This window comes from Bactrocera dorsalis, chromosome 6, assembly GCF_023373825.1.
Source record: "Bactrocera dorsalis isolate Fly_Bdor chromosome 6, ASM2337382v1, whole genome shotgun sequence".
Lineage (NCBI taxonomy): Eukaryota > Metazoa > Arthropoda > Insecta > Diptera > Tephritidae > Bactrocera > Bactrocera dorsalis.
In genome coordinates this window covers 27173590-27245678 of record NC_064308.1, presented here as the reverse complement: position 1 = coordinate 27245678, position 72089 = coordinate 27173590, and the positions used below count along the sequence as shown (strand labels likewise).

The 72089-nt window shown below is 37.5% G+C and overlaps 1 protein-coding gene across 1 annotated transcript; it reads right to left on the bottom strand.

Moving 5' to 3' along the window:
* Positions 1 to 41566: 41566 nt before the first annotated feature.
* On the bottom strand, positions 41567 to 49225 carry LOC125779714 (uncharacterized). The gene is made up of 3 exons (XM_049460987.1): positions 49169 to 49225; positions 48567 to 49062; positions 41567 to 43194 (listed from the first exon to the last, which is right to left on the bottom strand). Exons 1-3 carry the CDS (start codon positions 49223 to 49225, stop codon positions 41567 to 41569), a joined length of 2181 nt encoding a protein of 726 aa, XP_049316944.1.
* Between the last annotated feature and the right edge of the window lie 22864 nt (positions 49226 to 72089).

Sequence of the window (72089 nt, the reverse complement as noted above, 5' to 3'; positions counted from 1 at the left end):
TCAACAGCCAATGGTAAATATGAATTTACTAGGTTGCCATTCGGTCTTAAAAATGCCCCTTCCATTTTTCAGAGAATGATCAATGATGTTCTCAAAACGCTTATAGGAAAAGCCTGCTACGTTTATATCGATGACATTATAATAATAGGAAAAACTAAAGAGGAACACTTACGAAATATTGAAGATGTGTTCATGCTTCTGTACAAATCAAATTTAAAAGTCAATCTGGAAAAATCCAAATTTTTTAGAACAGAAGTAAATTTTCTAGGTCATATCGTTACCGGCGAAGGTATTTTGCCAGATCCTGACAAAATATCCGCTATTAAAAAAATTCCCGCACCTGCTAACCTTAAGGAATTAAAAGGTTTCCTGGGTTTAGCATCGTATTATAGGCGATTTATAAAAGATTTTGCAAAAATTGTTAAGCCACTTACCAATTTAACTAGAGGTGAAAATGCTCAAATAAAAGCAAGTCAATCCAAACGGATACAAATTTCACTAACAGAGGAAGGCTTGAAATCATTTAATGACATAAAATATTTGCTTACATCTTCTGAAATTCTGGTATTCCCAGACTTCAACAAACCCTTTATTCTAACGACAGATGCTTCCAATACTGCAATCGGAGCAGTCCTTTCACAAGGGATAATCGGTCAAGACAGACCCATAACTTACATCTCCAGATCACTCAATAAAACCGAAGAGAATTACTCGACAATAGAGAAAGAAATGCTCGCCATAGTATGGTCCCTCGACAAATTAAGGACTTACCTGTATGGAGCTAAAGAAATAAAAATTCTTACTGATCACCAGCCACTGACGTTTGCACTAAGCAACAGTAATAACAATGCCAAGCTAAAAAGGTGGAAAGCAAGGATAGAAGAATATAATTATAAACTAATTTACAAACCAGGAAAAACTAACGTAGTCGCCGATGCGCTATCACGGCTGCCAATAGAAGTTAATACGCTAACATCCACAGATGAAAATACACAACATAGCGCAGAAGAGGATAGCTCAAAGCTCATTCCTCACTGTGAAGCTCCAATTAACGTATTTAAAAATCAAGTTATATTTACAGAAGGAAAGGAGGAAATTACACACGAAGAACCTCATCCAAGCTTCCACAGACATCTCATTAAATGTGAAGTTTACGATAAAGAAAACCTAAGTAAAATCTTAAAAAGCGTTCTAAACCCAAACATAATCAATGGAATTAAAATTCAAGAGAAATACATTTCATTACTTCAACAAATATATCAAGAAAATTTCTCACTATTTCGTATCAGGATAACACAGAAAGTAGTTACCGATATCGCAGACGAAGATGTCAAATTTAAAATAATAGAACAAGAACACAAAAGAGCCCATCGCAATGGTAAAGAAAATAAAGACCAGATATTGGAAAAATACTATTTTCCACAAATGACTAAACTTATTAAAAAATATACTAAATCATGTGAAATTTGCGGATGTAATAAGTACGACCGGCATCCACAAAAACCCAAGTTACAGGCAACACCCATACCTTCGTATCCAACAGAAATACTGCATATCGACATTATAGAAATGTCCGGTGAAAAATATATTTCGTGCATTGACAAATTCACTAAATTTGTAAAATTTTTCAGGATAAAAAATAAATCAGTACTGCATATCAGGGATAAATTGATAAAGCTTCTACACTATTTCACTGTACCAAAGACTTTGGTCATGGACAATGAAGGCAGCTTTATAAGCCCAATAACTCTGAACTATTTAGAAGGGTTAGGAATAGAAATCTATTTAGCACCACCTCAGAAAAGCGAAGTCAATGGTGCGATAGAACGTGTGCATTCCACTATTATTGAAATAATCAGATGTCTCCAAGTGGAATATCCTGATTACTCTTTTAAAGAAATTGTCAACATTGCCGTTGACAGATATAATAACACGATACATTCAGTTACGAAAAGGAAACCAGCTGATATTTTCTTTGGAAGAACACAGAGAATCAACTACCAAGATTTAACAAACTTTAAGGAAATAGTTAATTCTGACCTTCGAAATGAAATAGCCAGAAACCAAAAAAATACACTAAATTATCACAACAAAAATAGGTCAAAAATAAGAAATTACGAACCTGGTGATACTATATTTAAAAAGAACAAACAAATTAAAGGGAAAACGAAACCCATCTTTAAAAAAGAAACTGTCGCTAAAGACAATACCGTCACAATAACTACTAAAGATAACAGAAAGATTCATAAATCACATTTAAAAAACTAACTGACATTTACTCTTTAAACTCTTACCTTACTGGACAACTGCAACAGTGGACACCTACGAATATGACAGCCCACTCGTGACGATCAAACAAATACTAGGAAAGATTACAAAAGGGACATATAAAATTATCCACACTATCGACTTGGACGACTACGAAAAAATTACCAACGACGTTAGACTTACTAACTATATACCAAGAAATTAGTAAAACAAATATTTTATTTCCACAACTAAAACATCAACTTTCCGAGATAGACAGCTTTCAGTAGCCAATAATTCTTAATCAGCGAGACGCTGATGCTTAAGAAGGGGGGAGTTATCACAGCTAGCATAGCAGTTATCACAGGTAGCATAGCTAACGAAATATACAACAACAAAGTTGTCGTAGCTAGCAAAATACGAGTATACTGACGAGAATGTTGCTCAATAAAGTTAAATTCCAAAAATTACAACAACAGCACATTTCGTCGGCACTAAACCAGAGCGGAAGTCGTGCCACCGCAATGTAAGCCGTTTCTTGAACAAACTGAGGTTTACTGTTTCGCTATATTATTGCTTACGTTAGCATTATAAAGTATATAGAATTAAGTACTAGTAAGTAAGAATTCGTACATATGTAAGTTTATAGTAATAAGCAAAAATTTTGTATAAAAAGAAATGTATTGAATAAAATAATTTGGAGTTCAACTTGACAATTCAAATGAGCGTGTCTTTATTATTTGGTGGCAACTATTAACTTGCATACATATATTTCTGTCTCTTCATATTCTCTGCTTCGGCATATGTATATGTATGTCATGTCAACATATGCCGTAAAGACATATATTTATTTCAAGGATAGTCGCATAGTGCGTGGCACAAATTTGGAAATGCCATGCTTTCACATGGCCAGATATAAGTTAATGACTTATTAATTACAAAGTCAAAAAAATTAATATTTTATGGTCAAGAGTGACCTTTATTGGTTGAAATCAACTTAACAACTAACTCTAATTTACAATTAAACATATTCTTAATATTGCCTAAATCTACCTGCGTCAGTACTTTTGGTTAACGTTATGGCGGATGTTGGTTTCTGGTTACTTTCGCTTATGCGGCGCATGGCGGATGTTGTTCCCAATTGTTTGTTTCTGCTGACTAAACGTCTCGAATATTTCCTATTGGGTGATAGTTGACGTCGGCAGTTATTGGTTTACTTGCAATATTTCTGGTGTTAACTCCTCCACCCCCAAAAACAAACGTCCCCGTTTGTTCTACTGGGTTACTGCATTTGGCTTACTAGCGTTATTGACTCTGTTAACTGTGGTGTTTCGGATGTTGTGAACTCTTTAGGATCACTCACGTTTACGTTTACGTTATAACTTGAACGTTCTACCAGTTTGCTTTTGAAAAGTTCCCTTAGAACTAATGCGATGACTATTACCGCTACGAATATCAGACTGATGATTGAAAGCGATAAATTCGTGATTAAAGCTGCTCTGTGGGTTATATGTAGTGCTTTTAGGTGTTTGGTGTTTAACGTTTCGCTAAAGGTATATTTTTGTTCGTCAATGCTAACTGTAGAATTGTGATATTGTACTGCGTACGATCCAGTAAGATTTATCTTTTGGTTGTCGATCTCTATTGTGCCATTGTACTGATTTAGTAGTATGATACCAGGTGAGATGTTCTCTACTGATGGGATGTGTTGATTGTTTATAATAGTGCATTCCGCTGGTTCGCTTCGAAGTAGTCGAGGGACGCAAGTGGTGTTACTAATATCTATTAAGTTCTTACGGTTACAAATTCTTATATTATTATATTCCTTACATTTATTCTTAACGCCAAAAATTTTGTTATTATTACAAGTAACTATATCCTCATAGGGGATTTTATTAATATTTTTCTTCATTTTTATTGGTTTTATTAAAATTGAGTCGCAAATATCCTCATTTGTTAAGGGTATTCCGACTATATAAAGTAACATTGTATTGTTTGACGCGACTTTTACATTTGCTAGTTCTAATGAGTCTTCCATATTATTTAATGTAAAATTATTATTTTCAAATACAGATTTTATTAATCTAAGTTCGTCATTTGACAAAATATATGAATTTACGATGCCGGCCTTTGCCCAATGCATTGCGTAATCTATATTAATTATTTCCTCTTTAATAATTTTTAATTTATATTTTATTTCAACAGCCAAATGGTGTTGTATTTCTTCGTTCGTTTGTAAGGTTTTTATTATTTTATTTGATATTGTGGTGATATTGTTAATTTTGTCAAAAATTACTTTGTTGATTATTACTTGTTTATTGTTATTTTCTATTATGTTATTAAGTTGATTTTCTAGAATTACTAGGTCGTCATGGTCGGGATTTCCAGCGATCCATTTCCAGACTGTCCCTAGTGCATCTATTGATTTTTTAAATCTCCTTGGTTTAAGTCTGTATAAATAAGTCTGTGTCAAGTTTATTTCGTTAATGAGAATAGGAAGGAGGGGATTTTGTTCAGTGATCTTTATCTTAATGATGCTGCTTATTTCATTCAATGTTTTCTGGCATGCATCCAGGTCGACTTCATGAATTATTCTGTACGTTCCTGTTTGAATTTTAGTTAGTCCTGTATTAAATGTTGCTAACTGCGAGTTGGTGTAGTCTATTATTTGAAAGTCTGCGTACACCAGATTTACGAAAAATCTGTAAGAGGAAGAAAAAGGAAAAAGAAGGGGTAATAAAACTAGGTTTTAATGTTGCTTTTGTGCACCGTTCGTCCTTTCTCTGTGATTACTACACTGGATTTATCTTCTTTCACAACTTCTTTTTTATATCTAGCTGTAAGCTTAGATCCTAATCGTTTGTTTATTCTAACATATATTATTTCTCCAGGAGAGTAGGTTTTCGTTGGCTTTCGTGTTTTATTGTGAAATTCTAAATCTTTTGCTTGTCTTTTCTGAAGAGTTATGATATTTTCTTGTCTTGCTTTCTCGTATTGCTCTGGGTCTATGGAAATGCGTCTACCAAAAAATGTTTCTATTGGTCGTTTCCCTGTAGCAGAGTGTATGGAATAGTTATACTCGTATGTGCAACGGTCTAGGAGTTCCTGAAAGGAGCGATGGGTATATTCAGTTTGAAGACAACGCATAATTTCAGATAGGGTAGAATGAAATCTTTCTACCTGTCCGTTAACTATGCTCGCGTAAGGGGGTGTTTTAAAAATACTAATACCAAGTTGATCTTCGACCATAAATTGTATTGAAGATGAATTTAGAGATTTTTCGTTGTCTATGACTATTGTTTTGGGTACACCGAAAGCGAAAAGTATTTGTCGCAATGGTTCCCTGATATCTTCTATTGCTTTTGATTCTATTATCCTAACTTGAGCATATTTCGAGAATTTATCCACTGCAGTGAGTATCAGTTTTTTTTCTGTATTGTATATATCTATATGGACTATTTCACCAGGATATTCGGGAATTGGGGTTTCGTGTAGTTGTGGTTTATTAGGATGACGGTCGTATTTGTTCTCTTTACAAATTTTGCATTGCTTTATTATATTTTCTATTTTTGCTCTCATCTTAGGAAAGTAAAACTTTTGTATGAGTTGTTTTGAATTTTCGTCTCGGTTTCTGTGTGCGCGTTTATGTTCTTTTAATATTGTTTCGTTTTGAATGTCCTCGTTCGTAATGTCCTCAACTTTCATCTGAGTATATCGAATTTTATAATTGGAAAAATGGATTGGGTATATTTGCTGAATTATTCCCATTATTTCTTCGGAAGTAAATATGCCATTTATCACCGAAGGGTTTAAGTAACGTTTTAAAAGTGAAATTAGGTTTTCTGAGGAAAATGTCTGTTTAATTATTACATGTCTATGGTATGTAGGGAATGGTATTTTAAATTGGTAACTATCTTCGTCTCCTAAAGAGATCCAAAGTTGGTTTTTGAAAACATTTATGGGTACTTCTACGGCTGGAATTAGATTGTGAGATGAGCTATCATCTGAATGTGTGGCTACTGATAAAGAATTTATTTCGAATGGTCTTGAAAGTGTATCTGCTACTATGTTGGCTTTACCAGGTTTATATCTTAATTCGTAATTATATTCTTCGAGTATGGTTTTCCACCGTTTTAATTTAGAATTATTGTTTTTATTGCTTAAGGCGTATGTGAGAGGTTGATGGTCTGTATGGATTACTACTTTTACCGTGCCATACAGATAATTTCTAAAGGAATTTAGTGCCCAAATTATGGCAAGCATTTCCTTTTCGTTTACTGCATAATTTTCTTCGGTTTTACTTAATGTCCTAGATATAAAGGTTATGGGTTTTCCATTCTGTTCTAAGACAGCGCCTATGGCATATTTGGAAGCATCTGTTGTTAAATCGAACTCTTTTTTATAATCAGGATAATGTAAAATGACGTCTTTCGATGTCAATGTGGATTTTATTTTATTAAATGCTGCTTTAGCGTCATTGTTTAATTGGATTTGGATTTTTTTGGAAACATTTTTTGACATTCTACCTTCTTCACCACGAAGTAGAGTTGTGAGGGGTTTAGCCAATTTTGCATAACCTTTTATGAAACGTCTATAGTATCCTGAAAGTCCTAGAAATGATCTGAGGTCTTTAAGTGTTTTGGGGTATGGAAAATCTACAATACTTTTTAATTTAGATGGGTTTGTGGAAATACCAGCAGAAGAAATTATGAATCTTAAAAATTCTACTTGGTTTTTATAGAATTCGCATTTGTCTGCTTGTACTTTCATATTAGCTTTGCGGAGTGTATCAAAAATTTTGTCAATATGCTCTGAATGAGATTTTTCATCTTTACTAAATATTATTATGTCGTCTATATAGACATAACATATTTTTCCTATATATTGTCTCAAAATATCGTCTAATGTACGTTGGAATATGGATGGGGCGTTCTTCAGTCCAAAAGGTAATCTTGTGAACTCATACTTTCCGTCTCCACGTCAGATTCCTTAAGAGGAATTTGATGGAAACCGCTTTTTAAGTCGATTACTGAAAATATTCGATTTTCTCCTAATTGTGATAGTACTTCATTTATCTCTGGTATTGGGTATCTGTCAGCAGTTGTAACTGTGTTTAGTTTTCTGTAATCAATAACTAATCTGAATTTTTTTTCGCCTGATGCATCGTCCTTTTTGGGTACAACCCATATTGGTGAATTGTATGGCGATCTTGATTTTCTGATAATACCGTCCTCTAATAGTTTATTTATTTGTTTTTCTACTTCTTGTTTTAAACTGGCAGGATATGGGTATGATTTTGAGTAGACAGGTGTATCTGAATTTGTTCTAATTTCCGCTACTACTTTAGTTGTGTACGGTAGTTTTTCATTAGGTTCTGAAAATAAGTTTCTGTGTTTTTGTACAAGTTGTTTAATTTCATTTTTTTCTGAAGTATTCATATGTTCGTCACGGATTTGGATGGTATGAACATCTTGGGCTCTATATTGATGGAGTTGAATTTTACGTTTGTTTGCTACGATCATAAAATTTTCTTTAGTATGGATAATTGCTGATAGTTCCTTTAAACTATCATTTCCAAGAATTGCGTGAAAAGTTGTAAGAGTGGGTAACAAAAAAAATTTTAATTTGCATTCTTCAATATTAAAAAGATTTAGAAAAGTGTGATGGGTAATGTGTATTTTTCCACCGATTGAATTTGCGTAAAAAGGGTTATTGTTTTCTTTGGGATTTGGTACTAAATTTGACTGAATATAGTTTTTATTGGAACCTGTATCGACTAGGATTTTTAAAATTTCTCCACTCTTCGTTTTGCAGTTGAAATAAGGTAACGAAGAGCTGTTTAATCTAAAAAATGTACATCTGTCAGGTCTAGTGATTGTTCGTTTTCGTCGGTTTGTGTTGTATCGGAAAAGTCATAGTTGTATTCGTTGTTTTGGTAGTCATTGTTGTATTGATAATTTTGTTCGCTGTAAGGTTCAAAGTTTGAGTTTACATGAAAATTCCTTTGAACTTTTGGTTGCAGATCATTTTTGTTTGAAAAATTTGATGGTCGTTTGACAGTGAATTTGAGATTTGGTCTATTGGCGTAATTGATAGCATTTGTTCTTAGGCTAACGTCTACGTCCATTGGTTGAGGTGGTTTTGGTGGTATTGGAGGGGGATTATTTGGTGGTTGATTAAATGGGTTTTGATTATGAAAACCATGTTGTTGGTTTATTGGATTTTGGGGATACCGTTGTTGACCATAAGGATTAAATATTTGATTTGGTTTTGGTATAAAAGCTAACTCGGGATGGAATTTGGTTTGAGGAAGTTGTCGATTAAGATTTGGAAAAAAATTCTGTTGTTGGAATTGTTGTCTAGGAAATTGATTGTTAGCGTGATTTGCTCTAAAGTTTTGATTTTCTAACTTCAGGCAAAGGTGAAGAGCTTCTGGTAGGTTTTTTGGTTCTCTGATGCCGAGAAGCCTAGGAAGTTCACCCGAAAGTCCTCTGACAAACGTGTCAAGGGCTTTAGCACGGTAGTTTTCCGTAAGAAGATGTATTGCTTCCTCTCCTACTTCCATACAACCAATTTTGTTGAGGATTAATGATAGGTGTGAATACACTTTTTGGTAAAATTCGTTAATCGTTAGTCTTCCCTGTATGAGACAAGTCATTTGATACTCTAAAGTACCAATGTCTCTTTTGTCTGCATAATGGGTAGTTAGACAACGAGATATTGCCGTCCAATCTAAAGGCGTGTTATACGACTCTAGTGCTATATCTGCTTTCCCTATAATTTTGTTTCTAATTACATTTAAAATACCGAAATAGCGTGGAGTGCCTTTTGAGGGTTCGTATATCCTCAAAATCCGCTCGACACTCTTTTTCCAGGAGGTAAACTCCGAAGTGTTTCCTGAAAATTCTCGTAATGAGCGTACTACATCTGGTATTTTATCCATCTCGCTCATGTTATTCTGAAATTGTACGTCTATTGTCTGATCGGTTACTATGGGATTTGTTGTGCTATTAAGGACACTTTGAACTAAGTTGGGTCCATTCGTTTCTAGGGCTTGGGCTACCATAGTTTTAATTATGTTTACCAATTCTGGCGAAATTTGGTTAGCCGGAGCCGAAGGTCTTGCTGTAGCAGTGGGAGCAGCATTTCCTAGCAATGATGGCCTAATCAGGTTGTTTGGGTTAGACATTTTTGGAGAGGTCCTTATATGATTGTGTTATTTATTTTGTTTAAAAAAAAAAAATTATGTTATCCTTTCTAGGAACGAGTTATTTATACTCTAGAGGGTCCGGTCAACTCCTGAGTTGGCTACGGAATCGCAGAGATAATTAATGTTATTATGTTACTAAAAATATTTTTTTATAGGCTGTACAAGCCTTATTTTATTTGATTTGTTTATATTATGAACGATTTTGTATTGTTAAATTTGCTTAATATAAATTTTACTTTTACTAATTTCCTTTTGTATAACAATTCACTTGATTCTTTTAAAAGCTTTCACAATTTTAAAACAATTTTTGTTTTGAAGGATATTAAATGGAAATACATAAGTATATGTAGATATATTCACTCTTTTAAACTTTTGAATTCTTTTAATTTATTTTGGTTTCTACAAATTTTCACAATCTTAATCTATTTCTTACATTATGATCAGCTTCATGGCGGCTGGCAATGATGATTTGGTCCTTTTTTCCTTCTGGATACTACTGGATCACCGTCTTGCTCCAAGTTGCTCACCTTCCTTCCTCAAGCGTGGGTAAGGAATTTAAATTCAGCTGATTTCTCTTTGGCACTACTTATGGTACCTTTTTGAGGTTTTAATTATTCGTTGGGATTGCTCCTTATTTAGCATTACTTATGATGCCTTTTTACCGAAACTTCCCGTACCGGATAACTATTTCGAGTTGCTTCCCGTTTAGCACTGCATATGGTGCTTTTTTACCGAAACTTCTCGTGCCGTATATTTTAGGCTCGGGCGCCAGTTAATGACTTATTAATTACAAAGTCAAAAATATTAATATTTTATGGTCAAGAGTGACCTTTATTGGTTGAAATCAACTTAACAACTAACTCTAATTTACAATTAAACATATTCTTAATATTGCCTAAATCTACCTGCGTCAGTACTTTTGGTTAACGTTATGGCGGATGTTGGTTTCTGGTTACTTTCGCTTATGCGGCGCATGGCGGATGTTGTTCCCAATTGTTTGTTTCTGCTGACTAAACGTCTCGAATATTTCCTATTGGGTGATAGTTGACGTCGGCAGTTATTGGTTTACTTGCAATATTTCTGGTGTTAACTTATATGTACGTGACGTGCTCAATGCTATACGTGCACAAATAAAGGAGCTAGACAACATTGATAAAACATCAGTAAAAAGATTCAGAGCGGCATATGCGGGCACGCAAGCAGCCGTGCTAAGCCTCTCTGCTCACCAGGCAAGATTCCTACTTGACGGAAAATAAAAATAGGATGGGTTGTTTGCCGAATCAGGGAGAGACCGACCCTTAAGAAGTGCTATAGGTGCTTGGAATACGGACACCAAGCGAAAAGTTGTAGCAACCCAGCTGACAGAAGTCAGTGCTGCTTTAAATGTGGAGAAAAGGGGCACTTTGCGAAGGCATGCGATAAAAACCATCCTGCGACGCGTGTAAAAAAAAAATGGTCGAGAGAGCACAGACCACCAAATTGGTAGCAAAAAATGTCATATGTCATTGAAGCGTGCAAAAAAGCGAAAACATGAGAGTCTTGCAACTTAACCTCAACCACTGCGAAGCAGCGCAAGAGTTACTTACGCTTGATTGAGCAAAAAGTGGACATAGCAATACTAAGCGAGCAGTACAGAAATCTGGGTACTGAAAATTGGAGCTCCGACCAAACAAAAAAAAAACAGCCGTGTGGGCCTGCGGGTGCAAGCCATTTCAAAGCAAGCCATTATCAGGACAAGCCTACTACACATGTGCAAAAATCTGTGGCATAAACTTTTACAGCTGCTACATCCCACCGAGCGTCCAACAAAATAAATACGAAAGAATTCTTGATAATCTGGTACGAGACATCGCAAATACAACAAGGAACATTGTGGCAGGAGACTTCAATGCGTGGGCAATAGAATGGGGCAGCACCCACACAAATAGGAGAGGAGATGCGCTCCTAAAGGCGTTCTCAACGCTTGATATTGTGTTGTTAAATACTGGCAACAAGAACACCTTCAAAAAGAACGGACGCGGCTCCGTAGTTGACATAACTTTTGCCAGTAGCTCCCTGGTGCGGAAGATGAACTAGCAGGTAAGCGACATATACGAGCACAGTGACCACCTGGCCCTCTTGATAGAAATAGACAACCCCACGCCGGTAAAAGAATTCTGTCCATCAAGGAAAGCCCAAACCAGAGGCTGGAAAGTCGACACCCTTCATGAAGAGGTATTCAAGCTGATATTGGATAGCAACCCGAACAACGCTGCTGCGGAAACGGGACAACAGGCGGAACAGTTAATACGACACACCAGCAAGGCATGTGACGCCGCTATGTACAGGAAAAGGCAAGGCACGCACAGAAAATCTGTATACTGGTGGAATGCCGAAATTGAAGTCCTACGAAGCGAATGTCACAAAGCAAGACGTCTATGCCAAAGAAAGCGACAATCGACGAATTACGTAGTGCTACAGGAATGCTTTAAGAGGAAGCGAAATGACCTCAAAAAAAATATCAAAAGAAGAAAGGCCTCCTGCTTCAAAGAGCTGTGCAATAAACTTGACGAAAATCCATGGGGTGATGCCTACAGGATGGTGATGACAAAAGTCCGGGGCCACAAAGGCCAAGCCCCAAGCTACTAAAGACTGTAGTAGAAACCCTCTTTCCCGCGCAACCGTCAGAGAAATATCGTATAGAAGAAAACGGAACAATACCTACACCAGTCACTGACGAAGAGGTTTTAGAGGCAGCAGTAAGGTTTGCCAATAACAAGGCGTCAGGGCTGGACGGCATACCTAACAAGGCCCTAAAGATAGCCATTAAACACAAGACTGACCCGTTCACAAGACTGTTCGCAAAGTGCTTACGAGAGGGCGTATTTGCAAAAATTTGGAAAATGCAACATTTGGTACTAATACAAAAACCAAACAAACCGCCTGGAGAACCAAACTCGTACCGACCACTGTGGATGTTAGACACAGTGGGGAAAATACTAGAACGAATAATAAGCGTACGACTGGAGCAACATCTCGAAAAAGAGCAACCGGGACTGGCCGATAATCAATATGGATTTCGCAGACATAGGTCAACAATTGACGCGATTAAAAAATTTACGGACGTCGCAGCTAAAGCTATAGAAGGAACCAGATGGATGTATGGCTCCAAAGAGTATTGTGCGGTAGTAACATTCGATGCTAAGAACGCCTTTAATTCAGCCTACTGGCCGAATATATTAAGAGCTCTTCAGCTAAAGAAAGCACCTCCCTATTTGCTGAAGATCATCTCCAACTACCTGTCGGACAGGGTCCTGATATACGACACAGACGAAGGACCACAACGCTATAGGGTGACGGGCGGAGTTCCACAAGGCTCAGTTCTAGGCCCACTTCTGTGGAATATCTTATATGATGGAGTGCTGCGCCTCCCATTACCCAAGCAGGTGCAAATAATCGGATACGCGGATGACATCGCGGTGACTGTGGTAGCGAAGGAAATTCACGAAATAGAGCGCCTGTGCAATCATGCAGCGGAAAAAATCAAAGAATGGCTCATGATAACAAAGCTTCAACTAGCTGGCCAAAAGACGGAAGCAGTGCTAATCACAAGCAGGAAGAAACTAGAGGTAGCCACTCTCAATATTGACGGATATAACATTACCACACAGCAATCCTTGAGATATCTAGGAGTGATGATAGACTCGAGGTTAAGTTACAAGACTCATATAGACAAAGCCTGTGAAAAAGCATCTAGGGTGACGGCGGCGCTAACGAGAATAATGGCTAACATTGGTGGACCAAGCCAAAACAGACGAGTCCTCCTGGCCAAAGTGAGTCAGTCTATACTTATGTATGCCGCACCCATATGGGGGATAGCACTGCAGCAGAAAACATACGCAGAAAAGGCGAAATCGATAGTACGACTGAATGCAATCAGAGTTGCATGTGCCTACCGTACTGTATCACACCAGGCGGCTGGAGTCATATCAGGCCTCATGCCACCAGACATAATGGCCACGGAAATAAAGCGGGTATTCGACAAAACGAAAAGCACTGGCGATCGCTTAACGAACGAAGAGCGGAAGCAGGAAAGACAAAGGAGCCTAAACGAATTTCAGAAACGATTGGACGAAGCAACTATGGGGAGATGGACGCACAGGCCTATTAGAAGCATACAACCATGGATAGAACGGAAACGCGGGGAAACTGATTTTTACCTTACCCAGTTTTTAACAGGTCATGGATGTTATAGAGAACATCTATACAAATACGGACATGACGACGAAACAAATTGCTCCTTCTGCAGCAACAGCAATGAAAATGCATTACATATCTTCTTTTCCTGCCCAAAATATGAAAAGGAAAGACAAGAAATAGAGAGTGTGTTAAACGATCGCGTGACTCCGGAGAATCTAGTAGATTACACGATCGAATCGAAGGTGGTCTGGAACAAAATGAGAGCGTGGGCAGCTATAGCTATGCAAGAGTTAAGAAAGAAAGAGTGGCAACGCAGCCAAAACAGAAGGATGAATCGGAATTAGAGCGAAAATGTGTAAATGAAGAGCCGAATGGCTAAGCTTGGTCCCACGATGTAATGCCTAACGGCAGTTCCGTGGGCCAAATACAAGCAAAGACGACGGAGTTCAGGGTTTAGTACGTAGGCGTATTGTGTCGCAAGTCCTGCTTGGGCGTGCGGCCAATACGAATCGTGCGCATCGTCCGGAAAAATGACGATATCTTTGAAGATTCCCCCTCCGAAAAAAAAGAAGAAAAAAAGAAACGTGACGTGCTCGCGAGTTGGAAAACCATCTTCTCTGTACATTCACGCAGCGGAACAAAAACCAAAAAAAGTTTTTTGTTGAAAAAAATCTTGAAAAATCGCAAATAAATGATTTTCAACACAATATAAATTTAATTTTCAACGGCTGCGGGGTCAGCTAGTGTATATATAAATATGAAAGATTCATAAATTTTTTTTTTTTTATAAATTATCCCGACCACGCTCTAACTTGACAGACTGTAAATGTATTGAATACATTTATCAAATTCAAATTCAAATTTCATTTATTGAGACCAAAAAATACATATTTTATCTTAAACAAAAGGTTCCGAAAACAGATATTAATCGAAAGAAAAGAGAAAAAAAAAAATACAATAAATGCTTGCTCCCGACATTTTTAAATGTATTCTGAGGGCTACGACTCAGTCTTAAAACTACCTTAAAACTAATTAAAAAAGAAATCTTACAAGCTATAATAGCAAATAAAGCTTATGCTTAAACTAGCCCCTGTGCGAACCAGGTGTTGATCTTACATAAAAGTTTGAGCAGAAGGCTTCTGGATGATTAACATCATTTATTAATTTTCTTTACTAATACCAAGTGGAGACAAATACTTGCTGTTGACCCAAGTATGACCCGACTGTGACAAGATACCATCAGAAATCAAAGGATTGTCACAATTCCGAACATGGTCGAAAAACCTTAATATTGCTCTTATTGGATATTTATTAAAAGGGAGTACTTTAGAATTTGAGTAGATATATTTATTTCAGTATCTCTCTTTAAAGTGAATGAGGTTTTTGTTTAAACAAAATCTTATAATTTTACGTTCAAATATTTCAATTTTTTTCATCAAAGAAGGCGAAAAATTAAACCAAATCGGCAAAGCGTACATTAAGACTGGACGGAGAGCCACTTTATAAATCAAAATTTTGGTTCTTGTGCTTAAACTTGTATTTTTCATTATCATTGATAAGACATGAAAACGGTTACTACATTTTTTTCACCATGTCGTTAGCATGAAAATTGAATTTAAATAAGTTGGTGAAGGTTACTCCAAGATATTTCATTTGATTCTGAAAACGAATATTATGACCATTAAGATTTAGAATCAGGTCTCTACTCTTCTTTACAACCCCTCTAGGTCCTTTACCTGAAGCATTTCTGATGCAGATAGGTACAGTCTTGGCCTCATTTATCTTAACCCCCCAATATTTGTAGAAATTATTAATTTTTTCTAGATGATTCTCTACCGTTCGCAATGCCAAGGTAGGGAATTTGTTATGAGCGTAAACTAAAGAATCATCAGCATACAGAATATGTACTTAATGAATTATTGTGACTATGTGGAAAATCAAACATAAAAATATTGTACAGCAAGGGAGCTAGATTAGAGCCTTGTGGAACTCCACAATTGCAAACTCCAAGATCCGAGGAACAATCATTAATAAGCACAAAAAATTTCCTATCTGACAAAAAACTTGAAATAATCTTATTAATACCATGATCAAAACCAATCTGAACAAACTTAAAAATAAGCCCTCTATGATAAACACCATCGAATGCTTTTTCGATATCTAATGATACTGCCACAGTACAAAGTTTATTCCTTAAATTTACCAATACATCATTGGAGAACTTAAAAAGTGCATGTTGCGTGGAATGTGCTTTTTGGAAACCAAACTGATAAGACGGAATAAACTTTTCCGAGTGCAAATCATGAATTTTGGAATGAATTATTTTTTCAAGTAGCTTACCAATGTTCGATAGTAAGGAAATAGGTCTAAATTCTTTTGCCTCAACAGAATTACGATTTTTTTTTAAATGTATTATCTTGGCAACTTTCTATTTTAACGGAAAATATGCATTATTTAAGCAATTATTGAATATAATAAGTAGAAATTTGATAGCATTTTCTGGCAGTTTTTTAATTAAATCGAAATGCCATCTGGTCCTGCAGATGGCTTTGAATTCAGTGAAATAATTGTGTCTTTTAAAATATATTTATTTATCAAAAGCTTATTAGTATTTGTTGGAGGATCAAGCGATGTAAGACGTGGAGAAAAATCAACAATAATACCACCAAGAATATGATCATGCGCATCCAGGGTTCTTTCCACACGACTGACTGAAGCACAATTAGAAGTTACCTGCGAATAAATACTTTCGTAATAAGATTTGAAGACTAGAGCCTTTGCCTTATCCTCATAAATCTCCACATTATTAACCAACAACTTATCACAAAAAACATTCGGTTTCATCTTAGCCGCTCTATAAATTTTCCTAAAAGCATGAGGTCCTGGTGTAATAGTTTCAAGGAATTTATTGAATCTCTCTGCTCGCGCCTTACCAATCCAATCAAATTGAGATGAAATTAATTTTTATTCCAGAGAAGTTCTATGTCCGGATGTATGATAAATTTTTTTTAATTTTTTTTGCCACATATGCTTAATAGCAATTAATTTCTTAATTTGATTATTATAAAAAGGAGAAAATTCTATATGCTTTGTAATGCAGGAATTTTTAATCTTGACAATGCCTAAATGTTCAACAAACTTTTCCTTTATCTATTTCAGTTGAATACATTTATCTTGAATATGTGACGTGTTTTTATGAATTGTTTTGTTTTTCTGTTTATTTATCACTTTAAATTGCTACATTAATATAATATAATTACTTGTCTACGTACTTATTAGTAATATTACGTACTTTTTAGTAATTTTATATTGGTGAGCTGCTTAAACTTACTATCGCCTTCCGACAGTGTCGCTCAAATATTCTAGGTTTCACATGAGCAAGAGCATCCTGCAACATCACAACACCTCATCACACATCACATCACATCACGTCACGTCACAACACCTCATCACACAACAGTTCAGCACACACCACTACACACACACGCATCAAACACAGTACCTGACACCGCTCACTATTACAACACAACAACCACACGATCATTAGCGAGACGACTCGGATTAATTTAATATTCACCACCCAAACTATCAAAAGGGATAGATCCGAACGGGATCACTCTCTTTTTCGTTTGATCCGCAAAGTAAGACGGTCGACCCGTAATTATTCATTCCGCAGTTCCGCAACCTCCGCATTTTTCCTCATTTGTGACTTCCCGCCAAAGTGACGTTGTGACGTGAGTTCGGGAGTTCGCCGCAGTGTCAGTGTGTGACAACAAGTACCAAAATAAAAAGAAAATAATTACATAAATTGTTATAACAAATATAAATTGTATAATTGTAATTAAAGTGTTATACAAATAGAAAAAGGGAAATACAAGATTGAAGTGAAAATTAATACAGTGTGAAAGAAAGTGTTTTTATTTGGAATAAGTATACTACAAGTGTATCAAGTAAGTATACTAGTGTTACACGTCAACAAATGGTCCTTCGAGCCTTTCCGAAAGGCACCTAAGTACAACGAAAATATATATACATGTATATACATATATTAAAGTGAACACAGAATATACAAAGTCACGGTGAAAAAAAAAAAAAAACACGGAAAGAAAGATCACACAAGTTGAACACACAAAAAAAAAAAAAAAACCGAAAAGTGAACTGAAGTGAAGGAAAAAGATACAGAAAAGAAACAGAAATTGTACAGTGAGTGAAAAAAAACAACAAAAAACCTACCAACATTAAAACGGGCGCGGTATTAAAACAACAAAATTTATCAAACATAAAACCTAAAATCAAAAGCGGGCGCGTTATAACCACAAATAAATTAACAAATACATAAATATATATTTAAAAAAAAAAAAAAAATCCTAAAATCAAAAACGGGCGCGTTGTAATCACACAAATTAACAAACATATAAACATATATACATAAGCCAGCAGGAGACTACGCAAACGAACAACAAAGGAGGAAGAAACCTAAGCAAAAGGGACAGCGCTGGACATACATACATACAGATTTATAGAGGATATAGACACAGGGACGAAAAAGGGGATAAGTAAAAAAACCCAAAACCCCTGGCGGAAAATAATGTGAGTCCGTTCCATATATTGTATTAATTTGATATATATATAAAAATATAAAAATTTAATTATTACGCACATATATATGTATGTTGTTAACTGCAGTTCGGACGGTATTTCGGGACACCGTTAACTGTTCTTAACAGTTCGATATATGTATGTATATATCTACAAAAAAAAAAATAATAATAACTGGAAAAAAATACGGTACCCGCCTTTTGCTTAGCTTGTGTCGTTAGACACCCCGTTATATAATTTCCGAAAAAAAAATAAAATAAAAAATTTTTTCCTAAGTCAAGTATAACTTGCGATAATTCTTGCGATACCCCTTGGGCTATAAAAAAAAAAAAAAAGCAACAAGCAGGATCGCTCAAACTCTAAGCAAAAGCGGAAGATACGAAACAAAAGAAAACCAAATATATACATACATATATAATTAAAACATACATACCTATGTAAGCACATTATTCTTCTAATTGCAAATTCTTCCAATTTAATATACATATGTACATGTTTACATGCATACATAATCGTATGGTACATACATATTTACATACGTGAACTAACTTCATGTACATGAACCTATAACATACAATAATATAATATTAACTACCTGCTTGGATCTTCAATTCGTTTAACGAAACACACTACAAAAAAACATTACAAAAACAACTTACAAAAGACAAGTACTCGTTGCTTGCAAATTTCCAGCGATACCCCTTGGGCTATAAAGCAATAAGCTGGATCGCTTATAACATTCAAGCAAAGGTAGGTAATAATACCAAAAAAAAGAAAAAAGAAATAAAGAAATAAAAAGGGAGAAAAAAGGCATTACATTTATGTATGTACCAATGTGTGCAGCTTCCGCGTGACATATGTACATACAATTTGTTTTTATTTTTGCACATTATATTTCAATTATTCTTTCTTCATACATATTGGAACGAATTATTTAGTACATACACATTTATGTACATATATAATTCAAACCACATACATACCGACATAAATATATAAACATATATATATACATATATTATTTCCTACTGCTTTTTCCGCGCATTTATACATTTAGGTGTGATTAGCAAATTGTTATATGTTACATTTTTATGACATATATACATACATATATAACAATTACATACCTAAAAGGGATACGAGCAAAACCAAACAAAAAGGAAAACGTTACGTGGCGCATATAAAGCATATGCAAACATATAATAAATAAAAAGATACATACAAACAATTTTGCATATTGTATTTTTTCTTTCACGTTTCGTTTGCAGATACAAATATACAAATAAGCGCGAGTGAACTGAAGATATTTTTGATACACTGGAAAAAAAAATTTTTCAGTCACATTTATAAAAAAAAAAAAAAAAATTATCGAACTTTTACATAAAATACTTTTACAAAAAACTTTAATCTTTTTATGCGGTAGCGAATCAAAAAAAAAATTTGATCACAAATATATTTTTTGTAAAATATATAATTTTTTACAAAAAAAAAAATTCTTCTGTTGATAAAATTTTAATTTATACTCTTCCGAAAATCTATTTAACTACATTGCTATAGCAATATTAATTTTGAACCAACATCTATTAGACAAAACTTTAAGCTAAAAGCTTCAAACTTTATTCAAATTAATGCAATCTGATAAATCTAAAGAGGTTAAACCAAGAACACCTCAATTATTGGAAATTCCAAAAATGGCTGATGATGATAAATCACAAAGCACGCCTGCAGAAGCTACACGCTCGAAGCAGAGTATAAAACAAAAAAGATCAAAAGATCAGACAATATCTAGATTCATCACTGAAAGTGACAGTTTTATAAGATATTGTACCCGATTCCAAGCTTCCCCTATTACTGACATCACAGAATCAGTTTTAAATATAAAACTAGAAAGCGTGAACAATCTCTGGGCTCGTCTTCTGGCAGCGTACGATACAGTACTAGATACTGACGACGCAGAACTCCCAGAAAACGCAAAAGCCTCGGCGACAGCCAAATGTGATAACTGCCGTGATCAGTATGAGTTAACAAAGGGAATGATAAATGAACAAATAAGTTTAGTAAGGCCAAGTAGAGCCACTACTCCCCCTCCCAGAGTAGTTACAACACAAAAAGAAGACCTAGATAAAGGCATGTATCTAAAGGTACCAGCTTGTGATACTGAAGTTTTTAATGGATGTTATGATCAGTGGCCGTCCTTCCGGGACATGTTCACTGCCGTTTATATAAACCATCCTAAACTTTCACAAGCACAAAAGTTATACCATCTAAGGTACAAAACAAAAGGGGAAGCAGGCAGTATCGTCAAGCGATTCGCTTTAAATGACGAAAATTTTAAGCTGGCTTGGGAAGCACTAGTCGAAAGATACGAAAATGGAAGGGTTATGATAGAAAACCCAATAAAAACATTATTACATCTACCAAAAATTCAAAAAGAAACCAGCCAGGAATTTCAAAATTTATACTCGACAGTGACTAATTGCATATCAGTGTTAAAAACACAAAATATCTCCACAGAATCGTGGGACCCCATCATAGTAACTATTTGTGCAGAAACACTCCCTGATGCTGCGTTACTACGATGGGAACAATCACTTGTGGAAAGAAAAAAAATGCCCACATGGGAACAAATGAAAGCATTCCTCACTGCTCAATACGAGATAGCTGAGCGAATTGACAATAAAAATATAAATCTAAAAAGTCATCAAAATGACTCAGGTAAAAACCTGTTTAAACCTCAAGCCAGCCATAATATGCAATACAATAGACACGTTAATAAAAGTCACACTTTCGTGTCAAACCAAACTAATAAATGGCAACCAGTTTGTGAAATTTGTAAAGGAGGTCATAACATAAGATCTTGCGAGAAATTTAAAAAATTATCCGTATCTGACAGAAACAATCTTGTCAGACAACATAAACTTTGCATCAACTGTCTGTCGAATGCTCATACGACTAAAGACTGTGAAAGCAAATTTAGTTGTGTGTACTGTCAACGAAGACATCACTCATTGCTTCATATTACAAATTTTCAAAATATGAAGCAAAATCAATTTCATAAAACCACCGGGTTAGTCACTACAACCAAAAGTGATAATCCCGAAATCTCAAATCCCGAAAAAAGGGAAGAACAACCATGTTGCTCTAAAGCAGCAAAAATTCAAGCTCTTCATTCAGAGAATGAAAGCAAAATTCTTTTACCCACCGCGGTCATCGCTATTGAACATAGAGGAGAATTATTCAAACTAAGAGCATTAATAGATCAAGGTTCTCAAAGATCCTTTATATCATCTAAAGCTCAAAATCGGCTAAAATTGCCTGTCAAAAATTCAAACTTCCAAATTTCAGGAATGGGCGGAAGAATTATCCAAAATTCGAACAAAATATGCCCAATTACCATAGTATCTCCAAATGCGGATATTAGAATAGATGCGCAAGCCATCGTTCTACCGCAACTTACAAATTTGCTTCCAAGCTGTGAAGTAAATAAAAAGCAATGGGAAAAATGCTCATATCTCAAATTAGCAGACCCCAACTGCCATACCCCATCACAAATCGATGTGTTGTTAGGTAGTGACTTAATACCTCAAATAATTCTTGAAGGTATAGAAAAAATATCCAATAAATTGTTAGCCCAAAATACAATCTTTGGGTGGATATTAAGTGGCCAAGTCACAGAAAAAATTAATTCTTTTACAACTGAAGTTGAAAATATTTCAAACGAATATTTAAATAATGAACTCAAAAAATTCTGGGAAGTAGAAGAATTGCCTCAGACTACTCAACTTTCAGAAGAAGATCAGGCATGCGAAGCCTATTACAAGTCCACAACAACAAGAAACGAACATGGTCGTTATGTTGTGCGACTACCATTCAAACCAACTTTTCCTGAAACCATAGCTCTAGGCCACTCTAGAATATCAGCAGTCCAGCAATTTCTAAGCCTGGAAAAAAGCCTGATGAAAAAAAGTGAGCTCAAATCAGCATATGATAATGTGATGGACGAGTATCTAGACCTCAATCATATGGAAGAAACTGTACCATATGAAAAAGTATCTAAAGGTAGATATTTATCTTTTTATCTGCCACATCACGGGGTAATACGTCCTGATAAACTCACAACAAAAGTACGAGTGGTTTTCAATGCCTCACAGTGTACGAGCTCAGGCAAATCACTTAATGACGTACTATATACTGGCCCAACCTTACAACCTGATCTCATGCTGCTAATACTAAATTGGCGCATGTTTAAATACGTTTTTAATGGGGATGTAGAGAAAATGTACAGACAAATTCTAGTACATAAAGATGACCAAGATTTCCAGCGTATAGTCTTCCGCAAATCAAGTAATAGTCCAATCAGCGACTATAAACTTAAAACCGTCACCTTTGGCATCAATTGCGCACCCTATTTGGCGATCAGGACACTACATGAAGTGGCAAAAACAAATGCAACAAATTTGCCTCTAGCATCTTCTGTGTTGCAAACACAAACATACGTGGACGACATACTATCAGGTAGCCACAGTATCTCATTAGCGTGCGAATCACTATCTCAAGTGATCAAAGCACTAAATTCAGCGGGATTCCCCTTAAAGAAAATTACAGCAAATCATCCCGAAATAATAAAAAACATAAAAAAGGAAGACTTATTAGATACAAATTTCCTTAAATTTGAAACGGCCAGTACAACAAAAACCCTAGGGATTCAATGGAATGCGATAACAGATGAATTCTCATATACTATTGAGTCAATATCTGCAATGTCCGCTAGTACAAAACGCCAAATACTTTCCTCGGTGGCAAAACTTTTCGACCCCGCAGGATGGCTTTCGCCAATAATGATACAAGCAAAAATCCTCATTCAAGAATTGTGGCAAGATGGCACTGAATGGGATGAACAGGTAAAACCTGTACGTTTAACAAAATGGGTACAATTTGCTAACAATTTGCATACTATAGCAGAAATTCGAATCCCTCGATGGGTAAATTTCACCCCTAACATTAACACAGAATTACACGGTTTCTGTGATGCCTCTGAAAAGGCTTATTGCGCAACAGTTTACGTACGCACACAGTACGATAACAAAATATCTGCACACCTCTTGGTAGCCAAAGCCAAAGTTGCACCTTTGAAGACACTCAGTCTGCCACGGCTTGAACTGAATGGTGCTCTTCTGTTAGCAAAATTAATTTCAATAGTTCAAACCCACCTGAAATTAACCGATCATAAAACATATCTTTGGTCAGACGCAGAGATAGTTTTGGCATGGTTAGAAAAACCACCCTATTGCTGGAAGACCTATGTATCTAACAGAATATCCCAAATTCTAGACTTAGTTGGCCCAGCAAAATGGCAACATGTTGCAAGTGCGGATAACCCAGCGGATCTTGGGACAAGAGGTTGCAAGCCACTGCACCTCACCAGCACTACACTCTGGTGGAATGGTCCAACATGGCTAACAGAATCACAAGAATTCTGGCCAAGGTCTCCCGCTCGTAATATAATACCGCCGGAAAGTCGAAAAATTGAAAATTTTCACATCACTCCCGAAGAGGATGATATTCTCCACCGATTTTCTTCATTTCCTAGAGCACTAAGAGTAGTCGCTTACATGCACAAATTCACCCAAAGACTTAAACAAAAAATGAAAGGGATACCAAATGATCCTTGCGTACAACTAACGCATACCGACTTGCAACATGCCAAAGTTAGTCTCATTACCTACACCCAAACTCGCTATTTCAGTCGAGAGAAAGCAAAGTTGGTCGAAAGACGACCACTCGAAAAGGGAAGCTCTCTTCTCGTTTTAAATCCATTCTTGGACGCTAAGGGATTAATAAGGGCAAATGGAAGATTAGCGAATTCCAGCCTCAGTTACAACGAACGGCATCCCATTATTATACCTGAGAAATCCCGTTTTACTCTTTTATTCTTAATATACCTTCACCAGCTTACACTACATGGTGAGCATCGCTTGATGCAGCAAATGGTCCGACAAGAATTTTATATACCGCGACTAAAGCCACAACTTAAAAAGACGGTTTTTATGTGCAAACAATGTACCTTGTACAAACATAAAATGCGTACGCAGATCATGGCAGCTTTACCACCTGAACGCTGCAATTACGCTCTACCTTTTACTATTACTGGGGTTGATTTTGCTGGACCTTTCCAGATAAAGGCCTCGATGTTAAGATCTTCTTCCTTTAGAAAAGGGTATGTGGCTGTTTTTGTATGTTTTACGACAAAGGCAGTACACCTAGAGCTTTGTTCAGATCTGACAACTGCGGCTTTCCTCGCAGCATTTGCACGCTTTGTCGGACGACGCGGATTTCCCTCAAAGATTATGAGCGACAATGGGAAAAACTTTATCGGAGCTCAAAGAGCTACCGAGAAAGAATTCATAAACTTTATGAAAGAAGTATCCCCTGAAATAGTTAAAAAATATGCACCTCAAGGGATCGATTGGCAGTTTATACCTCCATGTTCTCCACACATGGGCGGACTTTGGGAATCAGCAGTCAAAAGCTTTAAGTCCCATTTAAAGAAAACGGCTGGTAATCATAAATTTAATTATGAGGAGTTTACTACACTACTCACTCGTATCGAAGCCGTATTAAATTCAAGACCTATATCACCACTCTCGCAAGATCCCTCCGATTTCACAGCTCTTACACCTGGACATTTCCTCAGAGGAGCTCCTCTTCTCGCCATACCTGAGACAGAAGGAGACTCACTCACTTTAATAAATCGATGGGAAAGAATCAATATTCTCCATCACGAATTCAGCCACAGATGGAAGGAAGACTATCTCAAAGATCTCCATAAGAGATATCGGTGGACAACGGCCCAGAAGGAAGCCAAGGCAGGAGAATGCGTAATCATACAGGACGAATGCCTTCCTCCAACAGAATGGCGACTAGGCCGCATTGAAAAGGTTCATCGAGGATCAGATGGTCACATAAGAGTAGTCGATGTGCGAACACAAACCGGCATATTAACTCGACCAGTCACCAAACTGTGTTTTCTTCCAAACGGCGAAGAACAACTTCAACCAAAACCGCAAAATAACTCGCAAAATAACTCGCAAAATTAATCGAAAAATAATAAAACAATTCCGCTAATTCGAAAATAACCCGCTTTATAATACGTACATAAAAATGTATTCAAACAAGCGCGTTGAAGATCAACTTATTATACATATACATATGTATAGATATGTAGCTACAACAACTACATCATAACATTATCAATAAAATCAATTTAATGCAGTCTTATATTCCCATAGAAATGGACGTAGAGGAGACCCAAACCACCTCCAACACCGTCAGGTCCGAAAGCAATGCACCCAAAGCGTCGGCTGCACCCGTTGCCGCTCCAAGGGCCAATGTTATGCGCCCCCCGCCATCCGCCGCAGCCGTCAGAGAAGTAGGAGAAGAGCAGCTAGTAGAGCCACAGGGGCCTCCATGTTGCAGCCTGTGCCATCGCCCACACGCTCTAAAACGATGCACCATCTTCCAAAGTATGAAGCCCGCTCAACGACAACAGGTTGCAAGGGCTCACGGACATTGCATGACCTGCCTGGCAGATGACCACGCCACCATAGAGTGCTGGGCTGACGGTGCCTGTCAATATTGCCACAGGCCGCACCACACTCTGTTTCATCGATTTCCCACACGAGCCAATCACACCAACTCCCGTACTAGACCACGCAGCGATCCTCTCCGGCGACGACGACGCACCCAACCAACCACAAGACGTACGCGGCCATCTCCGCCACGCCACGCTCATCGCCAGCAACAACGACGCTCAACAGGGTTGAGCGCTGTACTCAGTACCCTCCAACAGCTACAAAGGCTCCTAGCCGATTAATTCGCCTAGGGGGGCCGGGATGTTCACATGAGCAAGAGCATCCTGCAACATCACAACACCTCATCACACATCACATCACATCACGTCACGTCACAACACCTCATCACACAACAGTTCAGCACACACCACTACACACACACGCATCAAACACAGTACCTGACACCGCTCACTATTACAACACAACAACCACACGATCATTAGCGAGACGACTCGGATTAATTTAATATTCACCACCCAAACTATCAAAAGGGATAGATCCGAACGGGATCACTCTCTTTTTCGTTTGATCCGCAAAGTAAGACGGTCGACCCGTAATTATTCATTCCGCAGTTCCGCAACCTCCGCATTTTTCCTCATTTGTGACTTCCCGCCAAAGTGACGTTGTGACGTGAGTTCGGGAGTTCGCCGCAGTGTCAGTGTGTGACAACAAGTACCAAAATAAAAAGAAAATAATTACATAAATTGTTATAACAAATATAAATTGTATAATTGTAATTAAAGTGTTATACAAATAGAAAAAGGGAAATACAAGATTGAAGTGAAAATTAATACAGTGTGAAAGAAAGTGTTTTTATTTGGAATAAGTATACTACAAGTGTATCAAGTAAGTATACTAGTGTTACACGTCAACACAGTACCACTTAAAAAGTTACAAACCTACTGTGGCCAAAAAATAAGGTGACATTGTATTTATTTTGAAAATTCTTTATTTATTCTTCCAAATCAATTTCATCCTCTTCAAAGTAATCCCCTCCCGGTGCAATGTACTTATGCCAGCGGATTTTCCAATCTTCGAAACACTGGTTGTAGTCACTTTCCGGGATGGCCTTCAGTTCCGTCTTCGCTGACGCTTGAATCTCCTCTATCGTATAATAACGGTGTCCACGGAGCCATTTTTTGAGCTTGGTGAACAGCCAGAAGTCGCACGGCGCCAGATCAGGTGAATACGGTAGTTGCGGAACGATATGGGTTGAGTTTTTGGCGAAATGATCACGATTTTTTTCCAAAAAATTCAATGTTTTCGGTACCAGTCGAGATTTGACGCGCTTGAGGCCCAAAAAAACCTTCAAAATGGTATTGGCTGCGCCTTTCGATATGCCAACTACATCAGCAAGGTCTCTAATTGTTGATCGACGGTTTTTCAACACCAAATCTTTGATTTGTTGAACGTGAGCTTCGTCGGTTGAGGTTGATGGTCGCCCTGGACGCTTTTCGTCTTCGATACGTTCACGGCCGGCTTGGAACTCACTATACCACTTGTAAACATTTTTTTAGACATAGCATTATCACCAAAGGCTTTCTGCACCATCCTCAACGTATCTGCAGCAGAAAATTGATAAACCCGTAAACAAAATTTAATGCAAATTCTTTGCTCAACAAATTTCGACATCGCAAAAAACGAAAAACTCACTTTTAGCAGCTCACAAAACGACACGTATCTCAAACACTAATGAATATTTTGACATGAAATTTGACATAAATGTGACTGACAGTACTACCAACCTAAAAAAAAATAATTCTCCAAATCCTTCGACGCGCGCAGTTTAAATTCAAATGTCACCTTATTTTTTGGACACAGTAGTAAATTTAAAGCTCTTTCTACACAGGACAAATGGGATGCAGTAATGAAAAAAAAATTATGCACCAAATGTCTTAAAACAGCGCACAATATAAAATAATGTAAAGGCAAAAGTTGCCTTGTATGTCAAGGAAACCATCATTTATGGCTCCACAAAGCTAAATCCTTTAAAGCAAAAAGTACAGTTATTAAGAATACAAAAAATAAAAGATTAAAAAGTGATTCTAAACATGTCCTGCTAACCACAGCAATCTTTTTGAAACAAATTTAGACACCATTGTAGTACAAAATAATGTATCTCATGTTCCCACAAAATACATTAAAGTTAAGAAAATTCCAGTGGGTATAAAACTGGCCAACCCTTCATTTAATGTTCCAGGTAAAATTGATTTACTATTAGGTGCGAGTATATTCTTTGATTTGTTAAAAAAAAAAGAAAAAATAACTATTGAAAATGTTAATTACAAACTCCAGAACAATGTGTTCGGGTGGTTGATAAATGGGTCAACTAATAAACTCCAATTTAGCGCACTGTGGTGTTGTGAGATATTTAGATTAAAAAGGTAATCAACTAAAAAAGTTTGGAAAAATAAAATCCTTCCAAAATAGATGGGTTAATAAAACTAAAGAAGAAACACATTTTCAGGAGCACTTTTTTAATAATTTTAGAGTTTCTGTAGATGGTAAATTCACTGTAGAAGAATATAAATTTAGGTGATTCTTCTGTACAAGCAAAAAGAAGATTCCTTTCTTTGAAGAAAAAACTACAAAATAAAGATGACATGAGAAATGTTAACATGCTTAAGTTAAAATATTATTTACCACATCACTGTAGCACAATTACTAAAAACAGTATTTAATGCATACTGCAAAACAGACAAGAATATTTCCTTGAATTCAATAATGCATTCTAAACCTAAGTTCCAAGAAGACTTATTTAAAATTTTACAGACATTCAGAAAACATAACTACGTCTTCACAGCAGACATCAAAAAAATGTTTAGGCAAATATGGATTCGCCCAAAAGGATGAAAAGTGTCAATTAATCTACTGGCGCGATGGAGATAATGAAATACTGCCAACATACTCTCTTAAAACAGTTACGTATGGTACTGCATCTGCACCTTGGGCTTTGTGGGATGTGGAAATCAAAAACTGATTGGGATGAAAAGCTGTCACAGAAATGCGAACTTCCATTGTGAAATCAAATAGGAATATCCAGATGTATTTTATGCAATGAACCGCTAAATCACGAGTCGCGCCAATAAAGATAATAACGTCATCTCGACACGATAGAATTTATAGAATAATAGCTGCATTGCCGTGCACATAGCCTGTGGAGACTCCACATTGCTCATAGCTTACTAGATATAGAATACTATCTAGTTTGCCATGTATAGTAAGCTAGAAGCTGCCACTTCAGTAGTTTGACAGCGCAGTTTTCATTTCTATGAAAATTTTGAAGAGGCAACATATCCCATTTGCACATATGTCGACGGCATGTTCAATTTGGCAATATGAAATTTAGAAGAGCGAGTATTAAGACGGTTGTGTTATTTTATAAAAATAAAGTACATTTTCAAAATAACACTTTTTCAAAAAAATTAATATTTAGCTTAATACTGTTAATTTACAAAAAAAAATATGCAAATTGGGTTGGGAATGAGGGAAGCCTTAAATTTAATAAACTTATACAAGCATAAATCAAAATATTATTGCGCATTTTAAATTTATTATTTCAATTGGTATATAAAATTTATGCCGCAATTATTATATAATAGTCCAAAAATATGAATCCTTATTTTTTCCAGAAATACATTTGTAAACAAAAGGATCGTAATCCTTTTTTTATTTTCCACATAAAAGATTTCAAACGTGCGCTACATCAGCTACCTACCCTACGCCTTTGCGCTAATGACTCTATCATGATAGCAAATGCCCACAATTTGGCAATGGTAATAGCAATTCGTTTGACAGCTAGTCTTTTATATATATAAAAATGAATGCCATTTTTCGTTGTGACTTTATAACTCAAGAACGGGCTCACCTATCCAAACCAAATTTTTAGGCTTTGTTTGGACTATTCAGTAGATGGTTTGTGTTTTGAAATTTTAAGAATAGGATACCAGGGTCTCGAGAAATAGGCCAAAACGTGGACCCGGGTAACCCTAGGATGTGTTTGTACAATATGGGTAGCAAATGGAAGCTGTTGATGATTTTTATAGTACAGAGTATTTTTGATGCCGCTCCGTGACTCGGGTCTCGAGATATCGGCCAAAATGTTTCAAAAATTTCACCACACATATGTTACATTTTTTTTATTTAACTCGTACCTACTTGGAAAGCTGAAAAGCGCTCAATGTATGGTGAAATTATTTTTAAAAACACATCAAAAACCCATTTGTTTGGTCAGATTCATCCCACTTAGCCAGCGGATTATACGTTTTCATATTAACATACTTACATCAATAATAGTTTAATCATTTACTAAACGATTTGTTACCTACTTAGCTACGCTCTTTCGCTCTCAAAATTTATGAACTTTCGTCTTAACTAGCATACTTATTATTCCCACCTACAAACTTACTTGCATTATATTTATATCAACATGTAGGTATGTATGTAGCAGGCAGATCGTCAAACAAAGTAGGCTTTGAAAAGACATCGAACTATATTACGGTGCATTTATTTTGCATAGAGAAATACATGAATATTTTGTTTTTTGTAGGTATATAGAGCTTTGACTCTTAGCATTAAGAAAATTCAAATTAAAAGAATATATGACATTGGAGTGTAAACATCGCTGGAGCGTAGTGTCCGAAATTACCGCGGCGCAAAATTAATAGTTTTTTTTTTTTAATAATTATTGAAGTTTTTGTGAATTTGTGAAAAAAAGAAATATAGCGCAAAGCGAATTTCCGAGCAAAAAACGGTAAGTTTTGAACTGTTGAAGTGAATTACACGAATGTATGTGTTTCCTTATTTGAAAAAACATATGGTGTACCACTATTAATGTAGGCATTTTTTTAAATTTAATTTATTCTTTTTTAATTGAAAGAAAAATGCCACGACCCATACGAGGAAATATAGGTCGGCGAACGCGTCATGCAAATGCTACGGTATTACAAAGGCGATCACTGACTCCAGCTAATGCATCGCAGCGTGAACGTAATGCACGAAATAGATCTGTTGTACCTGAAATTATGCGTGCTGCTTTTAATGACAACAGTCAGATTAATTACGGTATGTACGGATATATTGGAATAATGGACGCAATATGTCCACATTGTGATGCGGCTAAATTTCCAGGTGAAACGCCCGGCATGTGTTGTGCTAATGGCAAAGTGAGATTGCCACCATTAGAAACTCCACCCGAACCATTGTCTTCATTAATTTTTGGGACTTCTGAAAATTCGAAGCACTTTTTGAGTCATATTCAACGGCATTTCAAATGACTTCTTTTGGTGCTACTAGCATTATTAGAGATAATTTTATGCCGACCTTTAAGGTAAGTACTTAAACAGGATTGTCCCAGTCAATCTGAATCATAAAAGTATTCTATAGTTTTAAAAATTATTATGCAACATATACCTAAAATTGCATACATGTTGCAGATTCAGGGCCAAATTTATCATCAAGCAGGTTCGTTATTGCCATACCCCGACGCTGATTATAAATTTTTGCAAATTTATTTTATTGGTGATGAAAATAGTGAATTGGATCAACGTTATGCAATTGCTTTGAATACAAGACGAGAAATTATTTGTGAGTTACAAAGGTTTTTCAATCAGAATAACGCATTAGTTCAATTGTTCAAAATTGCTCTCGATCGTATGCCCTCTGATCATCACAAAATCGTAATAAGGGCTGATAGAACACCTTTTGGAGAGCATGAAAGGCGATTCAATTCACCGACAATTGATGAGGTTTCAATTGTAATTCGTGGTGATCATTTTCAATCGCATGATATTATACTTCATCGTAGAAATGACCAATTGCAACGTGTTTCGGAATTTCATCGTAGTTACGACGCATTACAATACCCAATATTGCATTGGAAAGGTGACGATGGCTATAATATAAGTATGCCAATGATTGATCCACGAACAGGTAAATAATATTTTCAGTGTGTTGACATTTCATCATTTGTAGAAATTTCTTATGTCACATTTTCCACTTATGTTAAGGTCTACATGTACAGAAAAAAGTTAGTGCCATGAATTTTTATTTTTATCGATTGATGGTTCTTAATTTTATTCGTTTCAACTAAGCAAAATTAAGATCTGAACAATATATTCATTTGCAAGATGCGATAGCGAATGATGCTAATATTAATGACATCGGACGTTTAACTTTATTGCCATCTTCGTATATTGGTAGCCCACGGAATATGAACGAATATGCACAAGACGCAATGTATTATGTAAGAAAATACGGTCGACCGGATCTGTTCATTACATTTACATGTAATCCGCAGTGGGATGACATCAAAAACAATTTATTTGCAGAAAAATGTAAAGCAATTATGGATTTAATTGCGAAATTATATGTATTTGGGGAGGTGCGTTGCCATATGTACTCCATTGAATGGCAGAAAAGGGGATTGCCGCACGCACATATACTAATTTGGCTGGTACATAAAGTAACTCCGAATCAAATCGATAACCTTATATCAGCGGAAATTCCTAATCACACTGCCGATCCTGAGTTATTTCAAGTTGTCGTTAAAAACATGATACATGGACCGTGCGTTAAACTAAATATGAAATCACCATGTATGATTGATGAAAAGTGTTCGAAACGATACCCAAGGCAATTTACTTCAGACACAATAACGGGCAATGACGGATATCCGTTGTATCGACGTAGATCACCTAATGATAATGGCAAAACGGCAACCATTAGAATGCATAACCAGGAAGTTGAAGTTGATAATCGTTGGGTGGTTCCGTATTGTTCATTATTATCGAAAATATTCAACGCTCCTATAAATGTGGAATATTGTAATTCTGTCAAATCCATTAAATATATTTACAAGTATGTAAATAAAGGGAGCGATATGGCTATTTTCGGTGTTGCTGGTGAGAATAGAAATGATGAAATTACTTAGTATCAAATGGGTCGCTATATTAGTAGCAATGAAGCTGACTGGAGGATTATGTCGTTTCCAATGCACGAAAGACATCCTGCGGTTGGTCACTTGGCTGTACATCGTGAGAATGGCCAACATGTTTATTTTATTTTTATTTATTTATTTATTTTTATGAACTATAATTATAAATAATTACATTACATTTAGCAAGGCAACTAGTAACTAAGACTATCGGCCTGACTTATTATTAAAAGATTTTATATTTTATTATAAAATACTCTAGAATAAGATAATATTAAAAATAAGTATCGAAGTAAATAAATGATTACACAAGGTGCAAAAAGTTAGTTTGGTAAATTAAGCTAAAGATTTTTTTATGTTTTCAATATCTAAGGTCTTTAGCGTATTTGTGGGCAATTCATTTCCAAATATATTGACTCGCGCATTATTATATTTTATACACTCATCGAGGACAGGAGGAGGCGGTTCCCCTTTTAACAAATATTCGTGCGTTAACTTTGTGTGACCCAGTCGTAATCTGGTGGTAATACGAAGTTGATCTGCCGTCGCTGAGACCGGGAGTGTTGGCTTGATGCGATTTTGATTGTAAACTTTGTATCCATGTTGATACGTTTGCCAGTTAGTCGCAGTTAGTTTCCTAACGTGGTTGTGGGTTATTGTCGAATGATGGCTCGAAGTATAAACAGGGTGTCTGGTAGACTTCTTTAGCTGCGATGTCTGCATATTCGCTTCCGATGATGCCACAATGGCCGGGTACCCACATGATTTTTATTTTTGAAGAGTATTGTAACAACACATCTCTTGAACTTTCAATAAGAGGCTCTTTATTATGTGGGTTTTGCAACGCAGCGACGGACGACTTGCTGTCGGAGCAGATTATATATTTTCCCTTAGCTGTTGTAGAGTGCATAGTAGCATGGTATATGGCGATTAGTTCAGCCCCGAAAACCGAGCTGTGCGGGAAAAGCAGTCCCGTCTTGATAACCTTCCCTTTCTCAGATACTACTGCAAAGGACGTCGATTGAGTTGTTTTGGACCCATCCGTAAATAAAAACTTCCAGCCTTTCTCTCTGAGTTGCTTTTCAATTCCAAAAAAAAGGTGCGTGGAGTCCCTACGCGCGGATGAAGTTATACTTCTTAATGATATTCAGAAATGCATATCATTTTGTATGAAAGAAAACTATAAAACTTAAATTCAGCATTCAATTCTGTATAAGAATATGACTTTTTTATTCCTACAAACAAGAAAGTTCCAGAGAAAAAAGAATATTTGTAAAAAGTGGCAAAATCCCATGTAATTTCCATGGGAAATGTATCGTGTTTGGGGCAAGGTTTATTATGAAAATTAAGGGCTTTTTATGGTCTGATATTTTTTTTTAGATGGAAAACTAAAAGTTTAGGGGGCGTCTCGTCAAAAATAATCAATTTGGTAAATAACGGACACCCTAATGTACATATGTATAAACTAAACAGTTTTCGGATTTCCCGGTAAATTAAATCCAAAAATTAACCGTTTGGTAACCGCTTTAAATTGTTAAATGGAATTTGTCATAGGTTTTATATTCCAACATATACATACATATGTATGTGCGTATAATATATTAAAGGACTTGATACGCTCACTTGGTAAATATATTGGTATGATATGGTTTACTGGGTATACATATGTACATATGTTGCGCTAATGCGTTTTGTTCCTTTTTCTTTGCTCCAGATGGCTGTCTCCTTGTGCTGTTGTTTTGTTGGTATGTAAGTTTATTTGTTTTACTGATCGCGCCCGTTTCTTTCTTTTTTTATTTGTGTTATTGTTTAGGTGCTTTCACTTTTCGCGCCCTATTAATTTTTTTTGTGTTTGTAAAGTCTTGTGTATTTTGTTTTTGTAAGTTAATGTTTTTGTCCCCGCAGCTTTGCATATATGCATATATTTTTGACGAGTCACCGTATTGTTTTTGTTTTGCTCCACTATACTTTTTTATTGTTTGACTTTTGTTGTATATGTAAACATAATATCTATTAGTTATTATTTTGTCATTTCACCGCACTGCACCAGTTTTGGTTTTTTAATGTATGCACTAATTTTGCATTATATGGGTTTTTGTTTTTGTTTGTGTAACACCTCTTTGTTTTTTTTTATTTATTTTATTTTCTTTTGTTTGTTTGGTTTTTTTTTTTCTGTTTGAGTCACTGCACTTTATATTGTTTTATAGTATGTTTTGGGGTTTTTTTTGTTTTAATTGTTTGCCACTGCTCTTCAGCGCACTGCACTTAATTTTGCTTTATTTTATTTTGTTTAAAAATCCATAGTGCCTGTCACTATGGCTCGAAGGACCATGTTTAAACCCCTCAAGGTTAGGGGACTCAAAATTCACTAACACTCGCGATCAATATGGCAAATGAAAATGTGCGGGTTATTTGGTGTACAATTTCTTTAATGTTTTGTATATTTAAAATACAATTAAGTTGTATTGCGGTGTTGTGTTCAATTAAATTATTGTTGAGTTGAGACAGGATGCCGCTAGCAGGAACTGGATTGACCCGAATATCCAATCGAATGAGGTTCACGCGGCGTAGCGCAGCACGGAATGTATCCAAAGCGAATGTGTGTATTTGCTCAGGGGACCATCCTTTATGCAGAGTGGGTTGATGTAGTGTGGTGAGTTGTGTGGTGTACGAGTGTGGTGTCATCGACTATGGTAGTATTGAGCAGAGCTTTATTAGGGTGTGCCAGTTTTTACGGGTAGAGGGGAAGGATGCTTAACTCATTTAAACAGACATGAATCAAGATGAGGCAATGAATTATCCAACTGAATTTTTAAATTCATTAGAACCGGCTGGTATGCCACCGCATTGTTTGAATCTGAAAGTGGGTTCTTTGATTATATTTTTGCGAAATATCAATCCACGAAAACTGTATAATGGCACCAGATTGGCAGTGAAAATTTTATTGCCAAATTTGATTGAAGCTACGATCTTAACTGGTAAATCAAAAAGAGGAAGTTTGTTTAATACCGCGTATCCCTATGATTCCAACTGATATGCCATTTGAATTCAAACGATTACAATATCCTGTGCGTTTATCATTTGCGATATCCATCAACAAAGCTCAAGGGCAAACACTTAACGTTTGTGGTGTGAATTTGGAGGAATCATGTTTTTCACATGGCCAACTTTATGTTGCCTGTTCCAGAGTCGGTACCCCCAGCCGATTGTTTATTCATGCTCAAAATGGAAAAATAAAAAATATTGTTTATCCAAATGTTTTGGGTAGCTAGCAAATAATTAAATATATTTTTTTTTATAAATGAGTTTGATTTAATATTTCACTTTATACGTAGCGAAGGACGTGCCGGGCCGCAATAAATATTATATGAATTCATTGTATTGCTTTCAAAAAATCATAAAGTTCTGCTCATCTGTAACACCACATTCATTGACTGTTAGGCGGTACAAAGTTCGCCGGGACAGCTAGTACAGTATACTACTATGCAGTACACTACTAAAAAAAAATAGTTTTTTTTTAAAACTGTAAAGTAAAGTGTAAAAGGGAGTCGCTGAAAAAAAACTCCGGCAATATTATAAAGCTGAATAATTGCTCTAAAGCAGGTAACAACTTATTTTATGATAATTCAAACACATTTCGAGAAATTTTATTTCAAAAAAAAAGGTGTCAAAGGTACCCCAGCTTCCCCTAATCTGCTCAAATGGGATTAAAACTAATCCCGAAAAAGTAGAAGCAGTAGCTAAGTTTCCATTCCCACAAACTCTCAAGGAGTTAAGATCCTTCCTAGGTATGTCAGGTTACTACCGACGATTTATCCAGGATTACGCGAAAATAGCTAAACCATTAACAGCACTACTAAAAGAAGAAGCCGGTCACGTCTCCAAACGCAACTCGAAGAAAATAGAAATAGAACTAGACAACGAGGCCTTAGAGTCATTTAATAAAATAAAAAACACTTTAGTATCCAAAGATATAGTTTTAGCGCATCCAAATTTCGATAAAGATTTTGAACTAACGACCGTCGCCTCAGATTTCGCATTAGGTGCCGTCCTATCGCAAGACGGTAGACCAATTACTTTCAAATCGAGAACTTTAAGCAAAGCCGAAGAGCACCATGCTACTAATGAGAAATAAATGCATTCTATAATATGGTCACTTAATTCAAAGAAACTAAAAATTATCACCGATCATCAACCTCTTACCTATGCCCTAAGCCATAAGAGTACCAATAGCAAAATGAAGCGATGGAAAGCCATTTTAGAAGAATATGACGGCGAACTAACTTACAAACCTCTTAAAACAAATGTATTTAGTTGCAGACGCCCTTTCAAGACTACCAATACAAATAAATTCACTCACACCTACGATTTATAGCGATGAAAGCCCAAGTCATAATTTAATTCCTTGCACAGAATTTCCAATTAATGTTTTTAGAAACCAAATTTTTTTCAAGCTTGATGAAATATTTTCATATGAATTTAAAATACGAGTAGTTTTTTCAACTATTCATAGACATATAATTATAGAATGAGAGTACACGAACAAGAACAGGAGAACGTCATACTAAAAGAACATCTAAGAGCACACTGAAACTAAAACACAAATTCTTGAAACAAAATATTTTCCCGGTATGTGGAATAAAATAAAACAAGTAAGGAAGGGCTAAGTTCGGGTGTCACCGAACATTTTATACTCTCGCATGATAAAATGATAATGGAGATTTCATTATCCGTTATTTACACATTTTTTTATTTTGTTGTAAAATTAATTAGAATTAAATTCTGAGAGATTTACCAACATTTTCGGTGAAAAATTAGGTTAGGTTAGGTTAGGCAATGAGTTCTTCGTGTTCGATATCAGGGACCTTGAAAAGTTATAATCCGATCACGACAATTTTTCCACAAGGGATACCTCAGCTCAAATACCGTATTTGTGTAAAGTTTTATTCCGCTATCATCATTGGTTCCTAATGTATATATTATACAGAGAAGGCGTCAGATGGAATTCAAAATAGCGTTATATTGGAAGAAGGCGTGGTTGTGAACCGATTTTACCCATATTTCGTACATGTCATCATATATACCGAATTTCATTGAAATCGGTCAAGTAGTTCCTGAGATATGGTTTTTGGTCCATAAGTGGGCGACGCCACGCCCATTTTCAATTTTTAAAAAAAGTCTGGATGCAGCTTCCTTCTGCCATTTCTTCCGTAAAATTTTGTGTTTCTGACGTTTTTTGTTAGTCGGTTAACGCACTTTTAGTGATTTTCAACATAACCTTTGTATGGGAGGTGGGCGTGGTTATTATCCGATTTCTTCCATTTTTGAACTGTATATGGAAATGCCTGAAGGAAACGATTCTGTAGAGTTTGGTTGACATAGCTATAGTAGTTTCCGAGATATGTACAAAAAACTTTTTAAGGGGCGGGGCCACGCCCACTTTTCCAAAAAAATTACGTCCAAATATGCCACTCCCTAATGCGATCCTTGTGCCAAATTTCACTTTAATATCTTCATTTATGGCTTAGTTATGACACTTTATAGGTTTTCGGTTTCCGCCATTTTGTGGGCGTGGCAGTGGGCCGATTTTGCCCATCTTCGAACTTAACCTTCTTATGGAGCCAAGAAATACCAAGTTTCATCATGATATCTCAATTTTTACTCAAGTTACAGCTTGCACGGACGGAGGGACGGACGGACAGACAGACATCCGGATTTCAACTCTACTCGTCACCCTGATCACTTTGGTATATATAACTATATCTGACTCTTTTAGTTTTAGGACTTACAAACAACCGTTATGTGAACAAAACTAAAATACTCTCCTTAGCAACTTTGTTGCGAGAGTATAACGAGTAATAGCCAAGTGCACCGTTTGCAAAGAAAATAAGTGCGAGAGACATCCCAATCAACCGAAAATTGCAGAAACTCTATTACCAACGTATCTAGGACATAGTCCATATCGATATATTTTTAACAGAAGGAAAAATAGTTAAGATATCTTTAGATAAATTTGCAAAATACGCAGTAACAAAGAGCCCAGCAAAAGAAAACGAAGAAACTAAAATTAATAGTTATCGACAATGAGCCATATTTAAACTCAGCCTCTTTAAAATTTATGATGAAAGACGAGTTAGAAATCCTCCAAACAAAAGCTACTCCTCCATACAAAACCCAAGCTAACAGATAAGTGGAAAGGTTCCGCTCTACATTAATCGAAATAATGCGCTGCATAAAAGAAAACGGTGGACATAGAAAATTTGAAGAACTTTTAGAAAGAGCAGTATCTGAATATACATATGTGGGTTCAATACCCAATTTCTGCTGGTTCATCACTATTGAAACACATACCTTTTCTTTTTAAAATGTTCATTTCAAATTACACACTGTAGTTATTTTTTAATTAAATGTAAATGTTTGAAGCAGAAATTACAAGTAAATGTATTATAGGTATTCTACGAGTAAAACATAAGTAAGTAAGTATATTAATATCGATATTCTGCCTGTCACGACTGTCTCATGTCTCTAATTGTCACAATCGTAATTAAGTGACTCTGTTAGTCAGGAGTCAGAACCCCCCAAGGTGATCTAGTTACCAATGCCCAGAGCATACTTAAATTATGGAGGGAACACTTCTGCAACCTGCTGAATGGCAGTGATAGCACAACACCGGGAGAAGGCGAACCCGATTCCCCAATAGATGACGATGGAGCAGACGTTCCATTGCCCGATCATGAAGAAGTTCGAATAGCAATTGCCCGCCTGAAAAACAACAAAGCGGCAGGGGCCGATGGATTGCCGGCCGAGCTATTCAAACACGGCGGCGAAGAACTGATAAGGAGCATGCATCAACTTCTTTGTAAAATATGGTCGGACGAAAGCATGCCCAACGATTGGAATCTAAGTGTGCTCTGCCCAATCCATAAAAAAGGAGACCCCACAATCTGCGCCAACTACCGTGGGATAAACCTCCTCAACATCGCATATAAGGTTCTGTCGAGCGTATTGTGTGAAAGATTAAAGCCCACCGTCAACAAACTGATTGGACCTTATCAGTGTGGCTTCAGATCTGGTAAATCAACAACCGACCAGATATTCACCATGCGCCAAATCTTGGAAAAGACCCGTGAAAGGAGAATCGACACTCACCACCTATTCGTCGATTTCAAAGCTGCTTTCGACAGCACGAAAAGGAGCTGCCTTTATGCCGCGATATCTGAATTTGGTATCGCCGCAAAACTAATACGGCTGTGTAAACTGACGTTGAGCAACACGAAAAGCTCCGTCAGGATCGGGAAGGACCTCTCCGAGCCGTTCGATACCAAACGAGGTTTCGGACAAGGTGATTCCCTATCGTGCGACTTTTTCAACCTGCTTCTGGAGAAAATAGTTCGAGCTGCAGAACTCAACAGAGAAGGTACCATCATCTATAAGAGTGTACAACTGCTGGCATATGCCGATGATATTGATATCATCGGCCTCAACACCCGCGCCGTTAGTTCTGCTTTCTCCAGACTGAATAAGGAAGCAACGCAAATGAGTCTGGCGGTAAACGAGGGCAAGACGAAATATTTCCTGTCATCAAACAAACAGTCGTCGCACTCGCGACTTGGCACTCACGTCACTGTTGAGAGTCATAACTTTGAAGTTGTAGATAATTTCGTCTATCTTGGAACCAGCGTAAACACTACCAACAATGTCAGCCTAGAAATCCAACGCAGGATAACTCTTGCCAACAGGTGCTACTTCGGACAGAGTAGGCAATTGAGAAGCAAAGTCCTCTCTCGACAAACAAAAACCAAACTCTATAAGCCGTTCATAATTCGCGTCCTGCAAAATGGTGTAGAGGCTTGGACGATGTCAACAATGGATGAGTCGACGTTGCGAGTTTTCGAGAGAAAAGTTCTGGGAAAGATTTATGGTCCTTTGCGCGTTGGCCACGGCGAATATCGCATTCGATGGAACGATGAGCTGTACGAGATATACGACGACATTGACATAGTTCAGCGAATTAAAAGACAGCGGCTACGCTGGCTAGGTCATGTGCTCCGAAAGTATTCGACGCTGTACCCGCCGCGGGAAGCAGAGGAAGAGGAAGACCTCCACTCCGTTGGAAGGACCAAGTGGAGAAGGACCTGGCCTCGCTTGGAATATCCAATTGGCGCCACGTAGCGAAAAGAAGAAACGACTGGCGCGCTGTTGTTGACTCGGCTATAATCGCATAAGCGGTGTCTACGCCAATTAAGAAGAAGAAGAAGTTAGTCAGGAGTCTCATTTGATATACTCAGAATAGCAGAATTTAGTAGTATACTGCATAGTAGTATACTGTACTAGCTGACCCGGCGAACTTTGTACCGCCTAACAGTCAATGAATGTGGGGTTTCAGATGAGCAGAACTTTATGATTTTTTGAAAGCAATACAATGAATACATATAATATTTATAGCGGCCCGGCACGTGCTTCGCTACGTATAAAGTGAAATATTAAATCAAACTCATTTATAAAAAATATATATATTTAATTATTAGCTAGCTATCCAAAACATTTGGATAAACAATATTTTTTGTTTTTCCATTTTGAGCATGAATAAACAAACGGCTGGGGATAACGACTCTAGAACAGGCAACATAAAGTTGGCCATGTGAAAAACATGTTTCCTCCAAATTCACACCACAAACGTTAAGTGTTTGCCCTTGAGCTTTGTTGATGGACATCGCAGATGATAAACGCACAGGATATTGTAATCGTTCGAATTCAAATGGCATATCAGTTGGAATCATAGGGATACGCGGTATTAAACAAACTTCCTCTTTTTGATTTACCAGTTAAGATCGTAGCTTCAATCAAATTTGGCAATAAATTTTTCACTGCCAATCTGGTGCCATTACACAGTTTTGGTGAATTGATATTTCGCAATAATATAATCAAAGAACCCACTTTCGGATTCAAGCAATGTGGTGGCATACCAGCCGGTTCTAATGAATTTAAAAATTCAGTTGGATAATTCTTTGCTTCATCTTGATTCATAGCACTGTCAATTGATTTATATGTCGTGACTACGCCTGGGAGTTTTGCTTGAATTTGAAAATTAATGGCATTGATATGAATGTTCTTCGGTGCTAAAATGGCGCGTTCTCTCAACCAATCATAGTTTCTGTAATTCTGAAGAATATTTGGAAAAACACAATCAATCAATTCATCTATCGATTTCGTAATTGTACAAAAATTGTTCGGTATAGTAATCAATCCGTTGGTTCTGTCGATTTGTATTTTGCCATCACCAATTTGTACCAATTGTTTTGAAAACTCATGGGCAGCTGGATCATTTTGTAGGTGAATACTCATATTAATGTTCAGTGTCAATTTTTGTGCATATCTCCAAAGAACTGATGACTTCAAACAGGCATTTATTTCATCAGCAGGAGTTGACCGAGGAATGACAGGCAATGTTGACAGTAATATCAAAGCACCACCAAAATGCTGTTGGTTACCACGTAAATCTTGCATTGTTCGATTAAATGCTTCTAGTAATTTTTTATTCGCCATTGTACACTCATCCCATAAAATAATTGACGTTAATCGCAGAACTTTTGCCATAGCAGAATTTCTTGAAATATTGCAAGTTGAAGTTTCAATCACCTGTACATTCAATGGCAATTTTAATGCAGAGTGTGCTGTCTGACTACCTTCTAATAATGCAGCAGCAATTCCCGAAGATGCAAGTGCCAATGCAATTTTCTGTTCCGATCGAATAGTGGCTAAAATCAGTGATATAACCAACGTTTTGCCTGTACCACCAGGTGCATCCAAGAAATATAACCCACCTGCATTATTGGAAATGGCTTGCATGATTGTGTCATAGACATGTTTTTGCTGAATATTCATTTTGGTTATATCCGATTGTACAAATAAACGCAAATCATTAGAATTGAATTCCTGCTCACGTTGCAATTCACGATCAAACAGATCATGCATGTCACGATTTGGTGCGGTCATACCCAATTGTACTAATGTTTTATTTGCAATCCGTAGACACATATCTTCAATGATTATCAAAGCTTCGTTGTACATTTCCAAAGTTATCAGCAAATCAGGATTTCTTGCATGATGACGCATACGAATTAAAACATCTTCTGCAATATTATGTTTATATTTTTTCCATAATTCAAGTGGATTTAATGGCATACATGTTGATAATATAACGGCAAACAGCATGCGTATTTGTTGAGGATGAGCCAAAATAGATGCATCATTAAGTGTTGAATCCCAATGAGCATCATCCTCCAACAAATGCAAAAGTTGGCATGCTTCACGGTATGCTTCACACAAATGACCGTTGAGTGTTCTCAATTCTTGAAATGATTTTGGGCCACTCACGTTAACTAATACTTCTTCTTAATTGGCGCAGACACCGCTTACGCGATTATAGCAAAGTCAGCAACAGCGAGCCAGTCGTTTCTTCTCTTCGCTACGTGGCGCCAATTGGATATTCCAAGCGAAGCCAGGTCCTTCTCCACTTGGTCCTTCCAACAGAGTGGAGGTCTTCCTCTTCCTCTGCTTCCCCCGGCGGGTACAGCGTCGAATACTTTCAGAGCTGGAGTGTTTTCGTCCATTCGGACAACATGACCTAGCCAGCGTTGCCGCTGTCTTTTAATTCGCTGAACTACGAGTATGTCAATGTCGTCGTATATCTCGTACAGCTCATCGTTCCATTGAATGCGATTTTCGCCGTGGCCAACGCGCAAATGACCATAAATCTTTCGCAGAACTTTTCTCTGGAAAACTCGCAACGTCGACTCATCCATTGTTGACATCGGCCAAGCCTCTGCACCATATAGAAGGACGGGTGTTATGAGTGACTTATAGAGTTTGGTTTTTGTTCGTCGAGAGAGGACTTTGCTTCTCAATTGCCTACTCAGTCCGGAGTAGCACCTGTTGGCAAGAGTTATGCTGCGTTGGATTTCTAAGCTGACATTGTTGGTGGTGTTTACGCTGGTTCCAAGATAGACGAAATTATCTACAACTTAAAAGTTATGACTGTCAACAGTGACGTGAGCGCCAAGTCGCGAGTGCGACGACTGTTTGTTTGATGACAGGAAATATTTCGTCTTGCCCTCGTTTACCGCCAGACTCATTTGCGTTGCTTCCTTATTCAGTCTGGAGAAAGCAGAACTAACGGCGCGGGTGTTGAGGCCGATGATATCAATATCATCGGCATACGCCAGCAGCTGTACACTCTTATAAAAGATTGTACCTGCTCGATTAAGTTCTGCAGCTCGAACTATTTTCTTCAGAAGCAGATTGAAGAAATCGCACGATAGGGAGTCGCCTTGTCTGAAACCTCGTTTGGTATCGAACGGCTCGGAGAGGTCCTTCCCGATCCTGACGGAGCTTTTGGTCCCGCTCAACGTCAGTTTACACGGCCGTATTAGTTTTGCGGGGATACCAAATTCAGACATTGCGGCATAAAGCCAGCTCCTTTTCGTGCTGTCGAAAGCAGCTTTGAAATCGACGAATAGGTGGTGCGTGTCGATTCTCCTTTCACGGGGCTTTTCCAAGATTTGGCGCATGGTGAATATCTGGTCAGTTGTTGATTTACCAGGTCTAAAGCCACACTGATAAGGTCCAATCAGTTTGTTGACGGTGGGCTTTAATCTTTCACACAATACGCTCGATAGAACCTTATACGCGATATTAAGGAGGCTAATCCCACGGTAGTTGGCGCAGATTGTGGGGTCTCCTTTTTTATGGATTGGGCCTAGCACACTTAAATTCCAATCGTTGGGCATGCTCTCGTCCGACCATATTTTACAAAGAGGCTGATGCATGCTCCTTATCAGTTCTTCGCCGCCGTGTTTGAATAGCTATGCTGGCAATCCATCCGCCCCCGCCGCTTTGTTGTTCTTCAGGCGGGTAATTGCTATTCAAACTTCTGCGTCTCGCTTCCCTCTTCAACTCTTGGTATCTATCCCATCCCGCACGTGTTGTGGTCGATCGTAAGGTTGCGAGGTAGACAGCCTGTTTTCTCTCCGCTGCGACACGGCACTCCTCGTCTTACCAGCTGTTCTTTTGCACTTTCTGAAAACCAATGGTTTCGGTTGCAGCTGTACGTAAGTAGTTTGAAATGCCGTCCCACAGTTCCCTTATATCGAGTTGTTGACGAGTGCTCTCAGAGAGCAGGAGTGCAAGCCGAGTAGAAAATCGTTCGGCTGTCTGTTGTGATTGCAGCTTCTCGACGTCGAACCTTCCTTGTGTTTGTTGGCGTGCGTTTTTTGCTGCACAGAGACGGGTGCGAATCTTGGCTGCAACAAGATAGTGGTCCGAGTCGATGTTAGGACCTCGGAGCGCACGCACATCTAAAACACTGGAGACATGTCTTCCGTCTATCACAACATGATCGATCTGGTTGGTGGTTTTCCGATCCGGAGACAGCCAGGTAGCTTAATGTATCTTCTTATGTTGGAATCTAGTGCTACAGATAACCATATTTCGGGCCCCGGAGAAGTCGATCAGCCTCAACCCATTTGGGATGTTTCCTCGTGGAGGCTGAATTTACCGACCGTAGTGCCAAAGATACCTTCTTTGCCCACCCTGGCGTTGAAGTCGCCTAGCACGATTTTGACATCGTGGCGGGGGCAGCTCTCATAGCGAGCCCCAAGCGCTCATAAAAGTCATCTTTGGTCACATCGTCCTTCTATTCCGTCGGGGCGTGGGCGCAAATCAGCGATATGTTGAAGAACCTCGCTTTGCTGCGGATTGTGGCTAGACGTTCATTCTCCGGAGTGAATGACAGTACTCGGCGACGAAGTCTCTCTCCCACCACGAATCCCACACCAAACTTGCGCTCCTTTATATGGCCACTGTAGTAAATGCCACAAGGACCTACTCGTCTTTGTCCTTGTCCCGTCCATCGCATTTCTTGGACGGCGGTGATGTCAGCCTTTATTTTCACGAGGACATCAACCAGCTGGGCAGCGGCACCTTCCCAATCAAGGGACCGGACATTCCAGGTGCATGCCCTCAATTCGTAGTCCTTATTTCGTTTTCCATGGTCGTCATCAAAAGGGGGGTCTCTCATCCGAGGCTGGTTGTTACTGTTCGCTGGGGTTGTGTTTTTACGTGGCTGGTCCCAAACCCAGCGCACAACCCTATGTAGGGGATATTTCGCCTTCTCACTTTAGCTCGCCTTCAAACGGATGTTCTTAGGCTACCCAGAGGATACTTGGTCAAAGACCGGAAGTCGTGAGCTGCTTGAGTCATATGTAAAAGAATCGTTTATGGCCACTCCCAAGTGAATGGCGATCAGAGAACTTTCCTCACTTGCGCGAACTTCTACACATGACGCCATCCTCCTAATAACTAATAACAATCTCAAACAAAAACACTCAACATTGTTTGGATGTACTGTATATATTCTGCCAATTGCATTTGTTTGGAAAATGCCAGGATGCCCATGAACTGCTGTTCCTTGTTTACGTCTTTGAAATTTTTTCGAAGACACATTCCATGTGTAATACTGAGGCACTTCAGAATATAACAAAGTTATCGCAAATGTATCAGTTTCGCATTATTTGAAAAAAGCTGTTAACGTAGTTGCTGTTGGTTGCGCTGCTCTTTCCAATAAATTTGCTACATTAACATAAACATGTTGGCCATTCTCAAGATGTACAGCCAAGTGACCAACCGCAGGATGTCTTTCGTGCATTGGAAACGACATAATCCTCCAGTCAGCTTCATTGCTACTAATATAGCGACCCATTTGATACTAAGTAATTTCATCATTTCTATTCTCACCAGCAACACCGAAAATAGCCATATCGCTCCCTTTATTTACATACTTGTAAATATATTTAATGGATTTGACAGAATTACAATATTCCACATTTATAGGAGCGTTGAATATTTTGGATAATAATGGACAATACGGAACCACCCAACGATTATCAACTTCAACTTCCTGGTTATGCATTCTAATGGTTGCCGTTTTGCCATTATCATTAGGTGATCTACGTCGATACAACGGATATCCGTCATTGCCCGTTATTGTGTCTGAAGTAAATTGCCTTGGGTATCGTTTCGAACACTTTTCATCAATCATACATGGTGATTTCATATTTAGTTTAACGCACGGTCCATGTATCATGTTTTTAACGACAACTTGAAATAACTCAGGATCGGCAGTGTGATTAGGAATTTCCGCTGATATAAGGTTATCGATTTGATTCGGAGTTACTTTATGTACCAGCCAAATTAGTATATGTGCGTGCGGCAATCCGCTTTTCCCACCTCCCCAAATACATATAATTTCGCAATTAAATCCATAATTGCTTTACATTTTTTCTGCAAATAAATTGTTTTTGATGTCATCCCACTGCGGATTACATGTAAATGTAATGAACAGATCCGGTCGACCGTATTTTCTTACATAATACATTGCGTCTTGTGCATATTCGTTCATATTCCGTGGGCTACCAATATACGAAGATGGCAATATAGTGAAACGTCCGATGTCATTAATATTAGCATCATTCGCTATCGCATCTTGCAAATGAATATATTGTTCAGATCTTAATTTTGCTTTGTTGAAACGAATAAAATTAAGACGTTCTGTTTCTATTTTGACGTACATATCTACGATGTACTGATAATATATAGGGTGATTTTTTAAGAGCTTGATAACTTTTTTTAAAAAAAAAACGCATAAAATTTGCAAAATCTCATCGGTTCTTTATTTGAAACGTTAGATTGGTTCATGACATTTACTTTTTGAAGATAATTTCATTTAAATGTTGACCGCGGCTGCGTCTTAGGTGGTCCATTCGGAAAGTCCAATTTTGGGCAACTTTTTCGAGCATTTCGGCCGAAATAGCCCGAATTTCTTCGGAAATGTTGTCTTCCAAAGCTGGAATAGTTGCTGGCTTATTTCTGTAGACTTTAGACTTGACGTAGCCCCACAAAAAATAGTCTAAAGGCGTTAAATCGCATGATCTTGGTGGCCAACTTACGGGTCCATTTCTTGAGATGAATTGTTGTCCGAAGTTTTCCCTCAAAATGGCCATAGAATCGCGAGCTGTGTGGCATGTAGCGCCATCTTGTTGAAACCACATGTCAACCAAGTTCAGTTCTTCCATTTTTGGCAACAAAAAATTTGTTAGCATCGAACGATAGCGATCGCCATTCACCGTAACGTTGCGTCCAACAGCATCTTTGAAAAAATACGGTCCAATGATTCCACCAGCGTACAAACCACACCAAACAGTGCATTTTTCGGGATGCATGGGCAGTTCTTGAACGGCTTCTGGTTGCTCTTCACCCCAAATGCGGCAATTTTGCTTATTTACGTAGCCATTCAACCAGAAATGAGCCTCATCGCTGAACAAAATTTGTCGATAAACACATTTCGAACCGAACACTGATTTTGGTAATAAAATTCAATGATTTGCAAGCGTTGCTCGTTAGTAAGTCTATTCATGATGAAATGTCAAAGCATACTGAGCATCTTTCTCTTTGACACCATGTCTGAAATCCCACGTGATCTGTCAAATACTAATGCATGAAAATGCTAACCTCAAAAAAATCACCCGTTACATAGTTTACGACATTCAAGATATAATTTTGTTCTTGTGGACGAACCATCAATCGATAAGAATAAAAATTCAGGGCACTAACTTTTTTCTGTACATGTAGACCTTAAAATAAGTGGAAAATGTGACTTAAGAAATTTCTACAAATGATGAAATGTCAACACACTGAAAATATTATTTACCTGTTCGTGGATCAATCATTGGCATATTTATATTATAGCCATCGTCACCTTTCCAATGCAATATTGGGTATTGTAATGCGTCGTAACTACGATAAAGTTCCGAAACAGGTTGCAATTGGTCATTTCTACGATGAAGTATAATATCATGCGATTGAAACTGATCACCACGAATTACAATTGCAACCTCATCAATTGTCGGTGCATTGAATCGCCTTTCATGCTCTCCAAAAGGTGTTCTATCAGCCCTTATTACGATTTTGTGATGATCAGAGGGCATACGATCGAGAGCAATTTTGAACAATTGAACTAATGCGTTATTCTGATTGAAAAACCTTTGTAACTCACAAATAATTTCTCGTCTTGTATTCAAAGCAATTGCATAACGTTGATCCAATTCACTATTTTCATCACCAATAAAATAAATTTGCAAAAATTTATAATCAGCGTCGGGGTATGGCAATAACGAACCTGCTTGATGATAAATTTGGCCCTGAATCTGCAACATGTATGCAATTTTAGGTATATGTTGCATAATAATTTTTAAAAGTAAAGAATACTTTTATGATTCAGATTGATTGGGACAATCCTGTTTAAGTATTTACCTTAAACGTCGGCATAAAATTATCTCTAATAATGTTAGTAGCACCAAAAGAAGTCATTTGAAATGCCGTTGAATATGACTCAAAAAGTGCTTCGAATTTTCAGAAGTCCCAAAAATTAATGAAGACAATGATTCGGGTGGAGTTTCTAATGGTGGCAATCTCACTTTGCCATTAGCACAACACATGCCGGGCGTTTCACCTGGAAATTTAGCCGCATCACAATGTTTGACATATTGCGTCCATTATTCCAATATATCCGCACATACTGTAATTAATCTGACTGTTGTAATTAAAAGCAGCACGCATAATTTCAGGTACAACAGATCTATTTCGTGCATTACGTTCACGCTGCGATGCATTAGCTGGAGTCTGTGATCGCCTTTGTAATGCCGTAGCATTTGCATGACGCGTTCGCCGACCTATATTTCCTCATATGGGTCGTGACATTTTTCTTTCAATTAAAAAAGAATAAATTAAATTTAAAAAAATGCCTACATTAAGAGTGGTACACCATTTGTTTTTTCAAATAAGGAAACACATACATTCGTGTAATTCACTTCAACAGTTCAAAACTTACAGTTTTTTGCTCGGAAATTCGCTTTGCGCTATATTTCTTTTTTTCACAAATTCACAAAAACTTCAATAATTATTAAAAAAAAAAACTATTAATTTTGCGCCGCGGTAATTTCGAACACTACGCTCCAGCGATGTTTACACTCCAATGTCATATATTCTTTTAATTTGAATTTTCTTAATGCTAAGAGTCAAAGCTCTATATACCTACAAAAAACAAAATATTCATGTATTTCTCTATGCAAAATAAATGCACCGTAATATAGTTCGATGTCTTTTCAAAGCCTACTTTGTTTGACGATCTGCCTGCTACATACATACCTACATGTTGATATAAATATAATGCAAGTAAGTTTGTAGGTGGGAATAATAAGTATGCTAGTTAAGACGAAAGTTCATAAATTTTGAGAGCGAAAGAGCGTAGCTAAGTAGGTAACAAATCGTTTAGTAAATGATTAAACTATTATTGATGTAAGTATGTTAATATGAAAACGTATAATCCGCTGGCTAAGTGGGATGAATCTGACCAAACAAATGGGTTTTTGATGTGTTTTTAAAAATAATTTCACCATACATTGAGCGCTTTTCAGCTTTCCAAGTAGGTACGAGTTAAATAAAAAAAATGTAACATATGTGTGGTGAAATTTTTGAAACATTTTGGCCGATATCTCGAGACCCGAGTCACGGAGCGGCATCAAAAATACTCTGTACTATAAAAATCATCAACAGCTTCCATTTGCTACCCATATTGTACAAACACATCCTAGGGTTACCCGGGTCCACGTTTTGGCCTATTTCTCGAGACCCTGGTATCCTATTCTTAAAATTTCAAAACACAAACCATCTACTGAATAGTCCAAACAAAGCCTAAAAATTTGGTATGGATAGGTGAGCCCGTTCTTGAGTTATAAAGTCACAACGAAAAATGGCATTCATATATCTTAATATATAAAAATCACGTGTCACGTTGTTTGATTTCGATGGTCTCCTAAACTACTGAACCGATTTTAATGAAATTTTTAATACTGTGTGCAGTTTGGTCAAACTTGAAAGATATGATAGTTTATAACTCTCCTTTTGGTCGCATTATTTATTTATTGCAAATTATTTGTTTATTATTAGCAAAGAGCTATCCACCAGTTGGTGGCGCTAACAGCGGTATTGAGTAAGTGCGGTATGTTACAGTAGATGGCGCTACATTTCTAGCAGCTGGCGGTGTTTTATCAATTTCAACAGGAAATTTTCATGGATTTAGGCTGTCATAACAAAAGTTGCCACTTACTAAAAACATTAAATGAAAATGCGTTGTTTGAAGTTTATGTTATTTGTGGTAAAGTTATACTAGTCTATGACTTCCAAAAAAAAAAAAAAAATTGGGCGAGGCGAAGTTCGCCGGGTCAGCTAGTATACATATATATAGATTTGCCAGAATACCAAAATGAGACTCCTGACTAACAGACTTACAAAATTACGATTGTAACAATTAGAGACATGAGACAATCGTGACAAGCAGAATACCGATATAAGTATAATTAAACTGAAAGACACAAGTAAGTATTGTATTTAAACTGAAAGACACAAGTAATATATTTAAAGCAAAAAGGCACAACCGAACGCTGCTAAGCTCAGAACCCAAATGTGACCTGTCAGCGTCCGCGGGTTGGCTATCTATTTCGAGTCAGCGTTGTTAATTTTGTATTAGGTACGGTTGCTATATTTGGTACGGTCGCGTTTTGCTCGTACGAGATCTTGTTGACCGTACGGTCGAGTCTACTGATCCCACATATGTATATTCATTCAGTTCATTCCACAACGCTTAAAAGACCGGCAGACCTATTTTTTCATAGAAATGTTACATTTACCCCCGAGGACATAGAAAAATTAAACAAAGCATCTTAGAAAAATTAGCTCAGAAACAAAGAAAGGATATCGAATACCATAACAAAAATAAGAAGGAAATAAAAGCATATCTACCAGGACAAATAATAACTGTTAAGACAAATAGGAGATTAGGAACTAATGCCGGCCATAGACCACACAAGTAAACTGCACAAGTCTAGCGCTGTGCAAAAAAAAACTGCGACTCGCACTATACAAGCCAACTGTGCAGTTTTTATTTTAATGTTGAAAGCGAAACAGACAACATGTGTAAATATTGCGCGATACCACCATATCTCTGTTTGCGTCGGGATATTTCTGTTTTAATTTTAAAACTAATTTTTCGCATGCTTCAGCTTTCATTATTCTGTTGCTATATTCTTTGCTTTTTATTCGCCATAATGAAGGTGATTCTTTATAAAAGTCAAGGAACTCGGCCCAAAACTGTTTGTCATCACTCATAATTAAAATAAATGCGTTGTTTCCTTTTTTGTTTTGATGTTAACTTCACAAAAACTGAAACAAAACTGAGCTAATTTCGCCATATACTACGCAAATTCACTGCGCAGTACTCAGACTTGTGTAAAAATATCAAAGTCGTTTTGATATTGCTCAGTTCACTGCACAAGTAGCACAAACACCCCCATACACTACACAAACGCACTGTGCAGTGCTAGACTTGTGCAGTTTACTTGTGTGGTCTATGGCCGGCATAAGCTAAGTAAAATCTACAGTAAGGAAATAGTTAAGGAAGTGGTGTACCCCAAGGCTCAGTGTTAGGCCCACTATTATGGAATCTTATGTACGATGGGGTGCTAAAAAGACAGCAACCAACAGATATTAAACTAGTAGCTTACGCGGATGATCTCATGGTGGTAGCAGTAGCCAAACAATTAGCCGACCTGAGAAATAAATGTAATGAGTGCATAAATGATCTACGCCAATGGTTCTCTTCTGTGAATCTGAAACTGGCGGAGGAAAAAACAGAAGTTTTACTCATAAGTACTAGGAAGATAGAAGAACGAATAGAGCTCACTATAGGGGAGTGCGAGATTACCTCACAGCCGCAACTGAAGTATCTGGGAGTAATATTGGACTCCAAATTAAAATTTAAAGAACACCTGGAGTATTCTTCCGCGAAGGCAAACAAAATCTATAATGCCCTATCGAGAATGATGACCAACACAGGCTGTGTGCGTTCCAGCCGGCGATTCTTAATAGCGAAAGCAATGAGTTCCGTAATACTGTATGCGGCACCAGTTTGGATACAGGCAATGGATATAAAAGCGTATGCTAAACAAATAATTGCAGTGCATAGGCTTTCTGCAATTCGAGTAATAAGTGCTTTCCGGACTATATCAACCGACGCTGCTGAAGTATTAGCCAGCATGCCGCCCATTGACATCCAGGGAGATGAACTCGAGCGTTTATATCATCTATCAGCGCCTAAAACAGTATCGGCAAAGACAGAGGAGAGGAACAATAGCATTAAAATGTGGCAGGAGCGGTGGAATTCCTCATCCAAAGGGCGTTGGACCCACCGACTTATACCGGACATCCATTCGTGGATAGACAGACAGCATGGGGACCTAGACTTTCATCTGACCCAAATACTTAGTGGACACGGGTGCTTCAGAAGCTACCTTTTCAGATTCCACAATGACATTAGTCCGAACTGTCCGACGTGTACAGAGCATATAGAAGACTCTGAACATGTACTTTTTTATTGCCCTAGATTTTCAAATACAAGGGAAAAACTAAAAACCACACTCGGTGGTAGTTTTACAGTCGATAATCTAACGACACTCATGTGTCAGTCGACCGATAAATGGAAAGCTGTCAGCGAAGCGTCAGCATCCATAATGACAAAACTGAGACTTTTTGAACAATTTAGGCGTCCGTCAGTCCGCACGATAGAGGAGACTTAAATGTCTTGTCCCTCCCACGAAGTAATACTTAACCGGTGGTTCCGTGGGAGAGTCTTGAGGTGGGAGTAGGTTAGGTTTAGCGGATTAAAGTTCCGCACTCCGGCTTTCGATGCTTCCCCCTACTATAAAAAAAAAAAAAAAAAAAAAAAAAAAAAAAAAAAAAAGGAAGATAGAAATAGTACCGTGTTAACTGAAAAAGGAAAATAACTCACAAAGGTAGAATACGTACCTAATTGTGTACTAACATTCTTTTCCAGAATATTACTACCACTATGCCTGGCGGAAGTACAGATCCTAACTTCATATTCGACCTAATAACACAGATATGAACCCAACTGAACAATCTGAGCAAAAAAAAAAGATCAAGGTAGCGCATGGAAATGGATTGCCGGAAGTCCAGACCATGAAGACTACGAAATAATTTTAAATAAAATCAATAATATCTTACAAAATAACAATAATCAGGTATAAATTAATAAACTTACAATAGACAAAATTAGCGAGATAACAAATATAATTAAAATTATACAAAATGAAAAAAGTTTAGAAATTAAATAACTTTTACAGCTAAAATACAAATTAGAAATAACTATGGAAGAAACTTTAAATATTGATACGCGATACATTGGGCAAAAGCCAACATAATAAATTCGTTTATTTTATCAAACGAAGTAATAGACAATATCCCATGCGTAAATCTAGACGAAGCACTGGAATTTTCCGAAATAAAAAATGCAACTAATTGCAAAATTATAATTTATATTGTGAGCCTCTCAACCGTAGATAACCAAATTTGTAAAACTTTAGATATTAGAGCATTAAAAAATAACGGGAGAATCAATAAAATTAATTTCAATGCAATTTTAAACTGCGGAAAGGGAATTTATGAATTCGAAAATTATTGAAAAAAATATAATTCCCTACAAATATGCTTGAGTAACAATGTAGTGATTTAAGTTATGATCTTTTAAAAAGTCGTTTGCCAAAATGCACGGAGGTCAATAAACAGCATATCCCAACTATGGAGGAAGTGGGGCCTGGAATAATAATGCTAAATAAATGTGATGGAGCAATCTCAATAAACAACGAATCTAAATTTTTAAACGGGACATTCATGATTTTGTATGCCATGGTAACCATTGTTACCAACAGGAAAAAATTCTACAACGAAGAAAGAACGCTCCACTCAACATACAGAAATTCCTCTCGCTGGAGATGCTGAAGCAGCTTAACTTCAACAATACAAAAGAAGTAAGTCCGTTAGAAGCAGCAAAAAGAGTCAAACGTGGAATCAGCATCACTCTAATCGTCATTTTAATAGTCATTGCCTTAATTTTCGGGAAAAATCTTTTGATGAAACAAAAAGAATAGATGGACTCAACCAATTTTTCAATACACCTAAAGATTCAAACGAGGACGTTTGAATTTCAAGGGGGGACTAGTTAGCACCCCACACATTTAAAAATTATTATATAATGCATATCATATGATACAAAGCAATAGAATACGACACGAACTAAATCGCTGAAAGTGCGACACGTGTAGTGGCAATCTGTGGGAAGCGCAGCGTCAGCAAACTCCATACTCGTTGCAGCGGCAAACATAGGTGTTAATACCTCAATATAGTTTCTTACAATCCTTACCTCTGGTGGGGGCAATGCAAGACTTTTATTTAGGGAGAACTTATTCATTCTGATTTTATTTCGTATTTTACTTGCTTATAAACAAATTTTAAAACTATCTTAAATAACTAAATATATGTGTATGTGTGTATGTTTGTACGTGTTGCAGCATATTGTTTATTGCTGTTTGACATGGGGTTATTTCGAAATGTACAATTTAATACATATGTGTGTGTGTTTAATGTTATCTCTTCTGTAAATTTATGATTTGTGTCTCATGGATTTTTATTATTATTAGATGCGCATTGCATTTAAATGCATTATGTATATATGTATATATGTATGTATATTAATATATAAATAGATATTTCTATTTAGTAGAATTTCGGCTTTGCTGATAAGTAAGCATGTTCAATGATATTTGAACATATTGCCGAGGGAAAGAAATGATTATTTAAAACTAGTGGACTGTATATGAAAATTTATATGTATGGTACTTAAACTTAACTTTCCTAAATTTAGTCCTTTTGCGCTTGTAATATCGATGCATCCATTTGTTCACTTTTGTGCCCAATATCGTTGCAGTCGCTGGTGTGCATCTGCTTCGTTTGTCACCAATCCAACGTTGAAGTCCTTTCCATTTGGTTGTGGTTGTAAAATCATTTAAATCACCTTCCGCATGGTTCTGCATTTTAGCAGTTTTGCGAACTGTAATTGTTGGCTGCTTTCTATAGGGTGATTTTTTAAGAGCTTGATAACTTTTTTTAAAAAAAAAACGCATAAAATTTGCAAAATCTCATCGGTTCTTTATTTGAAACGTTAGATTGGTTCATGACATTTACTTTTTGAAGATAATTTCATTTAAATGTTGACCGCGGCTGCGTCTTAGGTGGTCCATTCGGAAAGTCCAATTTTGGGCAACTTTTTCGAGCATTTCGGCCGGAATAGCCCGAATTTCTTCGGAAATGTTGTCTTCCAAAGCTGGAATAGTTGCTGGCTTATTTCTGTAGACTTTAGACTTGACGTAGCCCCACAAAAAATAGTCTAAAGGCGTTAAATCGCATGATCTTGGTGGCCAACTTACGGGTCCATTTCTTGAGATGAATTGTTGTCCGAAGTTTTCCCTCAAAATGGCCATAGAATCGCGAGCTGTGTGGCATGTAGCGCTATCTTGTTGAAACCACATGTCAACCAAGTTCAGTTCTTCCATGCAACGGCTTCTGGTTGCTCTTCACCCCAAATGCGGCAATTTTGCTTATTTACGTAGCCATTCAACCAGAAATGAGCCTCATCGCTGAACAAAATTTGTCGATAAACACATTTCGAACCGAACACTGATTTTGGTAATAAAATTCAATGATTTGCAAGCGTTGCTCGTTAGTAAGTCTATTCATGATGAAATGTCAAAGCATACTGAGCATCTTTCTCTTTGACACCATGTCTGAAATCCCACGTGATCTGTCAAATACTAATGCATGAAAATCCTAACCTCAAAAAAATCACCCGTTATAATTTATGAAATCCTTTCCTTCTTTGGTACGATTCGGATTTGGCTCAACTAAAACATCTTTGCCCTTTTTCGGCAATTGTGTTGGTTTATATGTTAACTGAACTTCCTCTTCCTTCTTATACGCTTCAGCATCATCTTCCAAAATATATTCAATTATTTCAGTTTCGTCCTTATCTTCAGTCAATTTATCCTGGACTGCACTTTCCCACATTTCTTCAATATGTGAGTCTGCCGGAAGAGATAAGTGCGAAGGTACCAATTCAGTTGATTTTTGTTTTTTATCTTTCTCTATTATTTCTGTTGTTTTTTCCTCAACAGAAGATAGAGGGAGTAATCGGATTGTTATTAGCTTTTCTTCAGTTTTTGAAGGCTTACGAAGTTCTTCAATTGATTCTTCTTCGACTTCATTTTCCTTTCTATTTTCCTCTATTACTTCTGCTGTTTTTTCCTCAACAGAAGATAGAGGGAGTAGTGGAATTTTTATAAGTTTTAAAATTTGGCCCATATCGCCATAAAATGGTGGAATTTTTATTATTTTTCTTTCTTCAAAGTTAGGGCGATAAGAAATTTTAGGCTCTTCTTTTTGTAACTTTTTCTTTAAACGTTTGAGCTCTTCGTAGTATTCGTCATAAATTTCTTCGAATAAGATTTCAATTTCTTCATTGAAATCTAATTCGCCTTTTAGTTTTTGAATATCTACGAATAAAAAGTCTAAACACTTTAAATGATCGTTGTTGATCATTAATTCCATACTTAGATCTTCCATTTTTCTTCTGAGGTTTTCAACTTTCCTCATGAATAAGGAAGTTCTTCGATCTAAATCTTGGTGTTTAGCTTCAACTTCTTCAATTTTTGTTTTACTTGATGGCTTTGTTGGAAAAGTGTTGGACGTGTACAACACCTTTTCGGAAAAATCTGCTTGGGCTTAGGAATTTTCTTCTTGTTTTTTTCCCATTTTGAGAGTTTTTTCGCAACCCTTTTTTTATTTATTAATTAACTGCTTGTTGTTCCCCAAAGAAATCGTTGGAAGTATATTAATTTGGTCGCCTAGTTGACCTGCTGTGCCTCGACTCACAGCCGCGGAATATCTCTTGGATAGCAGTTAGATCACTGCGTTTAGTCTCTGCTAAAACGGCTTAGCGATCGGTTTTAATGCGGGAATATACACCCGTCTTACAAATATTTTTATGTTGCTAATATGCGGGAATATACACCCGTCTTATAATTATTGTTGTTTTAATTTTCCTGTATTTTGAATAGGGCCTTTTTGTATTTTGCCTGTTTTGTAAATACAGGACTTTTTAATTTTGGCCGAGCACTAAATCCGGCTCGATGACCAAAATATGTTTGTAACTCAATAAAGTTCTATCATTCCTTACCTCTGGTGGGGGGAAATGAAAAGACCTTCATCGAGTGAGAATTTATTCATTCTGATTTTATTTCGTATTTAGCGGTAAAGTGGCGTAATGCGTTTGCCAAATTGTGTACCTGCATTCCTGAGCATTCTTAAGCTTGCATGGTACAGTACACTATATAACAAAATATTTATTTTGTTAACTTGTATAAGTGTCGTTGATACTGGTATTAACTCGCATGGTCATCCCAGCTTGAGATGTTCAACTCGTTCAAAAATCGAGTGGTGGCACAAATCGAATTGTGGACCAAGGCTGACAAATACAACGTAGATGAAGAGGTCTACACTTGGAGAAATTCGGCATACGATCTGAAGAGTACTTGAATTATTTTGAAGTGTAAACACTTCAACGTGGGAAGTATGTTCAGATTTCTGAACAGTTTTTAAAGACTGCAATTGTAAATAAGATATTTTTGTAAATCTATATAGAAACAGAAATCAGAAACACTTTTGTTTAAGATATGTGTACATTAGGGTGATTCAAAAAAAAATTTTTTGTTTTTTTTTATTGGTACTCGGAAAAATGGGTTCCTAGACACCTCTAAGAAATCCTCTCCAAATATGAGTTTTTAATTGTAACGGGAAGGTCCTCCGCCTAACGGTTTTCTATTTTTCCTTATTATCAGATAGAAAAATTTATATCTCGCTTCCAACTACTTAAAAAAATATCTTGTTAATTAGGTTTTGTAGGAAATTGAATGCTCTAAAATATGGTCTCTTATGATTTTTTCGTAAACCCAACCGTTTAAAAGATATTAACGGTTGAAATTTGACTATTTTTGGAAAAATTCTTTATTTCTTATTAATTTTATAACTCAATGAAAAAAAATTATTATGAATGATGAAACATATAGTTTTGTAGGAAATTTACTGCTCTATAAAAATGGTCTACTATGATTTTTCGATTAAGTTAAGCGTTTACGAGATATTCATCGTCAAACATCAATGCATATTAGGGTGGATCAAAAAAAAAAAATATTTTTTTTCGTTTGGTTCTGTGAAAAACAGGTTCCTAGACACCTCTAAGAAATCCTCTCCAAAAACCTATTCATAATAATTTTTTTTCATTGAGTTATAAAATTAATAAGAAATAAAAAATATTACCAAAAATAATCAAAGTTCAACTGTTAATATCTTTTAAACGGTTGGGTTTACGAAAAAATCTTAAGAGACCATATTTTAGAGCATTCAATTTCCTACAAAACCTAATTAACAAGATATTTTTTTAAGTAGTTGGAAGCGAGATATAAATTTTTCTATCTGATAATAAGAAAAAATAGAAAACCGTTAGGCGGAGGACCTTCCCGTTACAATTAAAAACTCATATTTGGAGAGGATTTCTTAGAGGTGTCTAGGAACCCATTTTTCCGAGTACCAATAAAAAAAAACAAAAAATTTTTTTTTTGAATCACCCTAGTGATGTCGGTATGTACAGTATATTAGTATTAAGATTTGTGTATGTACTTTGCATATGGCGCTTACATAAATTATGATAAGAAAATCTATAAATAAAGGAGGTCTGGGCAATCAGAGCTGAGTACTATTTTATAACCGAAACCTTCGCGTTGTGATTTAGTCAAAGACGATCGAATCTTTCCCGACAATGCTGTAATGCAAGAAGGGGTTGGAGGGGTCAAGTTTTCGCGCAATTGTATCTATTTTAGGTGCAAAGATACACTGTTATGAATAAAATATGTTCTGCAATTTTCATTGAGACTTGACTGAAATATTGGCGGATATATCCAACATAAAGTGACCTAGAAGTTCTAAAATCTATGTATTAGGTACATGGGGGCTCAGGAAAGTATTGACCCGATTCAACCCATTTTTGACACAATGAAATAATATTGTCAGAAAAAGATTCTGTGTGAATTTCAATTTCATATCTCACACATTGAACGATATTTTCGTTCAAAAGTCAACTATTGGTAGCGGGTTCACATATTCGGTACCAAGGGGCTTGAACTGTTGTGGTTGCATTTAGACAATTATTGGTCAAAATGTAGCTTACTTTAACGAAATTATTACAGCAAAATTTTATTCCGTTACATTAATTAATTCTTTATTTGTGTACTGGAAAATGAAAGAATCAAATGGAATTTTAAATTGTGTTATATGGGAAGTAGGCGTGATTGTAGTCCGATTTCGTTCATTTTCACAGAGTGACACAGGAAAATGAAAATAATGTAACGTTCCAAATTTTGTAAAAATCGGTCAGTCGGGTCTCGAGATATGGGATTTCACCAGAAAATACGCGGTGCCACGCCCATTGTCCAATTTTCATACCGGCGCCGATAGAGCCCCCTTATACCATCTACATACCACCTGTATAAAATAATTAAGCAGGATTTCAGTATTTAATAAAAAAAAATAAATAAAGCAGTACTCATTTTATGCAACTAACAAACTTTTTTAAACGCGCTTTTTTTAAAGGGGGAAAGACGGGGAAAATGTTTAAGCTTACATGTTAAGTAGAAACCCTGTAGTTTACTAGGAAAAATAATTCATAGCTCGACCTCGACCGACACTATAAAAAAAACACTAATTTCTTAAAAATTTTGTGTTTTTAATGATTCATTGTTTTCCCGAAAAAAACATAATAATAAATTATATCATTAATATTAAATACATACCATGTTGTCTTGAATCCATAAAAATATTTTCAAGAATTCCATTCACGCAAAAAAAAACGCACTTGCAATCCGAGAACAATGGAGAGTTTCGCGAATAAGCACGTGCGTACTGAACGAAGTCTAGGTTCCGACTACTTGTGTGGCAATATAGCGGCCTGAAGGTCATTCATTTAACCGGTTCATTGTAGATCGGTTATTTAGGTACCAAAAAAAAAACAATTTTGAGTACCATCGCTGAAGTTTGTAATTTTCAATTTTGTCTGGTTTTTTGAGGGTAAATGCTTCTATGTGGGCCGGTCATCTGCGTCGTACTTGCGCCTGATAATTAAATAGAAAAAGGTATGTACTTAACTGAAGATTACGACTTTAATATTTTATTTGTATTTCCTAACAAAAAGACTGAATAAAATCCAAACCTTGCTTATTCCTTTCCTCTAAAGCAAAACAGCGTTCGCCGGGTCCTCTAGTACATAAATATTTTTATCTGAGAAATGAGAAAACCGTTAGGCGGAAGACCTTCCCGCTATAATTAGAATCTAACCAAGTGAAAAAAGTCGTTTACCTTAATATGTATTTCTTCTATATATATATATATATATATAATTAAATGTTATTTAATAAACCATGTTTTAGTAACTGGTGAACTCACCTTTATTTCCGAACTCACTTGCTATTCTAGAAAGGACAACGCACAGAACGGGCTTTCTGGATTTTCATATTCACAATGCTGTTTTATTTCTCACTTTTGTTATAAAAAGATATCACACAGCACAGGTTTTCGGATTTTATATTTATTTAATTTATAAACGTTCTCAAATGTTAACAATTGGTCGAATATTCCAATCGGCGGCGGAATCGACGAACGAAGATGTATGTGGGAGGAAAAGAAAAGGAAAAGGCGAAAAGCGTATGGGCAAAGGCTTGGAGTCGACTCGTACGAAAAGTAAAAGCGAAGTGAAGTGGCTGGAGTTGTCCGTCCCTTTTTTGTGTTCTAGTTGGAAGTGTCATGTTTGAGTGTATTGGTGTGATGTGTAGTGATGTGGAAGGTGAGTGGTGAGTGTGGTGTGATGTTATGATGATTTGTGTTGAAATGTGGTGTGGCTGTGTTTCATTACAGGGTAGGCCGAGAGTCATTTAGACATCCCGGCCCCCCTAGGCAAATTATTAGCCTAGTAGCCTTTGTAATTGCTGCAATGTGGCCACCACGTTACTGAGCCTAGTGGGTTGGCGAGACCGCGGCCTAGGTTGACGCCGCCGCGTAGATGTATTGGGTTGTTGGCGTCGCGTACGGGTTCGGGATTCTGGTGGTGGCTCAGCTCTTCGTGGTCGGGCAGCACGGTTCGCCTGCGGTCGTCGGGTCGTGGCACGACTGGAAGGGGCAAGTAATTGTCTGCCGTCCCGATGAAGGAGCGTGTGATGCGACCGCATGCATATTTGGCACGTATACCCGGATACACTCCGATGTGGAGTGGGTAGGTGCCAGACAATTTAGGTAATGGCCATGTGCCTGGACAATCTGCTGGCGGAGCGGAGGCAGCATCCTCTTAAAAATGCCGCAGTGCGGCAACCTGTGGGGGCGGCGGCAAAGCGGGCATCGGAGGCGCTGTGGGTCTGCTGGCACCGGCGTCGGATTTGCGTGTGTTGCACTTCGGGCAACGGTTGGTTGCGTTGTGGCCGTGGAATTTCGAGGAGCTGGTGTAGGCCCCGTTCGTGGCACGTGAATGGTCGACCGAACGGCTGGCGTTGGTGCTAGCGGCATATCGACATCCATTTGATCTGTCAAAGATATTTACGTTATATGTTTGTGGTATACGGATATGATAGTTGGTGCTACGTTAGGTGGCACTGGTGAGTAGTCATGTGGACCACCCATCTATTACTACGTTTGCGGTTTTCATTAAGATAGGATTTGTGGTTTGTTTTGCGGGTTATATCGATTTATCGTTTATTGTTTACGGTTTACGTGTCGGTTTTATCGGCTGTGGGCAAAAAGCATAGTTTAACGAGCGGCCGAGTTAGTGTTCCGCTTTGCGTACGGAGATCAACTACGCGAATATGACCGTCGGAGCCGTGGTAAAGCTTCTCTATGCGGCCAAGCCGCCATTCAGTGGGGGGGAGACAATCGTCATGAATTAAGACACAATCTCCAAGTTTATGCGCGTTTTCTGGTGTTTTCCACCGGTACCTTCTGTGGAGGTCCTTTAAATAATCTTCCTTCCATCGAAGACTGAAATCGTGATGGAGAATTTTAATTCTTTCCCATCTGTTTAATAAGGAAAGCGACTCCACGCCTGGCTCAGGTGTGGACAGAATGGGCGCTCCTTTAAGAAAATGCCCTGGTGTGAGGGCTGTAAAGTCTGATGGATCTTGCGAGAGGGCTGCGAGAGGCCGTGAGTTGAGAACAGCTTCAATTCTAGTTAAGAGTGTCGTGAACTCTTCATAATTGAATTTATAAGTGCCAGCTAGCTTCTTGAAATGTGATTTGAAGCTTTTTACGGCTGATTCCCATAAACCACCCATGTGTGGAGCGCTTGGGGGGATAAACTGCCAATTGATGCCTTGGGGAGCATATTTTTGTATAATGTCAGGTGATACTTGTTTCATAAAATCCACAAATTGTTTCTCTGTGGCTCTTTGAGCTCCGATAAATGTTTTACCATTATCGCTCATGATTTTGGATGGAAAGCCACGTCGTCCGACGAAGCGAGCAAATGCCGCGAGGAAAGCCTCCTTTGTCACATTGAAACATAGCTCAAGGTGTACTGCTTTTGTCGTAAAACAGACAAAGACAGCCACATAGCCTTTCATCAGGGTGGGAGACCGTAGCATGGACGCCTTTATTTGAAAAGGGCCAGCAAAGTCGACACCTGTAGTGGTGAAAGGCAGAGCAAAGTTACAGCGTTCCGGTGGAAGTGCTGCCATAATCTGCGTTCTCATTTTCTGCTTGTGCATAGTGCAAACCTTGCACGTGAAAATGCACTTCTTAATTTGGGGCTTAAGGCGGGTACTGCATGAGGCGATGTTCGGCGTGTAACATGAGTATATGGATATAATTGATGAATAATGTGGCAAATGAGGATTTCTCTGGTATTATTATAGGATGGCGTTCGTTATACGTAAGGCTGGAATTAGCAAGCCGGCCGTTTGCACGAAGCAGACCTTTCGTGTCTGTAAATGGGTTTAGTACTAAGAGTGAGCTCTTTTTGTCAATTGGCTTCGATTCTCTTAGTAACCCTAGGTCGCGGCTGAAGTAGCGCGTTTTGGTTGATGCGATAAGAGCGACCTTCGCTTTTTGTAAGTCTTGGTGCGTCAATGTATCGCATTGGGGGCAAGTTGCTCCCTTTACCTTAAGTTTGAGTCGCTCTACGAATTTGAGAATATAGGCGACTACTCTGAGTGCTCGGGGGAACGATGAAAATCGTTCAAGGATGTCAGCATCATCCATTGTTGTGTGATAAGTGGCGATTTTTCGACTTTCTGGGGCAATTATGTTGCGCATTGGCGATTGTGGCCAAGAATCGGGAGATTCTGTTAACCATCGGGGGCCATTCCACCAGAGGGTGGTGGTGGCGAGATGAAGGGGTTTGCACCCTCTTGTCCCAAGATCGGCAGGATTGTCAGCACTGGCTACGTGGCGCCAAGTGGCTGATCCTACTAGATCAAGTATTTGAGACGTTCGGTTAGAAATATATGTTTTCCACGCGTGTGGTGGTTTTTCTAACCAGGCTAGAACTATTTCGGAATCGGACCAGAGGTATAATTTATATTTTGCCATGTTTAAGTGGGTCTGCACCATGGAGACGAGCTTTGCTAGTAGCAGAGCGCCACAGAGTTCAAGTCGTGGTAGACTTATGGTTTTTAGAGGCGCAACTTTTGCTTTTGCCACTAGTAGGTGGCTTGTAGTTGCAATATCGCTTTGGGTGCGCACATATATAGTGGCACAATATGCCTTTTCAGAGGCGTCGCAGAAGCCGTGTAGTTCCACCTTGTATTCGGGGGAATAGTTTACCCACCGTGGAATTTGTATCTGCGAAATGTCTTTTAGGTTATTAGCAAACTGGGACCATCTTTCTAAGCAAAGAGGTTTCACTTGTTCGTCCCAGTCAGTTCCATAATTCTTGGATCAGCATTTTCGCTTGTATCATAATTGGCGAAAGCCATCCTGCGGGGTCGAAAAGTTTTGTCACAGAAGAGAGAATTTGGCGTTTTGTAATGGCGGATAATGCGGATATGGACTCAGTCGTGTATGAAAACTGGTCCGATATCGCATTCCATTGGATGCCCAGTGTTTTTGTTGTACTTTCCTTTTCGAATATAAGGAAATTAGTATCCAACAAATTGTCGTTTGGTATATTTTTCAAGATATTTGGGTGATTAGCCGTGATCTTTTTTAGGGGAAACCCTGCGGTGTTGAGGGCCTTTATCACTTGTGATAAGGACTCGTATGCTTGTGAGAAGCTGTGGCTCCCAGACAAGATATCGTCTACATACGTCTGTGTTTTTTAACACTTGTGTTGCCAGAGGGAATTCTGACTTTGTGTTTTCTGCCAGTTCGTGGAGTGTACGAATGACTAAGTATGGAGCACAGTTTACGCCAAAGGTTACTGTTAATTTAAAGTCGCGTAGTGGACTATTGGCAGATTTTCGGAAAATAATCCGTTGAAAATCTTGATCATCTTTATGAACCAGTATTTGTCGATACATCTTTTCGACATCCCCATTGAATACGTATTTCTATATATATACGCCAGTTTAATATGAGGAGCATTAGATCTGGTTGGAGTGTGGGTCCCGTAAATAGAATGTCATTTAGGGAATTCCCCGAGCTAGTGGTTCTAGAGGCATTGAAGACAACTTTGACTTTTGTTGTTTTTTTGTCAGGCTTTACTACTGCATGATGTGGCAAGTAGAAAGAGTAATATTTGCCTCTTATGATTTTTTCACATGGGCTTACTTCCTCCATGTGGTCTAAATGGAGGTATTCTTCTAAGACCCCATCATAATCTTGTTTGAGCTCACCTTTTCTAAGTAGGTTTTTTTCCATACTTAGAAACTGCTGCATTGCAGAGATGCGAGAGTGACCTAAGGCGAGTGTGTCTGGAAATTGTTGTTTTAGTGGTAGTCGTACGACATACCGACCATTAGCTGATCGAGTAGTTGTGGCTTTGTAAAAGTCTTCACAATACTGATCTTCTGGTGTTGTAATTGAAATGGGGGGGAGTTCTTCTAACTCTCAAAACTTTCTCAATTGTGAATTGAGGTACTCGTTTGAGATTTCTTCAACTTGAGTTGTCATTGCTGTGACTGGTTCCGCAACTAGTCCACTTAGGACCCATCCGAAAATTGTATTTTGCGCCAGTAGTGTTTTCGAAATTTTTTCAACACCTTCCAGTATTATTTGCGATATAAGATCGCTGCCTAATAGAAGGTGTATTTGAGCGGGGGTGTTGCAGTTGGGATCTGCTAGAGTCAGATGTGAAATCTTATCCCAATGCTTGCTACTTATTTGATAGCTTGGAAGCATGTTTGTTAGTTGCGGTAAGACAATAGCATTTGCTTGAATGCGCTTATCTGCTTGTGTGGAAATTAGGGTAATGGGACATATTTTGTTAGAGTTTTGTACTACTCTTCCGCCCATTCCCGTAATTTCATAGTTGGCATGTTTTGTTGGCAATTTTAATTTATTTTGGCCCTTAGACGCTATAAAGGATCGTTGGGACCCTTGGTCTATTAAGGCTCTTAGTTTGAACAGTTCTCCTCGATGTTCGATGGAGACAACTGCTGTGGGTAGTAGTACTCTACTATGATTTTCGCTGTGTAGCGTTTGAGTTTTTAATGCCTTTGAGCAGCATGGTGTCTCTTGGCAGTTTTGTTGCGTTTCTGTTTCGGGAGTTGCTGTTGCAACTAAATCCGTGGCTTTTTTTGAAAAAGCGCTACTTTGAGATGTGTTGGGAAAGTTGTTTATGTGCAACATAGAATGATGCCTTTCGTGGCAATATACGCAGTTTAATTTGCTTTCGCAAGCATTGAGATTGTGTGAGTGGGACAAGCAGTTTGTGCAGATTTTTTTTGACCTGACAAAGTTGTTCCTTTCATTCACATTCAATTTTTTAAATTTTTCGCAAGCTTTTAGCTTATGCCCTCCTGTACATAGTTCGCATGACGTGAATTTATTTTGTTCAGATGTGAACGATTGTGCTTTGAAAAAGCTTCTATTTAAATTGTTGTTGTTATTGACTTGGGGTCTATTGAAGCTTCTGTTTAGGTCGGGTTGAACGTTTTTAGTTCTGACTGTTTTTTTATCTACCCTTTCCGCAATTTCATATTGGGCAGTTAAGAAATCTTTCATTTGCTGCCACGTTGGGCAGTCTCTTCTTGATGAGAGCGATTGCTCCCATAGAAGTAATGATTTTTCTGGTAATGCTGCGGTGCATATGTTTACCAGAATAGGGTCCCAACTGTCTGTGGGAACATTTTGTGTCGTTAGAACCGACAAACAATTTGAAACAGTGGATTCTAATTTTATGAATTCTTCACTTGTTTCTTTTTGAATTTTCGGCAAGTTCATGAGTATGGTTACTTGCTTGTCGACCAATATTCTTTTGTTTTCATATCTGGCTTTCAGAGCTTCCCAAGCTAAATTGAAATTGTCATCACTTAATGCGAACTGTTTTACTATTACGCCTGCTTGACCTTTTGTTTTGTATCGGAGATGATACAATTTTGCGCTTGCGATAGTTTTGGATGGTTTATGTACACGGCAGTAAACATGTCCCGGAAGGACGACCATTGTTCATAACCTCCATGGAATATTTCTGTATCGCACGCTGGCACTTTGAGATGAATGCCTGTTGCCTCTTGGGCTTGCAATTGTGGTAACTCTACTCTACTGTGGGGAGTAGGTGCAATTGACTTTATAAGTTTTAGTTGATCTGCGATCATAATCTTCGTGTCTTCATACTGGTCTAAGCAGTTTTCAAATTTGGCGTATGCAGAAGATTTAAAGTTTTCTGGTAGATCTGAATCGTCAGTATCTACAATTGCGTCATATGCAGCTTGGAGACGTGTCCAAAAATTTTCAATCGTTTGGCTTTTTATTTCTAGCGCCGATTCAGAATTGTCTTGAATCGGCGAAGAAGCAAATCGAGTGCAGTATTTTATGAGACAGTCGCTCTCAGAAATGAATTTGGAGTATGATATGTCTTTCCCCCTCTTTTGTTTTGTAGCACCTTGCTTAGAGCGTGTAGCTTCTGCAGGTGTACATGGACTCTTATCGTCAGAAATCATTTTTGGAATTTTTAGAAATTGAGATGTTTTAGATTCTTTTGAATCTATATTCATTTAGAAAATGTAAATTTGTAAAATATTTGTGTATATTTTCTTTCAGTGTATACTGAGAACTTAATTAACCGAGAACTCTTTTAAGAGTTTTTTTTATTTCGTTTAAAAATTAATAAAATCGCGTTTATAGCTTTTATTACTCGCCGTTGTATCTACTTTTGATGGTGGTTGTGTTTATTATTATTATAATAATAATTACAATAATAATATATTATTATTATTATTATTTTTTTTTTTTTAATGTATTGCGAGTATATATTTTTTTCGGATTTATTGGTATGCCCTCGTACTTGTGTGCCGGAAAGGGTCAATACCTTTTGTATATAAGTATGTATGTATGTGTGCACGATATGTGCCTCGTATGCATATAAGTATGCTTAAATTATTTTAATATCAAGCAAACCTGCTTGTTTTTGTTCTGCAAATACAAGGGGTATTGCTTGAACCTGATGGCAATTTGGACTTAGAGTATATGAATATATGTATATATGCATATATGTATATATGGTATAATAATAATTTTTTTTATGTATTTATATAATAATTTTTTTCTTTTTTTTTTCTCGTTTTTTGTTAATTCGCGTTAGCAAATTACTTTAACGTTTATTTATTTTCCAAAATTGTATTAACTTTCCGTAATTTATTTGTCCTATGTATATGTGGTATATACTAGGCATGCGATTTATTTAAATGCAATTTATTGTTGTAATCGCGGTACTAGTACATGACGCAGGAAAGTTGGTTAGATTGGAAAAAGAGAAATGATATTTGCAGGTATTTAACTTCTGCTCTCAACACACATGTGTGACGGTATGTATATACTCGTATGTATGTTCCTATATTTGCCTCTAATAAATTTCGGCAAGTATATGTTCGTTAATTACCGAGCTACGGAAAGTTGATTTGCATGTATATATGTATGTGCGTTTCAATTTATAAATCATATGCTCCGCATTTATGTTTTCTTTTATTTCTTGTTTTGTACTTTTTACTATGCCTTTTGCTTATTAGTGCAATTCGCTTGCTGCTTTAAAAGCAGAAGGGGTGTCGGAAAATATTGCAAGTAGAATGTCCTTTTAAGGTTTTAATTTGTTGTGTGTGATTGTGTTCACAAAAAGAAGCATATATAAGCAATTAGTAATTTTAATACACGTATGGTTTTTATCAACTTTAATATCGGTATTTTGATATACCGTATTAAATGTTATTATCCGTTTAAATGAACTGTTTGAAGTTATAACAGAGTTATAATTGGCAAACCAGTTTTTTAAACATACATATGTACATGCATATAAATAAAAGGTGGAAGCGATACACTTACCCTTTTTCGCATCAAGGGAATTTTGGGGGAGTGTACTTAATTGTGGCTTGCCCTAATGTTTGTAGCTTTGTGCTTTATCCCACTGCTCTTGGTTTGCTCCTATTTCCTGTGTGCCTTGTATAAGTGGTTTTGTGTATGTTGCTTTTGCCTTTATTATCCGGGCCCGTTAGTGTGTTTTATTTAGTTTCGCGCCCGCTGTTGTTGTTGTTTTGTTTTCGTTTAATTTTTCCCTTTTTTTGGCGCGTTTTTGTTTGCTTCATATACATATATTTTTTTTTTTTTTTTTTATAGTAGGAGGAAGCATCGAAAGCCGGAGTGCGGAACTTTAATCCGCTAAACCTAACCTACTCCCAACTCAGGACTCTCCCACGGAACCACCGATTAAGTATTACTTCGTGGGAGGGACAGGACATTTAAGTCTCCTCTATTATGCGGACTGACGGACGCCTAACTTGTTCAAAAAGTCTCAGTTTTGTCATTATCCGCCAGCTCCAGACTCACAGATGAGAACCAATGGCGTAGACCATTTAAGCACTCATTGCATTTGTTTCTTAGGTCGGCTAATTGTTTGGCCACTGCTACCACCATGAGATCGTCCGCATACGCTATTAGTTTCACGTCTGTTGGTTGCTGTCTTTTTAGCACCCCGTCGTACATGAGGTTCCATAATAGTGGGCCTAACACTGACCCTTGGGGTACTCCACTCGTGATAGAGTAGCTCTTGGTACCTTCGTCTGTATCAAAAAGTAGCCTTCTGTTTTTAAAATAGCTCAATATAATGTTTATGAGGTATTCAGGGGCTTGTATTTCATCCAGGGCTTCGATTATGTGTGCCCATTTTGCCGAGTTGAACGCGTTCTTGACATCCAGGGTAATCAGCGCGCAGTACTTTTTTGTGCCACCTTTCCATCTTTTGCCACTTACTGCACATTTCGCAGTATCAACGACTTCTCGTAGTGCGTCAATAGTGGATCTCTTTTTTATAAAGCCGTATTGTCTCTCTGATAATCCACCGGCTTTCTGGATTGCTAACTCCAGGCGGTTTCTTATTATATTTTCGTACACTTTACCCATTGTGTCGAGCATACACAGTGGTCGGTACGATGAGGGTTCTTCCGGTGTTTTCTTTGGTTTTGGGAGCAGATACAGCGGTATTTTCCATACGTCGGGGAACACCTCTTCCTTTATACACGTGTTGTACATTTTAGCGAACAGTTGGGGTTTTGAGCTTATAGCTTCCTTCAGGGCCCTGTTGGGTATCCCGTCCAACCCAGGCGCTTTGGTGTTTTTGATTTTCCTTGCTATTGCCGATAGACAGCTTCCTTTCGTCGTTTGGTATATGAAATCCGGTCGTGTTTCGGGAATAGTGTTTCGACGACCTTTCCCATAAAAGAAGCATCTTAGGTTGCTGCTGCTTGTTTTTAAATCTGGACATACATATTTTGTATGCAGTACCCCAAGGGTCAAGGTTTGCTTCCTCACACAGCTTCTCCAAACATGATTTTTTGCTTCGTGTAATTGCCGACTTCAGGAGCCCCTTGTGGCTTTTGAATTCCTCCCTAAGGCGATTTTCGTTCGTTTCGCCCCAGTTACGCTGTAGACGCCGTCTAGCTGAGTGACAAAGCTTTCTCAGCGTGGAAATTTCATCATTCCACCAATATACAGGCCGCCGCTTGTGGTGATGTGACGTTTTACGCATTGTTGCATCGCATGCTGCCACGAGTTCTTTTCGAACTGCTGATACCAAGTGGGCGGCGCTGTCACCAGATGCCTTTGATGCACTCCAGACTAGGTCAAACAGGTCTGGGTCGAAATCTTGTTGTTTCCAACTTCGCCTTCGGGAGGGGTTTCTGCTAAGAAGCTCCTGCTCTCGGGAGTACGAAATTTGTGCTATAATTGCCATGTGATCGCTGTTTGTATATATGTCGGACACTTCCCACTTTATGTGCCTGCTCAGCGAATCGTTTGCAAACATAATGTCGATTATGGATCCTTTGTTTCCTTTTTGGTACGTGTTTCGCGTTCCACTGTTTATTATTATTAGGTTTGTTTGACTTAGGAATTCTTGGACTAGGCGCCCGGGATGGTTTGTATATCTGCTGCCCCATGCAGTCGACCATGCGTTAAAATCCCCCGCTATTACAATTGGAGTTTTGCCTCTGGTTTCTATAGAGAGCCGTAACAGGAAGTCTTCAAATTCTGTAATAGCTGCGCTGGGACGAGCGTAGCAGCTTACAAGATATATCCCTTGTATATTGGCCCATGTGAAGCAGTTATGAGCTTCTCTGGAGCTGGTCTTGAAGGGTTGGCCTTTGCAGGACCATATTGCTGCCTTACCAGATTTGTCTGCAATCCATGTGCTTTCTGGACGCTGGGAGTATTGTTCACTTAGTATAGTGACATCAATGTTCTCTTCTATGACTATCTGTTCTAGCAAATCCTGAGCCTCTGCACAATGGTTAAGGTTTAGCTGTAGTAATCTCATTTATTTAGAGACTTCATCATCTCGATATACGTTGGGCAAGTCGTGCTCATTACTGAGTGCTCTCCTTTGCAGAGCATGCAGCTCGGAGCGTTTGTGCATGCCTTTGCTAAATGCCCCGCGGTTCCACAGCGTGTACAATGGGAAGATCTGTCTGTCGAGCTGCAGCAATTTCGCGCCATGTGACCCAGGTGGAAACACTTATAGCATCTGGGGGCA

What these genes read in the sequence shown, in the direction of transcription:
- LOC125779714 (XM_049460987.1), bottom strand. Translation starts at nt 49,225, where the DNA reads ATGACTTCTTTTGGTGCTACTAACATTATTAGAGATAATTTTATGCCG. An exon ending in ATTTTATGCCGACGTTTAAG is followed by an intron (nt 49,063 to 49,168) that starts GTAAATACTTAA and finishes TACATGTTGCAG; the next exon opens with ATTCAGGGCCAAATTTATCA. An exon ending in AATGATTGATCCACGAACAG is followed by an intron (nt 43,195 to 48,566) that starts GTAAATAATATT and finishes GCGCCAATTAAG; the next exon opens with AAGAAGTATTAGTTAACGTG.